Source organism: Eurytemora carolleeae, unplaced genomic scaffold (assembly GCF_000591075.1).
Source record: "Eurytemora carolleeae unplaced genomic scaffold, Eaff_2.0 scaffold303, whole genome shotgun sequence".
Taxonomy (NCBI): domain Eukaryota; kingdom Metazoa; phylum Arthropoda; class Copepoda; order Calanoida; family Temoridae; genus Eurytemora; species Eurytemora carolleeae.
Window position 1 is genome coordinate 17,330 of NW_019396305.1, and position 72,089 is coordinate 89,418.

General features: G+C 32.3%; 3 protein-coding genes across 3 annotated transcripts in view; 1 reads left to right on the forward strand and 2 right to left on the reverse strand.

Annotated features, from left to right (window-relative positions):
- The window catches only part of LOC111700591 (vicilin-like seed storage protein At2g18540), a gene marked incomplete at its 3' end in the record, with an annotated part of 20,010 nt that extends 16,768 nt beyond the window's left edge, over window positions 1-3,242 (reverse strand). Inside the window, exon 1 of the mRNA XM_023471563.1 lies at window positions 3,181-3,242. The remainder of the gene's footprint in view (window positions 1-3,180) is intronic.
- Window positions 3,243-21,888: 18,646 nt separating this feature from the next.
- LOC111700585 (uncharacterized) lies at window positions 21,889-25,163 on the reverse strand. Its single transcript, XM_023471551.1, has 6 exons — window positions 24,982-25,163; window positions 24,548-24,689; window positions 23,386-23,732; window positions 22,872-23,033; window positions 22,404-22,473; window positions 21,889-22,315 (listed from the first exon to the last, which is right to left on the reverse strand). The coding sequence occupies exons 1-6, from the start codon at window positions 25,140-25,142 to the stop codon at window positions 22,052-22,054; spliced, it is 1,146 nt and encodes a 381-aa protein (XP_023327319.1). The 5' UTR covers window positions 25,143-25,163; the 3' UTR covers window positions 21,889-22,051.
- A 5,849-nt stretch (window positions 25,164-31,012) lies between these two features.
- Window positions 31,013-59,263, forward strand: LOC111700580 (Bardet-Biedl syndrome 4 protein). Its single transcript, XM_023471546.1, has 15 exons — window positions 31,013-31,068; window positions 32,639-32,677; window positions 33,673-33,763; window positions 33,821-33,893; window positions 42,433-42,485; window positions 43,342-43,442; window positions 49,821-49,925; window positions 51,077-51,187; window positions 52,594-52,687; window positions 52,898-52,990; window positions 55,341-55,404; window positions 56,271-56,372; window positions 57,561-57,718; window positions 58,360-58,458; window positions 59,171-59,263. Exons 1-15 carry the CDS (start codon window positions 31,022-31,024, stop codon window positions 59,261-59,263), a joined length of 1,323 nt encoding a protein of 440 aa, XP_023327314.1. The 5' UTR covers window positions 31,013-31,021.
- The last annotated feature ends 12,826 nt before the right edge of the window (window positions 59,264-72,089 follow it).

Genomic DNA, 72,089 nt, shown 5'->3' on the forward strand with positions numbered 1-72,089 from the left:
GACAACTATGACAGATATGACAGATAGGACATAAATGAAAGTAAGGACAGATAGACAGGAGGAAGAGGAACAAATAGCAAAGGAAGGACAGATATACGACAAAAAAGTTAGGAAAAAAGGGACAGATATAGGAGACTAAATAAGCAGGTGAACAGATATACAGGTGGGACAGATTATAGGACAGATATGATACATAGGATAGAAAAGACAGATATGATACATAGAACAGATTATTGGACAGATATGATACATAGGACAGATCGGAAAGATATTCACAATAAACAGATATTTTATTCTTCAATGTTATCCTGAACAAAGATTTAATTGTGTATTGCAAAATTGGAAATCCCTATCCTCATGAAATGCACATTGCACAATCCAACCCACGTGCAAAAAACTTTATGACATTTAAAAAAAAGTTTAAAAAATTAAAATGTCATCATAAATATTGTTTGTTTGTTTAAACAACTGAATTGTCTGGTTACTATGTAACATCTGATAACACAAAGTATGCAAAACCAAAAATTGATGTGGTAATTATTCACGCATGCTAATCCCCGCGCAATCCTAATTTGACGGATAAAAACCGGTTTTTCATGAAGAAGCTGCCAAAAAGAGAAAGGTGATGTGTAATCAGATAAAGGGAGACCCAAAAAACACGAGCAAATGCAAATATTTATTTAAAGCAAATACAAAGATTTGAAGGAGGAATTCTTGTACGTATAACTGAATACGTTTAAATTGAAAACCATAGATAAAGATAGATTGCGCATAAGACGACATTTTTCATCTTGAACGATATAAATGTACAGAGATGTTTTAAAGATATTCCTATAATATAGATTAAATAGGTCAGTTGTGAACATTGGCTGTTTTTATGTCATTGAGTACTTGTGGTGTACATGACTTCTGTTGAGAGAAATTTAAGTTTGTTTAGTCCTTCTCATGTCCTTCTTTCAGTTCTCAAAATAAAATTCACTCCTGAGTGGTTTAATAATTATGAAATCCATTAAAACACCAATCCACGTTATCATTGAAGTACACTTTGAACCCTAGAAGTATTAGTTCGCGGACTGTACAATTCTTGGTGATTTTGCGTACATAAGCTATCTACGTTTATTTATTTATCTATGTTGAACACATGTTTTGATGCACACACTTTCGGTGATTATATTTGTCAAAAGTAAAAATAACTATTTTTGAACATTTTCCGACGTACTTTTTGAACTTTTTTAAAAATCATCCCTTGCACCCTAACCATCAAAGATAGAGGTATAATTATGTTTAATGAGGAGGGACTAGGGTCATAATAAGGACATGTGTTTCACTCCATTTTCTCAACTCTCAGGGCAAAATTTGAGGGGGGGGGGTTGAAAGGCCTCCGCCCCCCTTCCAATCTAGATTAGAAAAAAATAGCCCAATCAGGATAGGGTTAAATTGCTATCTCTAATTATAGTCAAAAAACTTCAAAGTTTAAAACAGAAACGTAGTTAAGGCCTTGAAAGGGGTATATTGTGTGGGAAACATTTAATGTACGCAATACTTAGACTCAAACCTTGAAGAGCCTTATAAGAAAAGTTTTGAAGAAAAGTGGCGAAAAAAGAACGGATTGGAGATAAATAACAGAGGAAAAGAGAAACGGATTGGAGATAAATAACCGAGGAAAAGAGAAACGGATTGGAGATAAATAACCGAGGAAAAAAGAAACAAATTGGAGATAAAAAACCGAGGAAAAAAGAACTGATTGGAGATAAATAGCCAAGGAAAAGAGAAACGGATTGGAGATAAATAACCAAGGAAAAGAGAAACTGATTGGAGGTAACAGAGGAAAAAAGAAACGGATTAGAGTCTTGGAGATAAATAATCGAGAAAAAGAGAAACGGATTAGAGATAAATAATCAAGGAAAAGAGAAACAAATTAGAGACAAATAACCGAGGAAAAGAGAAACGGATTGGAGAAAATTAACCGAGGAAAAGAAAAACTGATTGGAGATGATAACCGAGGAAAAGAGAAACAGATTAGAGACAAATAACCGAGGAAAAGAGAAACGGATTAGAGATAAATAGCAGAGGAAAAGAGAAACGGATTAGAGATAAATAACCAAGGAAAAGAGAAACGGATTGGAGATAAATAACCAAGGAAAAGAGAAACAGATCATAGATAAATAACCGATGAAAAGAGTTTGAGATAATTTATTAGATTCTTAAATTGACAGCCAGGTTAAATTAATTTTAAGAAAAAGGGGGGGGCATTACTGATTCACTCATGTAGTCTTTAAACTTTTGTCAACGCAAAACTGGTGAAAATATCTTAGTTTTCCTATCTTAAAATTGAAAAATTCTAAATGTGGATTCTCTAAAAAAGAAACTTGCGGATTTAGTGCAATGACAGGCAAAGAACGTAATCTACAGAAGTCAATACTTGTAGAGATGCAAAACGAAGAAACATGACACAATGTTGCTCAAAGAAAGGTATAAACGATATCGGTGTGAATCGGGCAAGTCACTCTTTATGTGTCACTTGAAGTTATGTCTACAGTCCCCTTCATGAAAAAGGAAATACCACGATCGAATACGTTTTTATGAAAAATAAGAATATTTTTATAAATCTTTACTTTCTGTCGTTCTTACTGTAAACAAAATCGATCCATGACTTGCAATAAGGGTTGATAAAATAGTTCAAGTATAATATATTTTTCTCTTCTGAAAATCAAAAAAAAAGTATTTGAAAAAGAATCCTAATATTATTGAGAACTATTCTCAAGAGGTCTTTTCCTTTTCTTTTATTCCGTAAATCGAGTATTTTATAAGAAAGAAAGATTAAACAAATAAAGTTTGCTATATATATAACATATATAAGAATACCAAAGTGGTTTTTAAATTTTAATGAAACATAAAATTAATAATAAAATTGCAAAAAAAAGAAATGTTGGAAAAACTAAATTTACGACCAAAACACTTAAATTTAAAAGCTTTGTACAAAATTGTGAAAAACAACCACGCTTCTAGGGTTTTAGTGTTAAACTTTTAATCTCGTAACTTTGCGCATACAAAAATCTTCCATACAAATAATGTCACTTTCACCCAACATGTCTAAACTTTACAGATTTCCTTCCAGTTTCTAGAGTTTACTACGCATCTTAGGGTTACATGGATGCATATCTCTGCCTAGTTCCTCACCTGTATAGTTTATCAAGGTTTAGGTTTAACTGGCAACATGAGAAACCTGCGTGGGAGGAGAACAGGGAGTGTTTCTTGCAAACCTATACTCCGTATACTCAACCCTAACCTATACTCCGTATACTCAACCCTAACCTATACTCCGTATACTCAACCATTACCTATACTCTGTATACTCAACCCTAACCTATACTCTGTATACTCAACCCTAACCTATACTCCGTATACTCAACCCTAACCTATACTCTGTATACTCAACCCTGACTTATACTCTGTATACTCAACCCTAACCTATACTCTGTATACTCAACCCTAACCTATACTCTGTATAGTAAACCCTAACCCATACTCCGCATACTCAACGTACCCTCACCTATACTCTGTATACTCAACCCTAACCTATACTCTGTATACTCAATCCTAACCATTACTCCATATACTCAACCCTAACCTATACACTGTATACTCAATCCTAACCTATACTCCACATACTCAACCCTAACCTATACACTGTATACTCAACCCTAACCTATACACTGTATATTCAACCTTAACCCATACTCCGTATACTCAACCCTAACCTTTAATCTGTATTCTCAACCCTAACCTATTCTCTGTATACTCAACCCTAACCCATACTCCGTATACTCAACCCTAACCTATACTCTGTATACTCAACCCTAACCTATACTCTGTATACTCAATCCTAACCATTACTCTGAATTCTCATCCCTAACCCATACTCCGTATACTCAACCTTAGCCTATACTCTGTATACTCAATGCTAACCCTAATCTATACTCCATATATTTAATCCTAACCCTAACCTAACCTTACTCGATATTCTCTATCTGAACCCTGACCAAACCTATACTCCGTCTCTGAACGAACATCTCTTTGTCCAAAAGTACTCCATGGAGACCGATTAAACGAGGAAATATTCCGCTAAAGTTTCTGCACAGTTTGGTTGATTTCTTTAATTTTGTCTAATGGAGGGAATTAATCTTGTCTGATGGTTCAAATTAATGGAGTAGTTTGCATAATTTATCATACTTCACACTTTTCATCATCAGCTCCGCTTTTACAATAATTCACTTCAGAGGGGTTTAAAAAAGCACTTTTACTGAGTTTACCAATTTTATAACTTTTAATTTCTCCTTTTAAATAAAGTTATCATTGGCTAAAAATATTACTCTTATTTACTATTTAATTAGTTGTTGCTAAGATATTGGGATGAGAAATTAAATTAATTGGAGATATTCAAGATCCTTATATTTACAAAATAAAGTTTTTGTTTGCATGCATAGTTTATAATTTAGACTTTAAAACAGAAGCTTTGCTAGGATGTAATACATCTAGGTCCCGATCAATCTCCTAATACTTGACTCTAAGTCTAATGTCAGTCTCTCTGACTCAATCTCTAGCCAAAACTCTGGCTCTCTATACGTTTGTCTAAATCGACTATTGCTACTATACTAATTTATTAATACAGGTAAATAGAACTGACCGGAATGGCCGGTCACGGTCAACAATAAGCATAGATATGATAGATAAACGAACATAGATAATAAAGATATTACTAGCATGATTCTATAATTCATTACAAGCATGTATTAGCAATTAGGATTTGTATTATGCGCGATTTGACCAGTTTACATTTCCAAAATAAAGCTCATAATGCATTGTCTTCACTCTTTGTTTGCATAAAAGTATATAATTTTACTCTTCACAGATGAAAACTTTAGAATCGGATACCCTTAATGCTGATTTCTAAATCTCTGTATCCACTGCGGACGCTTTTGATTTTATTCTTAATCCTCTCTTTTTGATGTCCATGCTGGCTACCAACCAATAAAAGTTCTCTAATTGATCGCGGGAAAAATTTCAAAATTTCTCCGATTCTGATTGGCTGTTTGATTTCTACAATCGACACTCTGATTGGTTGCATTTTAGATACTTTCTTGGATATCAAAATAAAGATTATATTATTCTGCAGATTAACTAAAAGAGGAGATCAAACATTGATCTCGATATCCACAATTCTAAAGTTGTATGCTTCGATTGAATTAGCAAGTCTTTAAAGTACTTTGACACAGAATAAAATTTTCTAATTGTTATATCTTTGACAACTGATGGTGCAAATCTAAGATAATTCAAACTCAGATTATTTACTCCTACGTACAAACATCATAGTCTACGACATTCTGTTACCAAAATGATATGGATTAGAAAATAAGAGTTTGCGGCAAAAACTCAATTCCTTGCTGTTATCCAATACTTAGAAATTCATACATGACATGTGAAATATTACTACATATAGATACATGTATTGCAGTATTGTACAAATTTTAAGTACAACGCTGCCCAATATATTGGAAAATATAAAAATATAAAAATCTTTAAAAAAGACTTTCACAGGTTTCAATGGTGGGAGTTTTAATTACTTTCTTTAATCTGAAACTTCAATTATTTTAAGCAACATTTTTTTAATTACTTAGTTTCATACATTAGTCCGTACCATACTCTTCTTTTCTGTTCATTTCTGTATGTTTGATCAAGTAAATTAACTATGCTTAAGATTAAGATGTGTCGGACTAGAAAAGATTGAAAGAAACAGGATGTTAAGATGAACTCCACGGAGGAAAGGGTGGAGAGGAGGATAGAGGGGGGGGGCGGGAACCTTTTGTAAAACAAATGTTTAATTTTCTAGAATAGAATTAATTGGAATTATTTCTTTTTCCTTGCATGAAAACTCTTTAATCTTAATGTTTTAGATCTTTTGTAGATTTTTTTTGCGTAATATACGAAGAGACGTTTGTCTTAATTTCAAGTAACTCATAATTTAGGGAGTTTTTGCCCGTTTCCGTTTGACTGATTATATCAGAGCTTGCGATTTTAAAAAATCAAGAAAATACAACTTTTGTCTAAGCTGTCGTTGGGCCTTATTCACTGCATGGGCTTTTGGAATTAAGTTGCATCTAATTTTTCACTCTTATTGAGTTCTGAAAACTGTTGAATTTGGCGGATTTTTATGGTTGGAATTGGCGCATTCCTGGTTTTGATAAGAACAAGACACAACAGCGAGCCTAGTATTCTCTACCAAAACCAACCAAGTTAGTTTTTTATTTCATTAGGCCTAACAACACAAGTCGAGCCTAAGATCTCAAAGCTGTCAATCACGTGACGTTGTCGGCAGAGTTGGGTCTAAGATTGGGTCTAAGATTGGGTCTAAAAGCTGGGTTTAAAAAAACGACCCGAGTAAAAGCTTTGAAATCGCGGGCTCAGGAGAGCTAGATTTAATATATAAGTTTAGAGCTGGATCAAAACATACTGTTTGGATATGTGGATGTCCGATCATAACTCATGAATCGTGGACCGATGCCTAAAATTTAGATTTTTGATTGGCATAACTTCCGGAATGTTCTGAGACTGGTTAAACAATTCTAAATTTAGTGGGTTGATCTTCAGAAATAGAGAAAACTCCAAGTTCCTAAGCTGGTTCCCAAGCTAGTATTCTGAAATGATACCACTAAATAAATGATTAATAGTTTTAAAAATATTTTTGGAAAGACGGTTTACATGATCGGCCGGAATTTGTTGTGGGGGGGGGGGTCGTATGAATGAATTAAGGCTTAGGGCGGATGCGCTTGAATGTTGATACTTAAATCCCACGTATTCCAAGAGAAATGAATTACGATCTATAAATTTGAGTTTAGAAATCTTAAAGATTTTATGGTGATATCAAAAGTGTTCGTGTGAAAAATGGGATATGCGTTCAAAACAAAAAATAACCCGGATTAACAAAAGATCGAGCTTAAACATTGATCTTGATAATATCCACGATACAATAGTTCCCAGCTCTGATTAACTTTAAAGTGTTCTTGTGAAAAATGGGATATGCGTTCAAAACAAAAAATAACCCGGATTAACAAAAGATCGAGCTTAAACATTGATCTTGATAATATCCACGATACAATAGTTCCCAGCTTTGATTAACTTTAAAACTGTTGATTTTGTACTGATTCATTTGTGTGTATTTAGAGCCAATACCCAATGATCAAATCAAACACAGGATGGATCACTAAACATGAAAATTGAAAGAAAAATTACTAGCTATCTAATGACAAAGCTTGTTTTAAAATAAATGTTGCACCAGCACTCAAAAAGGACAAACCAGATTTTTTAAATAATCAAATATTTAAATGATAAGTGAATGATTCTCTAAAATCACATGTTTAGGCCAGGGGGCATGTACTTAAAAAGACTGTCGACTTGATTCCATGAGAACGTTAATTTAAAGATGGGCATGGTCCAGAATTATATCGTTACCCTGTAATTACCGCATTTTTTAAAGCTTACCAAAATCTAATTTGATGAATTAATAAGCTTTTGATAAAATATTTTTTTTTAAATGGTAAGAACCAAAAGCAGATGTTTAATATGGTTGGTAATTGGATGAATGTGCGATAAGAAGGAGATTTTTACAATGAGAATCAGAAAACTCCATTCTAGTGAACAAACCCATCTTCTATATTTAAATTTGGCTTGTCTGTCTGTGTGTTTGTTTGTTTGTATCCAATAAACGTCAAATCGGCTGAACCGATCGGGCCCAAATTTTTTGTGGGACCTCACGTGACCACAGGAAAGGTTTATGAATGATCAAAATTTCAAATATTTGTCTCTATCAAAATTCGATCTTCATTAAATTTTTGAAATTTTTTTGTGAAAATCCGCGAATTATTTTTGTTTTGCTTTACGATGTACACAAAGAGAACATGTTCACAATTAATTTAGAAGATGGGCGCGAAGCGCCCTCTAAGGCTAGTACTTAATAATTTATTTGATATGTTACTCTGGTATACCTATTTGCTTTGTAACAACATCAAATACACTTATTTATTGCTTTAATGTCGTCTTCGTTTTGGGTCTTTCTGTATTTCAAGTATGGTTCAATCTATGCCATGTTTGCAAAACAAAGAATTTATCTCTGTGAATATTATACAATTGGCAACAGTAATATATTCCATTTATGAATCCTTAGATGTATTCTATTCTATGCAGGAATTTGCATTGCAATATTGTTGTAACGTTTAGTGGTGGTATATAATCATTTTAGAAAACCGGATGATCCGGATAATATATATATCACAAAATGAGTATTTTTAAAGAGGGGAATTCATAGTAAAACATTTTTTAAACATATTTACAAAATTACTTTGTTTAGATGTAGTTAGAAACCTTTTCAACCAACATAGTGTCTTCTAATCTTTTTTATACTATATAGAGGAAGGATTTAACCCCTTTAACCCCTTCCATCTTGATTTTTGAAATAACAGGAAAAAAATGTGTATGGTAAAAAATCTCTTTAAAAAATTTGTGCATTAAAGTTTTTCTTAGAATTGAGATTAATGTTTATTACACATGTAAAGTTTTTATTTTCATGTTTAAATCCATCTTTGTTTTGATTAAAATTGCTCTCATATTCAATTATACTTGTAGATCATCACCACTTAGATTTAGAGAACTAAAGAAAGTTATGCATTACTTTTTAAGACTCGATATGACTTTGAAGTGTAACAGCGGTTTGACCTTGGGCTTTACACAACCAACTGCACTTGTGCTTTTTGTACATTTTTAATTTGCGAGAAGCTTCAGTTGAAAAGGAGTAATTTTCAAACTCATGGGACGGGACCAAGTTTAATTAATTGAACTACCTACCGCCGGTTCTAATCTCAAATCGCCGGTTCAAATCCTTATGAAGATTTAACTTTGAATTGGTGATTGGTGATTTGAATTGGTGGCACATACGTAGTTCAGCCACCTCTCTCCAATAAATTAAATTTCGTTCCTGTTCAAAATTTACTGGATAGCATCTGCATCTATTGGCTGACAGTTAGCGATGGGCAATAGCTAGATTGTTTTACGGAAACTTTTTAGATTTTTAAACTTCTTTACAAATACATTTACAATCTATACAAATACATTTACAATCTATACAAATATATTTACAATCTATACTTTTAAAAGGTTTTACGACAATCTGAGAAGGGTCCAATGATTTCAAATTGTATTCTGTAGAAGTTTGCCTTATAAAACATGCAAATTTGTTATCCTAGGCAAAACGAACCAAAATCTAACTTTTAAAAAAACCCAAAACGATTGTTTTAAAACGATCGTTTTTGCCTTATATTTTCTTCTAGGGTAACAAATCTGCATGTTTGATAAAAGCAAACTTCTAGAATAAAGTTTTAAAATGTTGGAACCTTCTCATATTGTCGTAAAACTTTTGAAAGTCTAAAAACATTAAAAGTTTCTGTTACATGAACCTGGCCCATCCCTATTGACAGTATTGTGTTTTTTTAAACTTTGTTAACATACCCTTTACATAAATAAAATCCTAAAATACTAAATTGGTATAAAAAAAAGGTAATTCCCAATAGTTGCTAAAATTTAAAAAACATTGAATTCTTTTTGTTTTAAGATTTAGTGTAAACTTCAAAATTCTGAGATTTAAGATATTAAGACAATTTTGCACTTTATCCCACAGTCCACATATTTCTCCAAATTATAATCCAACATGCCTATTTACAAACCATCTTTTTAAATATCAAATCAGAAAAATATTCTGTGGATTATTTACAAATTGAACAGCCTTTTTTTAACCATTGACAACACCTGCCTTCCCTTTCATTCCTCCTTTTAAGTAACACTCATGTTTACATATTACACATATAATTTTAGACCTTAGAGTGTAGACACCAGACGGCTTTACAAATTTAATTTTAAGGAGTTAATTTCATTACTTCAAAAGCCTTTACTCCTTCTATAGTATTTTTATGGTTTTGATAATATTTGATATGGAATTAAGAAAGGTTTCTTTAAAACCTTTATTCAATTTAATCTTTGAGACTTTCATTTATGTTTTGGAAAAGTGATTAGTTCGGTTTCTGAATTTTAGATAAAAGGTAAGTTTTCAAATTTATTTTCTGGTCAAGTAGGTCGGAAAAATTGTGTGAAACTTATACAAGGCCCACAAAGGATGAGAAATCAGCTACATATGTACGGTCAGTATGGACATTATACTGTCTGGTTCCCTGTACGGACATTATACCGTCTGGTTCCCTATATTCATGGTTTCTTGCAACTTTAAACTTGTTACTTTCTTTGCTAAATCATAAAATTTTATCTTAGGATCGTCATATTTTAAAGTTTTAGGTCGTCTTTGGAGTCTTATCCTTTGTGGGTAGCCTTGTATTTGAATAAATAAAAACATTCTCATTGTTGTCTGTGACGTTTAAATTTCAAATACTTTGCTAAATAATATTTATTTGTAAAGCAAAAAGAATAACTGTTTGAATGAATAACGACAATTATAAATTCAAGATTTACAACTTTTAAAAGACTTGATCCTATAACAAAACTGTATGCTCTATTTTGCATTTTAGATTCTCTTAGGGCTCCAATTATAGTCAAAACACCTTGAATACCGATAAATCGTCATCATGCCATCCTTAATAAGGAAACCCTTAGAAGTTCTAAACCAACAGAATATCAGGAGAAATTAAACAATTTCCTCTGAAAAAATTCAGTCACATGTTTATTTGGAAATCCACAAATAACAACAAAATCCTTAAAATTTTACATCTCCATTGCCTAAAATTAAGAAAAAAATAAAAAGTATAATAATGTTCAAAAGGAAAGTGTGGTAGAAACAAGAGTTTTTTTCCTCCATACTTCTATTTTCATGAAATAAATACCAGAGTTTCTTTATTTGGGACTTGAGACCAAATAAAGAAAAAATATTTTTGTCAAGACCAGTTGAAATACTTCAAGAGACAAAGAAAACTATTTGATTAAAAGATCCAAGTATTTATATTTGTTAAACAACGCTTCATGAATCAAAGCTCCGAAAGCATCAACAAAATATTAATAATTGCTAGAAATGAGTCGCAGAAACCTTGAATGAACCACGCCTTAGAACTATTCAATACATTTGTTAAACCCGCCCACCCCCACTCTTAACATAAACATATACTTTACCTCCTTAACATCAACCTACATCATCTACACCAGCTAAAGAGGTGTGGTGTACCAAAATATATCCAGCTACAGTATCTACACCAGCTAAAGAGGTGGGGTGTACCAAAATATATCCAGCTACAGTATCTACACCAACTAAAGAGGTGGGGTGTACCAAAATATATCTAGCTAAAGTATCTACACCAACTAAAGAGGTGGGGTGTACCAAAATATATCTAGCTACAGTATCTACACCAGCTAAAGAGGTGTGGTGTACCAAAATATATCCAGCTACAGTATCTACACCAACTAAAGAGGTGGGGTGTACCAAAATATATCTAGCTACAATATCTACACCAACTAAAGAGGTGGGGTGTATCAAAATATATCTAGCTACAGCATCTACACCAGCTAAAGAGGTGGGGTGTATCAATATATATCCAGCTACAGTATCTACACCAACTAAAGAGGTGGGGTGTATCAAAATATATCTAGCTACAGTATCTACACCAACTAAAGAGGTTGGGTGAACAAAATATATCCAGCTACAGTATCTACACCAGCTAAAGAGGTGGGGTGTACCAAAATATATCCAGCTACAGTATCTACACCAACTAAAGAGGTGGGGTGTACCAAAATATATCTAGCTACAGTATCTACACCAACTAAAGAGGTGGGGTGAACAAAATATATCCAGTTACAGCAACTACATCAGCTAAAGAGGTGGGGTGTATCAAAATATATCCAGCTACAGTATATACTCCGGCTAAAGAGGTGGGGTGTACCAAAATATATCCAGTTACAGCAACTACATCAGCTAAAGAGGTGTGGTGTGCCAAAATATATCCAGCTACAGCAACTACATCAGCTAAAGAGGTGTGGTGTACCAAAATATATCCAGCTACAGCAACTACATCAGCTAAAGAGGTGTGGTGTACCAAAATATATCCAGTTACAGCAACTACATCAGCTAAAGAGGTGTGGTGTACCAAAATATATCCAGCTACAGCAACTACATCAGCTAAAGAGGTGGGGTGTACAAAATATATCCAGCTACAGCAGCTACTTCAGCTAAAGAGGTATGGTGTACCAAAATATATCCAGCTACAGCATCTACACCCGCTAAAGGGCCGCGTCGTACAACAGTATATCCATCTACAGCATCTACACCAGCTAAAGAGGTGAGGTGTACCAAAATATATCCAGTTACAGTATATACTCCAGCTAAAGGATGGGGTGTACCAAAATATATCCAGCTACAGCATCTTCACCAGCTAAAGAGGTGGGGTGTACCAAAATATCTAACTCAGCTCCTTAACTCCTTTACTCAGCTCCTTGATACCCTTTTCCAGCTTCTTGATTCCTTTTACTTAGCTCTCTACTCCCTTAATTATCTCCTGTTCTCCTTTACTCAGTTCCCCGATTCCCTTAGCCAGATTATTAACTCATTTACTCAGCTCTCTAACTCCCTTACTCAGCTCACTATCTCCCTAACTCAGCTCCTTGACTCCTTTACTGAGCTCCCTAACTCTCTTACTCATCTCCTTAACTCCCTTACTCATCATCTTCTTGACTCCCTTACCCAGTTCCCCAATTCCCTTACTGAGCTCCCTAACTTCCTTACTCATCTCCCTAACTCCCTTATTTAACTCCCTAACTCCCTTACTGACCTCCCTAACTCCATTACTATTCTTCCAAACTTCCTTACTTTTCTACTTAATTTCATTACATAGCTAGCTCCCTGACTCTCTTACTCAGCTTCCTGACCCATTTACTCAGCTCCCTAACTACTTTACTTAACTTCCCAACTCTTTTACTGAACTTCCTAACTCTCTTTCTTAGTTCCATAACTCCAATACTCCCTTTCTCCATTCTGATCATAAAATAGGGTTTGACGTTCTTTCTGGTTTGTTTATCAAAATACATAAAAAAGTTGGATAAAATCTTTTGCTAAAATAAAATTTATCCAAGTTTTCCGGGTATACAATGTTCTGCGTTCAACCAGAGAATGAAGCGAAAAAAATGTTTTAAAAATAGAAATTCTTTCACTAAGAGGAAATTAACTACGCACTTTGTAAATAGTATTGTGCACAATGAGAAGGATGTTTTGAAAAAGTGTTTAACGGGCGTTAAAGGGGTGTTAACATTTCTCAACGGTCTCGTTTATATGATTATGGATGATTCATCTTAAAATTATAGTTTTTAAAAGTAGTAAAAGTAATATGCGAATTTCTTGTTCCATAAACGATGGAAGAAATTGTGAGAATTAACCCCTTTACGGGTATAAAAACGATTATATCTTCCATTTAACTCATCAGAATAAGGTTAAAAGAGTACCGCGTGATATATGAATGACCTTTTCTAAAATTTTCTTTGAAACTTAGAGAATACAGTTGTTTTCCTTATGTTGATGATATTACAATTCCGAATTTTGGGACTTCAACCATAACCGAATTTTTTTAATCCTTCTTCTTACTCTTCGAATCTCTATGGTTTTAAAAAAATTGCTGATATTTTCTTCCTTTTAAAAAGTATTTGTTCAATTTTTAAGGCATGACAAAGATAGATTTTTGTATATATACTTTGCTTGTCTGTGTTTGTCTGTCTGTATCCAAAAACGACTGAACCGAACGTCAAAATTGAAAATTTTTGCCTGTAAAAAATGTCATATTTCTTGTATTTAAAAATGCACAAAGTTAAAAAGTCCTTAAAAACTTTAGAATAATTACAAATGGAGCCTTTAAAATTACTAGGCTTCTATTTGAATTGTTAACATGTTCTCTTTGTGTACATTTTAAAACAAAGAAAATAAAATTTCGCGGATTTTATAAAAAAAAATCGTGGATTTCAAACATTTTCAAGATTTTTTCCAAAATAATAACAAACACAATTTTTTTTTAATTTTGATCATTCATAAACCTTTCCTGTGGTCACGTGATGTCCTACACAAAATTTGGGCCTAATCGGTTCAGCAGTTTTGACCTTTATTGGATACAAACATCCTGACAGACAGACAAGCTAAATTTATAAATAGATTAATAGTTGATAGCCTAAAAGCCTAGTATTTAATATATTTGTAGATATGAATGATGAAATGAAGATAAATATAAAATAGATAAAAGGAAAATAATTGAGATTTGACAGTAGTAGAAAATATTAAATTAATGGGTGTGTCTATCAGCATGGATTTGAATAAATACATCTAGAGCTAGCCAACTAAATTTAACTTTTTATAATAAATTTACATAATTCAACCCTAAAGCAAGATTATTAACTCAACATCATGGCATTCTTTGGAACAAAAAAATGATATTACTCATTTCATTTTAAGATTCTATTTTTAGTCTATATAACACAGCTGTTTGCTCACGGCTGGACCGAATGCGCTGAAATTTTTTGAGAGAACATTTTTTTAAACGAATTTTTTTTTTTTCAAAATTAGAATTTTGTTTTCAAAAATCTAATTTTTTTTCTCGAAAATAAGTTTTTTTTCATTCCACGGGCAATGCCGGGCACTTCAGCTAGGGTACAATAATTGCATAATATCATCGTTATTGACATTATTACCTTGAAACTTCTTGACTTTTGAGCAAAAGTAATTTAAAGATTGACAATTTTGCAGTTTTTGGAATATTTTAAAACCTACCTAGTTCCTCCAACAATTAAATTCTAATTAGCTCTAGGTTAAACCAAAGTAAATTGTTCGATAAATTTAAACCTGACATGTTTTTAATTATAATTCCTCTTATTAAAGAGTTCACATTAAGATCAAATATGCGTAAAATCTAAACTAGAGAAACTACGAGGTCATTAAGTCGGCCCAGTAATTCGTTGAATAAATTTTATCTTCTCCTTAATTCCAGTGGAGTGGAGGGATTAAGATTCACCCCCCCCCCCCTCCCTCCCGCCTTTTTTATGAATAATTGAATTATAAATATAGGTTAAATCAGAAATGAATCGATCGTTACCAATTATACTTACTTCTTTCATCTGATATGTTTCCATATTTAGACATTATTAAAATATTCTTCGCTTAAACCAACTGAACCCACTCAGAGTTAAAAATTTAATTAATTGAATGATATTAATTGAACTGATTCTTTTTTTTAAACCTTTTCTGAATTAAGAACTGATCCTTTCAATTAGAAATTGATGCTTTGCCACAAACTCAATTTTTCTAATCCCTTCAACTTTGCAACTTAACTTTGATATTTCAAGCTTAGATTATTTTATCGGGTTAGATTAGATATAGGGATTAGAAAGTCAATGTTTGGGGAAAAACTCAAATATTGTGTAATACAAATTGAATTAAACCTCTGATTACAGGAAAGAAATATGCAATAAATAGTCATAAATATATGTATAGAAATAGTTATTATCCTTTATAAGGATAAATCGTATTCTGGAGGATAAAGAAATAATACATGGCCCTCCGTTTTCGTACCACTTTTCTTCAAAAATCATTTTATAGAAAATCTAAAATTAATATTAAAAGAAAACCAAATTATGAAATAGGCTGGTTTCATAATTGACCAATGATCATTTCACATAGACTCTAAGCCTTTCATTACTTTACAAACGATGATTTTCCGTTATAACTATAAATCAAATGATGTTTTTTATTCACCTAATTCATTTTATAAAGTTTATTTAAAAGCTTTAAAAAATTCGAAATTGAAAAGGATAGTCTAGGGAACATACTGTATTAATGTACTCTACTGCATAACTCTTATCTAATTCCTCTAAAAATCCGTAAACTTGGTGATCAAGTCCTAAGAATTTCTGAGGAATTTCTGGAGAAGGATTCAGGAGAATTTCTCAGAAATTTCTTGGGGTGAAATTCCGGAGAAATTCCCAGGAAACTAATTCTTTTATTAATTTCCCCTTTAAATCCGTAAACATGGTGACCAACTCATAAGAATTTCTCAGGAATTTCCGGAGAACTAATCAGGAGAAATTCTCAGGATTTAATTGGGGTTAAATTCCGGAGAAATTCCCAGGAATTTCTCGAAACTAATTCTCATAATAAATTCCCCTAAAAATCCGTAAACATGGTGACCAAGTCCTAAGAATTTCTTAGGAATTTCCGGAGAAGTATTCCGGAGAAATTCTGATGAATTTCATGGAGAAAAATTCCGGAGAAATTTCTAGGAATTTCTCGAAACTGAGTCTCAAAACTGTGATCCCACAAAAATCTCTCATCTTAGGGTCCAATTCTGGAGAATTTCTCGAGAATTTCCGAGGAATCAGTTACAGGAAATGATTCTCGAGAAATTCCTCGGAAAGAAAGTCACCACGGTTGGAGAATCTGGGGAAATTCCTCACTTTTGTTACTTGGGTATAAACCACATGATTTAGGCTAATCATGCTACATATTCTATTGAAACGCATATGTTTGAATGAATAATGGTTTTATGTATAAGTTTACAAACATAGATTGTTAATAACATACAAGCAGGTTTACAGAATATCGTGTTACCCGATATTTGCTAAATACTGTCAATATGAAACTTAAATTATTACGTCACAACTTCTAAATATAAGATCTATATCAGATGTCGCATTATTTCAAATTTTTTGAAATTATTAAAAAAAACTATTTTTTTATACTTTTCTAGTTGTAATAAAGCAAACAAATTTCTTTGTGCAAGGATGTTTAAAAATTCCAATATTAAGAAATCTCATTTCAATAACTTTGGCTCTTTTTAAAATCTCTGCCTCAATGAGAGGTTCGATGTAAAAAATCTAATATTTTATATAACCGTATTGAAAATAGAAAATAAAGTGATAAAAGTTAAAAATATTGAAAACCATTCTGGGAAAATATATATTTATCTTACAAAAAAAATTAATATTTGTTAAAATTATAAAATTTAAGAAAAAAGAGACATAGTAGTACAGAATCACACAATTGACTTAAGAATTGGGAAAATCAGTAGAGCCATGCATGTGGTTTACATGAGGCCGAATTTAAAGAATTTGAGCCGCGGCTTAAACCCGCCAAAACCCGGTTTAAAAATTAAGCGCCAGCTTAAATCTTGAAGCATTTGATACAGTTTTAAGTGGAACCAACCATATTTAAGCCGCGGCTTAAATTTAAGCCGCCGCTCAAATTCTTTAAGTTCGACCACTGGTTCCTTTATTTTATTTCAGAAAATCTAGGCGGTGCAAAAAAAATCAATGATTATAGGTTGCAATATCTGAATGATTTGTGTGGAATTAAATTGATCATTTTAAACGATTTGAGTCGTAAATATTGCAACTCTGAATCTTTATTGGCACTTTATACGTTCTTCGGTATGACTGTCCTTTTTAACAATTTTCTCCTTACAGACACAACAGAATTAAGACAATGGAATATTTTTCTACGTAAGCCTATACTCTTTCATTTTTCGTGAAAACTCCCTTTAAGTTGCCTGGCCGTCAATCATACTGGATTACTTACCTAGAAATGAGACTTAAAGGGAGTGACCGACTATGTAAGGCAGTTAAACTGAGTATGCAGTGTTGTGGAAAACTTTCGGATTCATTTGAGACATATTAAACTTGTTAAAGATCTGTTTAAGGTTTAATATGTCTCAAATGAATCGGAAAGAAGTTTTCCACAACTCTGCATACTCAGTTCAACTATCTTACATAGCCGGTCACTCCCTTTAAGAGACGACTGTACGAACTTTATGCTGTATTTTTCCTTACATTTATTTTTTCCTGCAACTGTAAACTTTTTTTTTCTTTGACAACTCATTTGATAAGACATTAAATTACTGTGTCTAAAGCAGAAGGCTTAACTAAATCTAGGGATCGTCATATTTTTTCCAATCGTCTTTCGGTTGTACATCGTTTTATTAGTTTTTATCCTTTTTCTTTAACTAAGTTGGTGCTTTACTTGCAAAATAGGTTGAAATCATTATTGAGAAGCACAACTCTAAAATGCAAAATATGTATTCAGACCTTCCGGATGCATATATTCCGGATACATATATTCCGGATACATATATTCCGGATACATATATTCCGGATACATATATTCCGGATGCATATATTCCGGATATATATATTCCGGATGCATATATTCCGGAAACATATCTTCCGGATACAAATATTCCGGATACATATATTCCGGATACATATATTCCGGATATATATATTCCGGATACATATATTCCGGATGCATATATTCCGGATACATATATTCTGGATACATATTCCGGATACATATATTCCGGATACATATATTCCGGATACATATATTCCGGATACATATATTCCGGATACATATATTCCGGATACAAATATTCCGGATACATATTCCGGATACATATATTCCGGATACATATTCCGGATACATATATTCCGGATGCATATATTCCGGAAACATATATTCCGGATACATATTCCGGATACATATATTCCGGATACATATTTAAAAAGTGACAGAAGAAAACTGACGTTGTCTCGAAATAATCCGATTTCAACGGAAATTTAAGTTATTTTCTATTTCCAATGGAAATTGAAGTTAGAAGAAAATGTGCGGCCAAGCATGAAATTTTATATTGAACTTACGTCGTTATTTCACGCTGTATATATTTATATATATTCATGCTGGGTAAGGTTATAATGCAAGGAAAGTTAATTGCGGTCGTGTATACTCTGCGTACATATTGAAACCAGTTCTCTTTGGGCGAAATTTGTAAACAAGAATAGATGCATCAGTGTTCGTTTAGTATCCGAGGAAGTTAAAAGCATTAAATTTTGAAAATTTTGATAGTTCACATAATAGTTTCCTATGACCAGAATATTTCATCGATTTTTCATGTGAAAGATGGATCCCATTGCAGGCTTCGACATCCGTCTTGTGTTTACATTACCGCCCAGAGACAGTATATTGCAGTACAAAAGATGTGTACACCTTTCTTTGCATTATAACCTTGCATTAAAGAAGAAAAATGATATGCAGCTGATAATTCAATGTTATGCATGATTATAGATTATATATTCATCTGATTTAGAATGAGAAAAATAAAAGATTAATGTTGAAAGATGAATTGCAAAAACCGTCAATAAGCTAAAATAAAACTCACAAAGAACATATGTGACTTTGACAAAAAACGTACTTTTATGAAATCAGATTTATGAAATTTTAAAGATGATTTTGCTAAATTTTGGAATCTAACATTTGAAAGTACAGTCGAGTAGAAATGTAGAAAAGAACGGAGCTTAAACTTGGCTTCGTTTGTGCAAACTGTAATGGCCGCCCCCTGGCCTGGTTGCAGCGCTCGATGAGCGCGGCGGTTGGACTTGGTACTAAAATGGTGTTCAGTTTGTTCCTCTAGATTACAGTAAGATAATATCAAAGCCTCTAAAACATTGTTCAAGATCTCAATGATATATCATAGATTACATTTACTTTCTTCACATTTTTGTATCAATGGTGTATCACCTAGCTATTCATCACTGCGAACATTCCATCTTAAGTATTTTTTAAATCGTAGAAGAAAAAATTTTACCCAAAAGAAAACGAAATTTTATACTAAAGAAACAAAATTTTACGCTAAAAATAGCATTGATTACAATTTTTAAGCTATTAAGAGTATCAAATTATTTTTTTCAAGGCAATTATCAATAAAAGTTTTTTTACTGTCTTTTTAACACGATATTGGTGGGTTCATTTCATAAACATATATACCGATTAGAGGAAAATACAACTACATATATACAGGGTGTCCCACAAAACATGACAGTTGGTGAATATTTTAAATGCCTTCTTCTATAATCTATAAGTTGTTTGATACCAAAGAGAATAATAAACAAAACATTTATGGAAGTATTGTTATAGTAAAATCAATCACAGATTAAGATATATTGAAGTACAAGATTTGTCACCGTCATGTTTCGTGGGACACCCTGAATGTAAAAATTGTTTCAAGAGAAAATGTAGTCTACTCTTTCTATGGATGTTATACGTTAGTACCCAAAGTTAAAAAATTGTTTTTCCTGTCGTGAAACACCGCCAAACTTCTATCAATAAACTAAAGTAAAACTTTTTTCTTCGACAATAAAAATATTGGTGAAAATTTTATAAAGGGGAAAGACGATTTAAAATCATTTTGTCTCAACTATTTAACTCAACGGAGCATTTAGAGATTTCATTCTGGTGTCATATTGAACTGATGATTAATTGGACTGGTGTCATATTGAACTGATGATTAATTGGACTAATGATCGATAGGAATAACGTTCATTTGGACTAATGTTCATTACGACTAATGTTCCTTTGGACTAATGTTCATTTCGACTAGTGTTCCTTTGGACTAATGTTCCTTTGGACTAATGTTCCTTTGGACTAATGTTCATTTGGACTAATGTTATTTGGTTTGCACCAAGTATATTTGTTCTAGGTATACCAGAGGCCATTCTGTTAAATATTCTAGCAACCGACCGCACAATGTCCCTCAATCATGGTCGTGTGAATTATCTATTAGCACAGAAGGCCGGTTCTAGAAAGATGACTCTTAAGAGTGGTATAAAAGCGGTATTAGCTAATACCACTCTTATACCACTCTTAACGCTAATACCAGTGTTTAGGAAATTCGGATTCTTTAGACGCTAATGCTGCCTAATTCGGGGTAGGATTATCTAGCAACAGCTGAAGAGTTCTTTAGTCATCCTAGCTATAAATACCGGTTTTATCATCCATTCTATAGAAGTTTTCCTTTATTGCGCATGCTCGAGCACTTAACTCAGCAAGAATTTTTTAAATAATTGAAGACGACTTTTAATGATATATTCTTTATTTATGATAAAAGATTTAATAATCAATATTTTTTGTGGACCTCATCACTTGACCCCAAGGAAGGTTTATGAATGATTAAAATTTAAAAAAAAACTTGTGTTTAAAATTTTTTTATTTTTTTATAAAATTTTGAAGATTCGTGAAAAAAATATTATGAAATCCGCGAATTTTTTTTATTTGTACAATTGAGAAGATACTCGCGGATATTTAAAGGTGGAAATAGAAGATGGGCGCGAAGCGCCTTAAAAGCCTATAAAAGTCTATAAGTTATTTTAAGTTTATCTCAAGTTTTTTTTAATATTCAAAATATCATTTAAAAGTAGAACCCACCTTTAAATAAAGAGGGAGGAGGGAGGGGGGCTTATAAAATTATTTTCCATTCTAAAAGTTTTTTTATGTATTCCTGTATTTGATGCATCCCTGTAATTCATGAGCTTTCTTTTCCAAGAAATTTATCCAAACCAAACTAATACCGGTATTTAAGGTAGATTTTCCTACCTAAATCCACCCTGCGGCTGGATTTAGATGACACCACTCTTTGTAATACCGGTATCATGCATAATACCAGTATTTACACTTCTAAAGAACGCGTAAGGTAGATGATCTACCCTTAATACCACCAAGCAGGATTTGTAAAGAGTGGTATTTAGCTCTCTAGAACCAGGTTAGAGTTACCCGCAAGACACCCAACAGCCAAACTATCGTCTTCCTAAGTATGAGCATTATTCATGCACTTTTAGGGAGAAAAAGGGCTCTGGAGTGTGATCTATTGGCAATATAAAAAAATTATTAATTTCCAAATCAAACATAATAAAGTTTGTCTATATTCTTTTCTGAATTAAAATCCATTAATTTAGCAGGACTGACTTAAATTCATTTTCAAAGAAAACAAAGTATAAAAATAAGTCAAATTTATTACATACACATCACACATCAGTCAAATATTATTGCATACACATTACACAATGATAAAATAATGAATAAATCATAATAAACTGTAAAATAGGAAATACAGAGTTTAAGAACGGATTCATCAAAATAAAATCAGGTATAGAAGTTTCATTGTTCGGACAACTTGTATTCATAATCTTCTGAATTATAGGAGTTGTCCAGAAGAGAAGAGTCTTTTCGTCCAGAGTTGAACATTTCAGACGATACTTTCGGGCTCTTCGCGTCAACTTGGTCCTCTTCAGCCTCATCGTCCTCTTCAGCCTCATCGTCCTCCGTATGGGCGTCTGAGTCGAGGCTGTCCTCACTGTCCTCACTGTGTTCTGGATGGTTGTAGTCGGGATCTTCATCACTCCTGTATCCATCAAGATCTGCCTAAATCATAACATTACATCTGATATTTAAAACCAAATGCTTCAGTTATTATAGAAGGGGAAAATAGAATTCCTATTTCAGAAACTACCTGGAGATCTTTTAAACCTGGCACAGATTCATCCTTGTCCACCACTTCTGGAATGGATTGCTTACATTTTCTGAAAGATTAAATTTTTAATCTTTAAAATCCAAGTAACAAAGAAACTAATCTACAATTGAACAATTCTGATAAGAAAAAACAAGCCGCTCATTCAACCTTAATCATCCCAAGGTTAAGGGGTAATGCTGTAAATCGGACATGCCACTCAGAAAAGGGATGGCCTATGGTGCCTTAATAGTTAAATTAACTTAAATCTGATGTTGAATTTGGGTGGAATACTGCAACTCTGAATTTAATTATAGATTCTACGTTTATGGGTAGAAGACGTTTTAAACCTTTATACACACAGATAGAAGGAAAATTATAGAGATCAAGACCTTTGTCAATTCAGGTATCAGTCTATACCGCTGTTCAATTTCCGCGAACACTCCTTTTAATAAGCAAAATAAAACTTACTTAACAGGAACCAGCTCCAAACCAGCTATCCTCAGCACAGTGTTGACAGAGAGCAAGTTTGCAACCTTCCCAAGCAATCCAACCCTGGAGAGCGGAGTACGTCGGATTGAGTTTCTCCTTGAACCTGCACGTCTCAATGCACGGAGAGAACGTCTAACAGACCTGAGCAAAACCAATCATTAACCAAACAATAACTTAACAATACCAGTTTCGATTACATAGCTTAGCAAGAATCATTAATTTTATTTTAAAAGAGGCATACCCGATTCTAAACAGTATCCTTAACACCTTATCTTCACAATTTTACAGACACATCTCTCACAATTGACTCAATTGTTTCTTAAATTTAGGATTAGGTGTCTTAACTAAAATATCATAATTAAAAATAACACATTTTTTAAAAAATTTGGATTTCTCATACATTCTTGATTGAAAGCTTTTTAAGGGTACCGTCATGAATCTGACAAAATGCTTTATAATTGGTAGGAAATTGTTAATAAAAAAGTGAGTTAACCTAATTTTGCTGGAAGTCCTGCATAAAACCCCCGAGTCCTGTTCATCTGGTTTGAAAAAATTGACTGATATCTCCACCACAGAGAGGGATTTATCCACGATAGAGAGAGATATCTGAGCAGCTGTGAATGATGCTAAGTATTCGTTCATGATAGCAATGTATCCAATAACAGCTTCTTTAGTAGACTCCACCAGCTGTGGGGTGGGGTCAGCTAGGGCTGGAATAGCAGAGGTCAGGTTATCTATCCTTCCACAGGCATAGTTGTCCAGTTTATCCACAGCTCCAGGTACTTGTCTCATTAGAGAGTCAACATGTGGTTTCATTTTTTCAGTCACGCTGGAAACTGTCTAGAATAATGGACAGTTACTTTGGGGTAAAGACTAATTAGATGAAGAGACTAAAAAAGTAAATTATGCACGAGTTGGTAACAAGAGTATGCACGAGTTGGTAACAAGAGTATAAACGAGTTGGTAACAAGAGTAACTAAGACGACCGGACACTAAACTAAGTCTTGCGTCTTGCAGGGAATCATGAATGTAAGGAAAAAGACTCAATTCCGAACAGGGTCTCTTAGTCTCATCATATGTGGGTAACACTGACACTGACTTATTTATTAAAAAAAACAGAAATAAAAGGAAGTGGGTAGACGGATTTATGGAAGAGACGCACAATCTTTTTCTCTCCTTACGGTTTCTCAATTGAAGGCTCAATTTAAAAAGAACCCCTATTCTAGAAGACATAAACTGCACGGGTTGAACAGTTACCCTATCTCATAAATTGAATTTGTTGGCAAGGATTTACAGAAATATACCTTACATAAAGGAAGGGATTTAAATCTATGTATGGAGAGGGATTTGAATCTATTTACAACTAACGGGGGAGGGAAGTCCTGTGCACCCCCCCCCCCCCCCCCCCCCCCCCACCTCACTAAGATTAGAAGAAAAGGATCGAGTTGCAAAACATGTTAAATATTAGTTAACAATTTTTGAAATTTTGGATGTGAAGTTTTGCTAACAAAAAAGTTGAGCAGTTCTATAAAATTTAAATATTTGCTGCATCTTAAAATTCAAGAAATAACAAAATTGACAGCGCTAAGTCAAGCATTTGATAAGCGCCCCTCCACACTCAATCTTTTGAATCGATGAAAAACTTAAAATTTTACCCCATGTACGGTTTTGTTATCTTGGATAAACTTGACTCCGTCCTGAACCCTCTGCACTCCGTCCTGAACCTTAGAGTTGACCGAGATAGCCTTAATTCCCTCCTCTACCATATTAGCAGCATTCTTTATATGCGCGTTATCCCTTAATATTCATAAATTATGTACAATAACGAGAAAAATAACAGACTCAAATTAATGATTATTTTGCAATATGCTAAATTCTAAATCAAATTCACTCCAGCTCCTTGGATTCAAATATAAGTGAAATCCCCCCCACCCCCTCTTCTTTACTATGAAAAAATTCAATCAACAAAATCTGAGTCTAAAAATTTTAATAACATTACCAAATTCTTCAAGTCCTGGGAGAAAAAAAATCAGTGTATAAGAATTTTTGGTATTTTATGCAAGAGAACCTTCCCTTGTTCCAATTTTACCTGAGAGAGTTCTTAACCATCTCTAGTCCGTGGACGGTATCTTGTACTACTGGAAGCTCCATTGCTTTCCCGACCACCTTCAGCTCGGACAATGTCGTCCTCACAGCCTCATGACTTGGAATACCAGAATGCTCCACAGGAGGCATTTTATGACTGAACATTAAATCAAGAACAAAAATTAAAAATCATATTTTCTAATCCTCAAATCTTTGCATCCTTGCACTTACACATTAAGAATCTAGAGACTTTTTTCCATTTCGTTCGTTCATCGTTCATCGGTTTTTTTCAATCGTTTAACAGAATTTATTAATTTTAATAGTTATTTATTTTCCAGTATTTCGTTCGTTCTTAATGAACGATCGTTCTGTAAAAACGCGAGTTCTATAAAATCGTTCTTTCAGTAAAAACTAGTTTTTCCAAAAGTTTGTTGAAAAAATAGCATGTTCAGTAAAAATCATATAATTTTAAAAATGATCTTCAAAAATGGTCTGTTAAAAAAAGCAATCTTTTCGTTAAAATATTTGGAAAATGTGTTCGTACAGAAACAAGTTTTTTTCAGCCAAGTCGTAACACTTTAGTTTTTATTAAACGATCCAAATCGTTCGTTTTATTGAACTATGCCATCGTTCAAAAAACGATGGTCATCTCTACCGTGACCTTTGAAATTCCAAAATTATATTTTTTATACCAACAGAATTCATGGCAATAACTCAATTCCTTTCAAAATGTTCATAATGTGTCCGAAACAAAAAAACTTTACGAATCTTCGCATAACTACAAGTTAACAAAAAGGTCTCTTATGCATCAGTGAAAATTAATTAGCACTTCGTTTGATAAGAAATGACTTAGAGGATTCAGAGATTCTAATTGCCAATACAATTTGAATTTAACATTCCATAGATACTTGTCAGTATAATCCAGTGACTAATTCAATGAGAAAACTCATAAATAATAATTTGTTTATTTTGTTTAAAACCAGTTCTTATTTGCAGTACGCTTTCATGGAATACATAAGAAAAGTTGTAAGATTAAAAAGTTGTTATTTAAACACTTAAGTTTGGGAATAATTAACTTAACCCTAGCAGACTTTTAACCTAACTTAACCTTTTTGGATCCTTTTAAGTTTTATTTTTGGTAAATATTTCGGTACTTAATTTTATTCAACTTTATACTTACTCATAGTAAAAGTTAAACGTTGACACCAAAATTTTGATTCGTTACCACACTTTTATCATGAACTTCTCATATTGAAGACCATCCAACCCTTTGAACATCGGAGACCCCCCCCCCCCCCAAACCACACCCAGCCCCGTTTATCAGGGACCCTCCTATCATGCATCGGAACTATAAACCTCTTTTCTTAGAAACCCCCTATTGAAGATCCCAATTCTCCCAATTCTATAATCTATCTATATATATATATATATAAATATTTTGCTTTGGTGTCTGGGTGTTTGTTTGTTTTTGTATCAAATAAACTTCAAAAAGGGCTGAACCGATCGGGCCCAATTCGATTTTTATTAAAGAGACAGACCGGCTATGTAAGGTAGTTGAATTGAGTATGCAGTGTTGTGGACAATTTCTTTAGGATTCATTTGAGACATAAAACTTTTTAAAGATCTGTAAATCCTGAGTTTGAGAGTATAGTCGGCGTTCAAAATCGTACTTTTGGATGTCTACGTTTCCAGAATTCTTTTTGAAATCATTAAATAACGACGACAAAAAATGTAAACCAAATTCTACAGTAAACTAATTAGTTGTTTATGGACAGGTTGAGAAAATAAAAATTAATCTTATCATCGAAAATAAGTTATCTTGTTCAATTATTAGTTTCTATTTTCTCATTGTTCTAGTTTCTCATTATTCACAAAGATTTTGTGCAGATTTTCTGAAAGTATTATTGAAAAGAAGACATTGAATTTGTAGAAATCAACGAATAAATTCCTAGAAAGTAAGAAATTCAATATAATGATGAAAACGAAATAAGTGATTCAAGCATTGATTTATTGACAAATTTCATATGACAAATATGTTCCTAACCATCTAATTAGATTACTGTATAATTTTTACTATATTCTTCGGAGTCGTTATTTAATAATTAAAAAAACCGATTCTGAAAACGTACCCACCCATTGAATTTGTCCACAACACTGCATACTTAGTTCAAAAACCTTACATAGCCGGTCTGTCACTTTAAATTTTGAAAATTCTCGAATTTGTTTTCGTTTTACAATACTCTATATATAAATTTAGGTTGTCTTGGTGTTCGTTCGTTTGTACCCAATAACCGTAAAAACGGCTGAACCGATCGGGCCCAATTTTTTTGTGGGACATCACATGACCCAAGGGAAAGGTTTATGGATGATCGAACTTTCAAAAATTTGCCTCTATCAAAATTCGATTTTGGACAATTTTGAAAATACACGAAATTTTTTACAATGTACACAAAGAGAACATGTTCACAATGGAAATGGAAGATGGACGCGAAGCGCCCTCATAGCCTAGTTATATTATATAACTTTTAATTACTTAATATATTGTATTAATGAAGTAGCATATGAGGCCAGGTTTCCTTAGACGCTAGAATATGTTATATAACTTATTATTTAACCCTATAAAGGCTGAAGGGTCTGAATCTATGTACAGCCTTAGAGAATAGGTATAGGGTTGAAATGCATGTTCATAGCCAAATTTATCAAGGCCAGCTCATAGAAAAAAACAATCAGACCAATAACTTTAATAGTTTTGGTGCTACGGACCGGAGGGTTGAAAAAAATGCCTAAATGAAGGGTCAAACAAGTGAGAAAAAAAATGTTGTTTTTTTAGTTTTTGTTTGTTGTTGTTGTTTGTTTGTTTTGTTTTTTCACAGACAAGACTTTTTTCCGCACTGTACCCTACCCCAAAAATTTTTTAAAAAAATTTAACAAAAAATCCTTTAAGTTAATTTTCATTAAAAGTCAAAAAATTTCACGGTGATAGTTTCAAAAATGAAAGTTCTACGACAAAAAAATACAGGGGGCGCAAAACGCCCCCCCCCCCGCCTGTTTAGGGGCATTCCCTTGGTTTATCAAGTCCCCCTAATCAAGGTTGGAGGCCAATATAAAGGTCAAGGGGTTCCTGAGTTATGATAGGATAAGGACACCCTAACAGAGAATACTATTTTATATATAGAGATGAGACCCCAATACTTAAACCATGGGAGACCCCAATTCTGTTAATACAAGAAGAAACCATAATCCTTCTTACAAGTTTACAACAGAGACCCCTGTCCCCTTTTCTATAGGACATGCACACTTACATAAATATAATAAACTCCACTCCTTTTTACATCAAGACCATCCCCCCCCCCCCCCTCCCACCCATCTCGTTTATTTTTTGACGAACATCTAAATTATGAAATCAATAAAATTGTCGTTTATTTGGAAGTAAGAATTGACATGTAAGCGACAATTAATCGCTTATATTCAACAAAAAATCGTTAATATGGCAGTCATCCAAAATTGTCGGCCAAAATTGCGATATTTTTTTCTTAAATACAGTAATAACTAGAAAATTCTTAAATAAGAAGACGACTTCTATAATCAAGTTATTACTTTATAAAGTCCAATGAGCAAGAGCCACATCAATTGTCCAATGTAAGCAAGGCCCATTTTACTAACTTAATTAATTTAAGCATTAAGCATTAAGCATTTGCTTCGTAACACAACATTGAATACACATAATATATTGATGTAATTTTTCATTGTATTTTGGTTATCACTGTCAGTGATTTATATTGATGTAATTTTTCATTGTATTTTGGTTATCACTGTCAGTGATTATATTGATGTAATTTTTCATTGTATTTTGGTTATCACTGTCAGTGATTTATATTGATGTAATTTTTCATTGTATTTTGGTTAACACTGTCAGTGACTTATATTGATGTAATTTTTCATTGTATTTTGGTTATCACTGTCAGTGATTCTTTTATTTTTTTATTAAGACTTTAAAGTTTGGCTGTGTTCACTGTTCATGTATATCTATCTTGAACAAGGTGAAAGGATACAAATTGCTACATGTCTTCGGATGCAAGACACAGAATGCACAATAACAATCTGAATTGATATCATATTGTAAGGAGAAAACATTGTAATTTGTATGATGAAGAAAATACGATTAGGAATATAGAACGGACAACAAGATAAGTTAGGGGAATTGTAAATAGATTCAACAGTTTTAAATACTGAAAAAGGTTGAATTTTATGTAAATTAAAATGTTTTATTTTGTTTAGAAGTGTAAAAATCTCCATATTTGTTCTAAAGTCTCTTCATATTCACGCGATGGCGAGGCAACAAGGATGCAATGGATAAAGCAGGTAATATTCTAACACAATTTTAAAATTTCATAAAATTCTTAGAATTTTGAAGAGTCTTTTTAAAGCCAAAATTCTCATATTTTAAAAAACTGTATAAAACTGTATAAAAACTGTATAAAAATTGTATCAAAACTGTACAAAAACAGTATAAAAACTGTATAAAAACTGTATAAAAATTGTGTAAAAACTGTATAAAAACTGTATAAAAACTGTATAAAAACTGTAAAAAAAACTGTATAAAACTGTATATAAAATGTATAAAAACTGTATAAAACTGTATATAAAATGTATAAAAACTGTATAAAAACTGTATAAAAACTGTAAAAAAAATGTATAAAACGACTAAAGAGCTCGATGCCCAACACTAGTGATCTGACGCATTTTTGAACTTGATTTTTCACTCTATCTCAATACTTATTGTCGTATATTCAAAGTGTATAGATAAGATACAAGTTTGGATGAATTAACAAGAAGAAAGGGAATTAAGCTAATTAACCCAAGTAATGATATTACCCTGGCTCACGTCATATATCACGTTAAATCTACTTGTATCCCCCCCCCTCTTTGTACCACCTCCGGTCTTCCTTAATAGAAAGCTGTCACAAACATCCCTACCTGTCTTTCTAGCAAATAAACCAGGAAATTATCAGAAAGTAAAGAAGTAAATAAAGATTTTAAATAATCCATTTAAGTGTTAAAAAGAAAATTCTGGAATAAAACAATTGAACCGTCGGGTATAAATTCTGGAGAACAAAAATTAAAACTTTTTAGTTTTCAATAACTTTGCTGCTTTCTATTTGTAGATTACTACCTGGTTTTACTATTTGTACACTGGAATACCAGAATAGCAGAGTAACATAAATAATACTCTACTTTACAACCATTTTTGAAATTAGCAATAAAACTATTGGATAAAACTTTTAAATGTATTAAATAATGTTTCTAATAGAATTACTTATATTTTATTGCAAATGAAATTATTTTACTATGTAAATGGCACGTAATATGTTTTCTACCATAACTCCTCTTATAGCTAATGAAAAAAATCTTTTTAATTTATTATATTTAACCGGATATATGTGCTTTGCCCATGTTCGTGCATAAAATCAAACTAGAGGAGCTCCAACGTCACAAAATCATACCGGTAATTTGGCATTCTTCTTCTGTAGAGTCTATGCATAACAGTGTAGAAAGATTAAAGCTTTGAAGGGAGTGTTGATATTTTATAATATTTTTTATTCTTTATGATCTGAAAGTTACTTTTGAAAATATTTATTCCTGTTTCGAGGATTTTTGATGATGAAGACGACATTTTCATATTTTACAGGAATATTCGAAAATCCAGCGCCAGCGAAATATTATTTTAAAAAAGTCATAAATATTATGAAATATTAACTATATACGAATGCGTCGAAAAATAATCGATGACTATTTTTTGTAATATCTGAATGAATTGTTGGAATTAAATTGATTATTTTACGATCCCAGTTGAATTTTGCAACTTTCTGAATTTGTATGGACACTACAATCTTCGGTATGAGCCGTTTTTAACAATTTTAATAATTTACAGAAGTATGATTAGTAGCGATCAAAGGCGCTTATTTTCGCCGTGAGCCTATACCCCCTTTCAGTTTTCCCGAACACTCCCTTTAAGTTTGTATTTTCTTAGAAAAACTATTAATATGCAACCTAATGAACCGGCAGAGGCAGCCGTCAATGGTCAGACTAGGTAAAACGTTTTTAAGATCTTAAGTCATTTATAGATTATTTTAGTCAGTTTGTCATTCATTTTACAACAAAATACAGCCATTTTACAACAAAATACAGCCATTTTATAACAAAATACAACAAATCTAGTAATTTTAGAACAATCACGGGCAGCCGTAGTACATTTAAATTTCCGAGCCGGGTCAATCTTTCCGGTCCCAGTTTGTATTGTACCTAGCTCTATGGATAGGACTAGCCGGTGCAACAAGGTTGACGCGGTCAGACTTTAGGTTGAATTTTGCTAAAGGGTCAGAGGTGCGTGCAATGTTTAAAGATACCCGTTTTTTAAAATCTATATCTTTCTCACAACCCTTAAAACCAATTAATTTTGTTATTAAAAAAAAAAAAAATAAACAAATGACTTTACTAGATTTTATAATATATACATTCACATAGCTCTAATTTTTCAGGTTTTTCAGTATTTTCTCCTGAAACACTTAATTTTGTATGTTTTTGATAAATAATTACTTACTTACTTATCTATATAGCCATTTAAAAAATCGAGTCATTTCATTTTAAATGAGTTTAGTCATTTCAAAACGATTTAACCAATTTTGGAAAACTTTTTTCGCAACATTCTATCTTTGAATTTGTATGTCATCAGGAACCGGGCACAATATATTCAATATAAGTGGTTTCTTTCGACCTTTCTTTCGAATTTGAAGTTTCTTTACAGATTTTTTTTTAAAATCATAAAACTCGAACGCAGCCCAAAACTATTCCTATCCCTAGTTAGTGGTTGCCAACTCAGCAACGCGTGCGCAGTGGAAAGATAAAAAATGTCTATTTCAGCTTTTTGGTAATAGGAGTACCAACACATAAATAACTTTTTCAACAAACCCAGCGTTGCCCAGGGTTCTCATAGTTACATCCGGCGTTTACCCGCGTTTGGTCGTAAATTACGATTTTAGCTATTTCTCCTTACAGTTAAACAGACCCATTCAGCTTAGAATCTCAATACCAGGCTTTATTTTGAGATTTTTACTCACAATTCCCGGTAAATGACCAGCCGAGGGAATTTTTATATTCTTCAATTATCTTTTTATGGATTCCTTTTAAATGTGAATGTTCTGTGTGAATGTATTTGACAGAGTGTGAGGATATAAAGATTAAATAAATGTTTTCTATTTCCCAAAAATATATTTTATATAGAAAAATATATATTTTCGGCAGATATACAGGGTGGGTAGTGGGTACTTAGTGACATATTGGGGGGAAAAATCCGCAAAACTTTTTCATCTCAAAATCAAAAGTGTAGAAAAGCTAAGATTTTCTATAAAATGATATTCCAGGGCACAAAAGTTTATATAGCACAAATATGTGAAGTACACCTGCAGTATGGAAACAGTACAACAAAATGACCATTTTACTCTTGTTTTCTAGTAAATTCCACTCTAATATATATTCGAATCTCTTTGAATATATCTTTTAATTGGTCCACCCAATCATCGTAAAATTTCAGAATTTGATAGCAATTATCTATTATCACCTCGTTGTTTTCATATATATATATATTCCGAAATACATTTTAGGACTGTTCAACCTCCTTCTACCACCTCCTCTGCTCTCAAGTATGGTTAAAAGTATAATATTTGATACCCAGTCTTCTTGTACACAAACATTATAATTTATTTATCTAGTTACATCATCTCTACCTTCATATATATACATCCTAACACAGAGAAAATGTACAAACTAAAAACAAAATGTAAGATTTAATGAACAAAATATTTATGCAGGTTAAATTATAGGTGAAACTTTTTTACGATCGAAATGCTTCTGTTGCTCAAGTCATTCACAATTTAACTGTTGTCAATTAACTGTTTTATAATAAATATTCACACTATGTACATTTGGTGTCCCTAGCACCACATTTGGTGTCCTCTACAATTTTTTGTGTGTTCCAAAAACAAAATTTTGGTGTCCCGAACACTACATATGATGCCCCTAGCACTACATTTTGGTGTCCCGAACACTACATATGATGTTCCTAGCACTACATTTTGGTGTCCTGAACACTACATATGATGTCCCTAATGCCACATTTTGGTGTCCCGAACACTACATTTGATGTCCATAGCACTACATTTTGGTGTCCCGAACACTACATATGATGTCCATAGCACTACATTTTGCTGTCCCGAACACTGAATTTGGTGTTCAGAACACTACATTTGCAACCAATACATTATATTTGTTGTCAATCATAGAACATTACCTGTCCCTCCAACTTTATTTGGTTTCCCTTATACACTACATTTGCATGTAAAAAAGCGCTGCAGAGAATTTTGATCACTCATTTTAATTCTAATACACAAACTCTCATCGGATTCAAGAGTATATATAAGGAGGACGATGATTAATTTAAATAATTTGTCCCTGTCCATCCATTATAAATGTTCCGACGCAAAGACATTGGGTCTTCTTTACAGCATGATGGTGTAAACTTAGTTCAATTGATTCAACATAATTCATAGTTTGAAATGTCAAGGCCAACAACATTAGGATCCGAATTTATAGGGATTAAAACATCAGAGTTTGTGACAAAGACAATTATCTAATTTAGAAAGCCCCGTCCTAAGAAAGCCCCAGAGCTGCCCCCGCTGGAGCGAAGAAACTGGTTAATTCATCTTCATTATATACGAAAAGAATATCAGGTAAAAAAATTCTAAAATAAATTTCTAATTTTTTTTCTAATTGTGACGATATTTCAGTTGTGCAAGGAAATTATAAAAGTTCAGCTACGTGAGACACATTCTATGTGTGAATATGCAAATTATGTTCAAGGTATAGTTAGATATTTTGTGATGCTCCACACCACCCTCCCCTCTTCCTCCATCCCCTCTCCTTCTTTCCCCCTCCCGTCGACAGTCCAGGATTCTTTACACTTATCCCTTCCCCCTTTTCGCTTTTCAACCATCAGAGGTTCAGCTTGCAACACCCTGCCGTTCTTACTGAATCATTCTAGACCCAATAGAGGTTTTTCCTCATCTTTATTCTTTTTTATTCTTTTTCTTGATCTTTTTTTCATTGTTAAACTTAAGTTTTTGTGTTTCTCTTTCTACATCTTTTTTATTTTTAATATTACTCAGGTTTATAAATCAAATGAAAACATTTAAGTTATGTTTTATCTTTATCTTTATCTTTATCAAAGGGTCAAAGGTTTGGAAATTGTTCAATTTACACTTTAGGAAATGAAATATAGTAAAAACGTATCCATAAGTGTTTTTTTATTTAAGTTTTCTATTACTTCTGAACATTTTTGTTTAGTTTTGGAGCTCTTTACTTCTTAAAAATATATATTTTCAATTAGGATATATTGTTGAATTTCACAGTACAGATGATAAAAGTGCAAATGTTTAATAGGTAGAAAAAAAGAAAATAAGAAATAAATGGATATTTAAGTAAAGGAATTAAGCCTTAACCTTACTAATCCGGTTTTATATCCACTTCACTTAGCCATCGGCGCCCTTACTTGAAGGGCCCTGTCCCTGCTCCCTGAGCAGAGCTGATAAGAGGGTACAACTCCAAATTCTGCATGCAGCAGTGTACACTAAATGTGATGCTTCTTAAAAAATTCCACGGGACTGGGAAACAGTATAACAAGTGTTAGTAAATGCCCTACTCCAAGAAATCCTTTTAGACCCGTATCCATCCAGGTACAACTTAATCCAGGAACTCAAGGTTCACAAGAATACCATAGCCAATATAAATCCAGATATGGCTCAGTCTGTATTCTCAGGTATCTGTTTTTCAAGATACAACTCAATGCAATACTCCATTAATACCGATACAACTTTTGCAGTTGACAGTTGCACAATACTTTACTATCAATGTCAATCCGGACACGGCTTTACCTGTACCAATACTTTACTATCAATGTCAATCTGGACACGTCTTTACCTGTACCAATACTTTACTATCAATGTCAATCCGGACACGTCTTTACCTATACCAATACTTTACTATCAATGTCAATCTGGACACGTCTTTACCTGTACCAATACTTTACTATCAATTTCAATCCGGACACGTCTTTACCTGTACCAATACTTTACTATCAATGTCAATCCGGACACGTCTTTACCTATACCAATACTTTACAATCAATGTCAATCCGGACACGTCTTTACCTATACCAATACTTTACAATCAATGTCAATCCGGACACGGCTTTACCTGTACCAATACTTTACTATCAATGTCAATCCGGACACGTCTTTACCTGTACCAATACTTTACTATCAATTTCAATCCGGACACGTCTTTACCTATACCAATACTATACAATCAATGTCAATCCGGACACGTCTTTACCTATACCAATACTTTACTATCAATGTCAATTCGGACACGTCTTTACCTGTACCAATACTTTACTATCAATGTCAATTCGGACACGTCTTTACCTGTACCAATACTTTACTATCAATGTCAATTCGGACACGTCTTTACCTGTACCAATACTATACAATCAATGTCAATTCGAACACGGCTTTACCTATACCAATACTATACTATCAATGTCAATCCGGACACGTCTTTACCTATACCAATACTATACAATCAATGTCAATTCGGACACGTCTTTACCTGTACCAATACTATACAATCAATGTCAATTCGGACACGTCTTTACCTGTACCAATACTATACAATCAATGTCAATTCGGACACGTCTTTACCTGTACCAATACTATACAATCAATGTCAATTCGGACACGTCTTTACCTGTACCAATACTTTACTATCAATGTCAATTCGGACACGTCTTTACCTGTACCAATACTTTACTATCAATGTCAATTCGGACACAACTTTATCTGTATCAGTTCCCAAACTATAGCTATATCTTTCAAGAGAGTGATTCAGAACGTTTATTGTTCTGAAACCAAGAAACAATTACTCTCACTCTGTAATCAAGCGGAGTCTAATTCCAACTCAATGTATTTTGGGTTCTATCTTACAAGTTAAGTTAATTAACATAATTACAAGTTTTACGAAAATATATATAGGGCTCGGCATGTTCCGAATTTTTTTAAATCGTTCCATTCCATTCTAGAACAAAGGCCTTCAGTTAGATAGTTCAGCTCTAGTTCCCTTTTTTCCCAATCGTTCCGTTCGTTCTTAGTCAAAGAACAGTCATCCTTGCCAAGAACCTTTCCATCCCCCCATTCCGTTCTTAGTCAAGAAGATAGAAGGGGGGGGGGTAGGGGGAGGGGGGGTTTACTTTAGAGGTGTCGAAGACAAAAGTTTTGTAGAAAAGAGTTTGTTTCTCTGTTGGGTCCTTCAACAAAATTACCTCTGACCGGGTCACTTTATTACCTTGTTGAATAGCAACCCTTCTTGTATAGAAAAGTAAAAAAGTGCGGTTCACAGCAGGGAAGCTATTGCACCCTCGCTGCAAATAGAAACTAACTTGAAGTGCAGGAGTGGTGATCTAGCACATGCAAGTAGAATGTTCAGCGCTGAGGCTGCAATTACTAACATTAAGCAATTAAGCAAAACAAAACAAAAATGGAGAGGGGGACTTCTATACAATGAAAGGGTAACTGTGCACTGTCTTATAAAGGCGTAAAGACTAGTAAACATTCTATCTTAAGCAGCCCCATAAATGGACGGGCAAAGGGAAGCAAGAAAAAGAGAAATTGCGGACGTGCAGATGGAAAAAGAAGAAAAAATATAAACATTCGAAATTAGTAACTATGCTTCGTACCATTAAACAAAAATTTAAAAAAAAAAATTTAAGATGGTAATGGTATACATCATTAAAATAAATGGGTAAAATGTTTACAGTATTGATTGAATAAATTTGTCCACGAAGCTACATCAAGGCTTTGGATAAACCCATATTTATATAAATATTAATATAAAGAATTATCCTAACTGACGCACATTTCCGTGCCACCTTTGCTAAAAAATAAAATTCAAATCAGCGTGTTTAATGAAATATTATTTTCTTTAAGAATTGAACGACTGAATTTCTTAGATATTGGAGTTTCTTGAGGAACTAAACCATTGCGATTCTTTTTTTTTACATATTCTTACAGTTTCTGGCTAAATTATAAAATTATATAAAGCGACAATAAATGTGATAATGCATGGTGCGTTTCTTCTTTTTATAATATATTAGTTTTTGATGCTTTGAACCGGGTCTAATGGACCCTATTGAAGTTGGAGTATGTTGCCAAATTGAGTAGTCTAGGAGAATAATAAACATCCGGAAATATCTTTCAATCCTTCAAACTTTGCCAATATTTTGGAAATAAGACCATACCCTTTCAGAAATAGTGAAAATATAACAAATAATGATGATTTATCATTTATATGACAGACATGTGTAAATAATAATCATAATCTATATATGAATATTTTGCTTGTCTGTTTGGTTGTATCCAATTAACATCAAAACGGCTCAACCGATTGGGCCCAAATTTTGTGTGGGACCTTACATGACCCCAGGGAAGGTTTATGGATGATCAAAACTAAACTAAACTAAACTAAACTAAACTAAACTAAACTAAACTAAACTAAACTAAACTAAACTAAACTAAACTAAACTAAAATAAACTAAACTAAACTAAACTAAGCTAAACTAAACTAATATAAACTAAACTAAACTAAACTAAACTAAACTAAACTAAACTAAACTAAAGACCAGTTAAGATTTTCTGTCTGAAGTGTTTACACTATTTAGTTTGTTTACTCGCCACTTCATCCCATGATATTGTTCAGATTTGTCTAAAGTACACATTTGCACAGTCAATACTGTGCAAAAAGGTTGCCAAACTCTAGAAAAGAAAATATATTGCAAATATGTTTTATTTATCGTCGGTAAAGAATAAGAGATGGAAGTTGTTTATCTATAAATATATTATTATTATTATTATTAGGGACAGATATGTCAGATATTAAATACAAAAATAATCATAGAAATAAATTAGATTTAAGAGATGACATTTTCTAAAATCGATCTCATCTTTTTTTAAATATTTTACCTACAAGTTGATGTCTAATTGTCTATAATAACAGAGTTTATAAAATTTCAAATAGTTTGTTCCATATTTTGTGTGTCCTTAATTACGCTTTCTTATTTGAACAGCTTGGTAAAAAAAATTTTTTCTTAATTTTTAAATTAAGATCAAAATTTCAATAGAAGTGCGATTTAAATCCAATATTTTTCTTGAAAAAATTATCCTTAAAATTGTCTATGAAATGATTTGTTGACACGCTTTACAATGATTCGCTAATTTTAGAATCTTGGAGAAAACTTCTTGGGGGTATTTTGACTATTTTTCAGTAAGTTTAGATTAAGATTCACACAATTCCGAAAAAAAGTTGCAATTTGATTTATTCTCTATTTATATCAATGTTATAGCTTAATTTTTTTGGAGATCAGATTCCTTTTATTTTGATTAAAGAGTTATAGATCTAATTCCATAGTACCACATTTGGTTTTAAATACACAACCTTTAAAAAGTTTCACTAAAACCTTTTATCTTTTAATCTGTTTGAAAAAAACATTAAATCAAAAAAATGTTATTAAAGAAACATCAAAAGAAAAAAGAAAATAATAATTTGTAGTGTTCCTCACTTCACTTTTCTCTCAACTTTGATATTTCTTAGATTAAAAGGACTTCAACAAAAACATTTGTAAAAAGGGGCGGACAAGACGCATAAGATAAGACAATAAAAGGGACCATTATCTGATCTGAAATATAAAGTCTTTTCATTTAACATTTTATTCTGACAATTTTCTCCATGGCGTCTGGAGCAGAAATCCGTGAGTCACTAAAAAACAAACAATGATCAAACTGTAAGGAAAAACAGATTGGCATTTCATACATTCTTGAGGAGAAAAAGCTGTCAAGGGTACCATTGAGAATCGGACAAGCCACTTTTAAATGGAGTGACTTGAAATTTTGTCACTTTAAGACAAAAATAAGTGACAGACATTGAATTAAAAAATCAACATTGACGTTGCTCAAATATGATTAGAGCTGAAAACTTTACATTAACCTGAAGTTTTAATTTACAATTAAGGCTATAGTACTTACAATTTACATACAGGGTGACTGACAAACACTATTATCAAGCATATTTTTGGCTCAATAGTCTTTTAAATATTTTATGTTATAAAGAAATTTAGACTTTGCCACAAAATTAAATTTTCAAATCCCTAGATCTAAACAGATCTAAAGATGTAAATCTTTGATATTTCAAAGTTAGATTTAATCTAATACATAGCTTTTAAGAATTCAGAGGCGTATTTAGCCCCCCCCCCTGAATCAGAAAAATCTTTGATTTCAGGGGTTTTTTTGGCCCCAAACGATGCCGAGACAGAACAAAAAAGTTTAAGCACCCTCGGATACAATCCTGAAAACGTCCCTGTCAAAGATACTTGGCGCTATTTGAACCCAATGCACTGCATGTCTGTACATAGTGAAGGTCTTACAACGGTACAGGGCTAAATTTCTATTTACGATTTCAGCTGAAACCTTCTGTTACGGTGAAGACGACATGAGCTATCATTAATCTTTAGTTTGACGCATCATTTATCCTTATTTTCAAGAATATATTTAATTCAAGAAAGTTTTACAGTAATGTACTTCATATAAAGAAATGGGATCTTTTAGGTTATAAAATATCAGTTAAACTGGTTCCAAACCGGTTCAATTTACAAACAAGAGTGAGTATAATTATGTTATTTGGTTAACTTTTCACACATTTAAACAAAAGTATTACAGCTTGCCAGGAGTTTTATTAAAATGAAACATATTTGAATAAAACAGAATTAAAAATTTGCATTGTTATAAATGGGGTCAAAAGTTTGGTGAAACATTTTAAAAGACATGTTAGCACTCATCATGGTCCAATTCTAAATTTGTAGATATTTTTTTTTAATGGAACATTTCCGATCGATGTTCCAGAGTTTTCAAAATTGTCCAAAATTTGAACCATGAAGTCCTACAATGTCTTACAGAGCGTTTTTTTTTAGAGACAACCCGTATATATCTGTTATCTGTGATTCGAAATTTCAACTGCAACCGATATTTCCGTACAGTGGAGTGACGGATACAGGGGAGGGGGCTATGGGGAAGAGACCTCCCCCCAACCCCTCCTCCTGAAAAAGTCAAAGAAAAACATTTCAGGGAAAATTCAACTCCCACAGAACAAATTCCTATATTCCCCCGTGTCTCCGATATCCAAATATATCTAGAAAGTTTTCTCCATTGATTACAGATTCTAGCGGTTTATGAGCACATTGATTACAAAACTTTCTTTCATATTATCAGTTTCTGTATGAGCACATTTTTTCATCTTTTGTTCCCTTAGTCGCAAACCATTCTTTCTCTAGGGTTTAAAGAGAGAGTGCAAATAGGAATTCAAAACTAAGGAATTGATATATCTTTATAGATTGATTTTAAGGTGTCATAAAACTATTAAGAATTTGTTTTTAAGTTTTTGGGAAAACTGAAACAAATTTTGGATTTTGGATACTTCAAAAATGGAGCATAACTGATACAAAATTTGTTGACTTAAGCCTTTTTATTTATGCATTGATTTTTTAATAAATCGTCTCCTTTTGCGATAGAGACATCCTGTTTGAGAATAGAGATATCCTGTTTGAGAATAGATATCCTGTTTTAGAATAGAGATATCCTGTTTGAGAATAGAGATATCCTGTTTGAGAATAGAGATATCCTGTTTGAGAATAGAGATATCCTGTTTGAGAATAGAGATATCCTCTTTGAGAATAGAGATATCCTGTTTGAGAAAAGATATAATTTGTTTGAGAATAGAGATATCCTGTTTGAGAATAGAGATATCCTGTTTGAGAATAGAGATATCCTGTTTGAATTTTGATGAAAAATTCTATAAATTTTAATTTTTTAAACTTCATTCAATATTTTCAATTTTCTTGAATTTTATTGATAAAAAAATGTTTAGTGAAATGATAAAATGAAATATCTGTCAATTTCACTGAAAGTGTTGTAGAATACATAATTCCGTTTTGGAAGTATGGTTTAGTCATGAAAGGAACCCATGCAATCCAATTTCGGGTGTAGAATATATTTTTTTTCTGCAATGGATTTTTTTCCGCCAACAAAACCAATTAAGCAAATCATAAAGGGACTGATAACCAATTAAGAAAATCATAAAGGACTGAGAACCAATTAAGAAAATCATAAAAGGGACTGAGAACCAATTAAGAAAATCATAAAGGGACTGATAACCAATTAAGAAAATCATAAAGGACTGAGAACCAATTAAGAAAATCATAAAAGGGACTGAGAACCAATTAAGAAAATCATAAAGGGACTGATAACCAATTAAGAAAACCGTAAAGGGACTGAGAACCAATTAAGAATATTAAAGGGACTGAAAACAATTAATAAAAAATTAAGGGACTGAGAACCAATATAGAAAATCATAAAGAGATCCTCACTTTTCTGAAGGTTTTGAAAGGTGCCAATCTGAATCGAGCACGCAACTTTAAATATCGTCAAAAGTCCCTTTTTTAGCAAATTTCCCCCCCTGGAAGTCAGCAATGCTCATGCAAACTTTAAGAATTATTTTCCTACTTGGTTGCAAAAAGCAAATTATAAAATCATGATTATTCTTTATTTTTCAACTGTGACTAATTAAATTTTAGAAAAGGGGAAACTTGAAATAAAACATTTTTAAGGGAAATATTTATTTGTAGATATTTGTGAATTGTTCTCACAATATATCATAAAGTCAGATAGGGATAAATATTTTGGACTGAAATCAACAACTCATTACCAATGATATTTCGAGAATACGGGATTATAATTTATTAACTTAAATATACAAACGAATACTATACGATCAAATAGCAATATGAGGCAAGAATCAATGCAGAATAAACACAGCTATATCCAACTCCCACCGCTCTCTGAAAGGGTTGATGATCAACTGTCGCATCAGCAAGCATCCTTTTGACCCGCCATCTCCCGCCGGGGATTTATCCTAAGCCTTCTTGAACTGGCGAGTCAACGTTCCTAGCACCACGCTACTCCGAGATAAGGCATGGCGTCAGGTAGAAGCCAATCCCGGATTTTAGCGTGGCTTGGTCTATTTATAACTACAAACTAGCATCATTCTAATTATAACTGAATATATACAGAAGGGGGGTTAATACCCCCTTCAAGCAGTAGATCGCTGAAAGATCAAACAACGATCATAACTATGCCACAATATTTGCTAAATTCTTTTATTATCAATACATATTAAATATTTCTTTTGAACGAAAATAATTTTAAAAACTACATAAAGTTTTTTTTACAAAATCTGTTTTTAGGTTTAATCTTGCGGCAGGAGGGGAAAATTCAAGAGTCCTTAGAACAGTTCCAGGTAAAGTAAAGTAGAAAAGAAAACATGAAGAAAAAATAAACTATTTATAAACAATATGAAAAATAAAGAAGCTGTAAACGTAATTTCAACTTACACTCCTCGCAAAGAGGACAATGTCAGATTCATAACCGTACACTTGAAACCTTTACCTCATTAATATTGTCTTTTTTCTAGGTTCAATTGTTATAGCTCTTTGTTATAGCTAGATTTCCCACAGTAGAAATGCGCAAGTCACTTTTATAGAGAAACCACAATTGAAAATAATCAGTTTTCAATATTTTAAACACTGCTATATAATTCTTACTTGATCAGTCAAAGCTTTTAGGGGAACCGTTGTGAATACGACATTACCATTTTTGCATGGAGTCCCATAAAGTAAAAAAAATATTTCCTTAGATATTTAGAAACATGTATTGTAAAAATATACACATTAACAGCTGAATTTTACTTCTCAGTTTCCGGCTGTTCTTTTTTATGCAAAAGTCCACATTGGCAATTTTTTAAATGCAAAAAAATGGCAAAAAAAGTAATCTATAGATAAAGATATTTTTTTTATTGAACAATCGTCGCAAATTGAATCAAAGGAATTGATTTTTTGGCACAAAATCAGATTTCCAAATCCCTATATCTTTGCAACCCATCGGTAAAACTTTTGCAATGTCAAACTTACATTGTTTGAACTACGAGAATTCATAGTTTGAAATATAAAAAGGTATTCGGAATTTGGTTCCAAAAATATAGGAATTAGATCAAGAAAGCTAGACGTAGCTCTAATTAAGACTAAAATTAAATATTCTTTCTCTGAATTGTTTCTAAGGACACTTTGTTGAAAAATTTGAAGAAAACAATTGTTAAGGTTTGCAATATCTTGAATCCAAACTCCGGAGAGAATATTAAACAGATGGCCAGGTCCTTGTTTCTCCTTGGCCGGCATAGACTAGCAATAGAAGCTTACAGGTATTTTTCAAACCTTTTCTTGTTTTATTAAAAAGGAGATACCCTGTATTAAACTTCAGCTTTCTTCAATTGGAATTCAATATCGTTTTGTTCTATAATTCATCGTTGTTATCTCTTCATCATTCGCAAAAAAAATCAAAAAAGTATTTTAAATAAGACAAATTTTGATCGAAAGTCACAGCTGGCAGCAACTGTTAAATCCGCGTGATGAGACCATATCATAATATAATAAACATTATTAGTAAAATTCATACCATTCTACACATTTTCACACCCTGACAATTTGCCAAAGAAATTAAACTTTTGCAACTCAAATTTTGTTATCCCTATATCTTTGCAACCTGATGGTGTACACCTTTGATATTTCAAACTCTGATTATTTGATTATTTATAGTTGAAATATCAAAGGTCTACGATATCAGGTTGCAAATAAAGGGTGTTTTTTAATCTTGTCAATTTTGATTCTTAATTCTCTAATACAGGGAAGACGAAAAAAAATTAATTAATTAATAACATAATAGGGGAGGTTTTATTTACAAAAAGAATGATCAAAGTGTCCGCCCTCCTTCTCCAAAAAAAGAATCGCTCTTTTCCGGAAGTTTTCAGCGGCCGGAAGTCGGCTTAACTTCTGACGGTCGCCCCCCCCCCCCTCTCTCGCCCATGTTGTTTTACACTTGAACCCAATGACGAAGAGAGCAACTGCGTTTTTGAACGCTCTGCCCTCATTTACAGAAATATTTGAGCTGGCATTTGCAGCATACCAGTTTCATAGGCAGGGCTCAGCTGCAGTGGTGATATTATTTTTTTTCTCTTTATTTTCTAAGATTTAAAGTAAGGAAATATAAGAACTGAAATCCGTATTAAGTAGCCTGCAATAGATGCGTAATTTATTGACTTTTTTCCCGGATTTTTAGAAATTGAGTAACCTCCTATTAGCTATTTATAACACTGTTTTAACAAAGTTTTTGGACAGAACTGTTCTCTAAATCTCCAAGGTTCAAGTCTTTTTAGATTTAATTTTGTCCCGAGCTTTAGTGAGGGGCAAAATATAATCTAAAAAGGCTAGAACCTTGGAGATAAAGAGAACATTTAAATTCCAAAAACTTTATAGCACGTCTACCAAAATAATAGTGTTATAGGTAATTTTCTGTAACGTTTGTGTAGTTGTCTTATTTCAATGTCTATTTTTCTAGATCAAATAAGCTTTGAAACAAAGCAGAATTCAAAATAAAGTTGATTTCAATTTTATTTTCATTTCAATTAAACAAATATTTTGCAAATATCTAAAAATTTTTGGAGAAAATCCGGGAACCAATCAGAACTTTATAGCACACGTGCTATGATGTACAGCTAATTTGACCTTATAGCACGATGATTACTTTATAGCACGTTCATTATGAAATTCATGAAATGTGTAAGAATGATAAAGTACACAATAGTTTCATAAAATAAGCTTTCCACATCTATTTACAAAACGGAAATATCTCAAAAAATTAAAAAGTTATTAAAATTTCAAAATGACGAAGATTAAAAAACACAGGGAAAAGAAAATCTGAGTTTGTGATAAAAACTCCATTTCTTTTCATCGGTGCATGGTTTTAGCACACACTTGTAGACCTAGAACTAGAACTAGAAGCTAAATACCGCTAACATATAGAATACAAAAATATTTACATATTATAAATACACAATATGCAAATATTCTTGCACAAACCATATGGGCTTCCAACTGGAAAAACTTCAAAGTTTGCATGTTCTTAACCCTGTAAAGTCTGACTCTATATATAGCCTGGGGGACGTTTGCCCCCCCCCCCCTAGAAAAAGGCCTTAGAGAATAGGTGTAGGGTTGAAATGCATGTTCATAGCCCAATTTTTCATGGTCAGCTAAAAGAAAAAAAATTAGACAGATAACTTAAATAGTTTGGGAACTAAGGAGGGTGGAAAAAAAACCTAAAAAATGGTCAAAAAATTAAAAAAAAATATTTTTTTGTTTTAAACAAATCTCAAAGTTTGACACATGTTTCTACAAGCATTTTTCGCAGACCTAATTTTTTCCGCCCTGTACCCTAACCTATAAATTTAAATAAAATATTTTTTTAGCAAAAATCCTTTAAATTACTATTCATCAAAAGTCACAAAATTTCACAATAATAGTTTCTAAAATGATAGTGCTAGGACAAAAATAATTCAGGGGGGGCGTTTAGGGTTTATAGATAATTGATATGTTTTCATAAATGTGTACGTTGATCGGTGTGATTCAAAGATAGTTTAATCAAGGAAAATCGATAATTCATATTTTCGTTGTTTTTAACATTTTCTACCTCGTAATGTTTTTAGTTTCGTTCAAAATATTTTCCATCTGAACACTGCAGGACAGGAAACTGAAAATAGTTAAACTTGTAAAAGAATTATCTAGTGTAATAACAAGTTCCGTGCAGAATTCTTGTACTTTCAACGACTAAAATTGATGATATAAAAATGTAAACAGAAAAACCGCTAAGAAAATGTTAGGCTCCTAAATATATTATATTTGAACCTAAAAAAACACTTGAAAAGAGTTAATTTCCTAAAAATTCTGCATGTACTTAAAAAACACTAAAAAAGTGTTAAAAATTCTACATTTAAATCTAAAAGATCACTGCACTTAAACTTAACCCTATAAAGGCAGGGGGTATTTATGTATAGCTGGCATGGGGGGCGTTTGGCGCCCCCCCCCCCTAGAAAAAGGCCTTGGAGAATAGGTGTAGGGTTTATTTTTCATTTTTTTAAAGCAAAAGAATAGACCGATAACTTTAATAGTTTGTATGCCAGGGAGGGTGGAAAAAATGCCTAAAAAGGGTAAAAAAAAATGAAGAAAAAAAATTCATGTTTTAAAAAAATATCAACGTTTGACATATGTTCCTACATGCATTTTTCAAGGGCTTTTCAAAAATATGGTTTTTAGTTCTGTAGCTTTAGTCACAAAAAAGTTATGGACTATTTTAGATTTTTTATTTCACAGACCGGACTTTTTTCCGCTATCCTAAAGATACCAAAACTACATCATGTAAACGTGAAAATACCTTATGTAAACGCGTAGCCCCCACCCCCGATATTTTAGAATAGCTGCTTCATAGCACTTAAGGGAAAGAAATCCTAGTGCAAAACAGAAAAAAATGTCTATCTTTAAAATAATTTTCCCCTTTTGGCTCCAAAATCTGGATTTCACTTATATCCTGTATCTACCCCTGGTTGTGTATTGTGAGTTTGTGTTGTGTGTAGTGAGTTGTGTTGTTGCGTGTTGTCTTTAATATTGTGTGTTGTGTGTTGTATGTTGTGTTTTGTTTGTTGTATGTTGTTGTATGTTGTGTGTTGTGTGTTGTGTGTTGTGTGTTGTGTGTTGTGTGTTGTGCGTTGTGTGTTGTGTGTTGTGTGTTGTGTGTTGTGGGATGTGTGTTGTGGGATGTGTGTTGTGTGTTGTGTGTTGTATGTTGTTTGTTGTGTGTTGTGTGTTGTGTGTTGTGTGTTTCGTTTTGTGTGCTGTGTGTTGTGTGTTGTGTGTTGTGTGTTTTGTTTTTGCGTTGTGCGTTGTGCGTTGTGCGTTGTGCGTTGTGTGTTGTGTGTTGTGTGTTGTTTGTTGTGTGTTGTGTGGTGTGTGTTGTGCATTGTGTGTTTTGTGTTGTGTATTGTGTATTGTGTGTTGTGTGATTTGTGTTTAGTGTTGTTTGTTTTGTGTTGTCCGGTGTGTGTTGTGTGTTGTGTGTTGCGTATTGTGAGTTCTGTGTTGCGTGTTGTGACTTGTGTGTTGTGAGTTGTGTGTTGTGAGTTGTGAGTTGTGTGTTGTGAGTTGTGTGTTGTGAGTTGTGTTTTTGTGTGTTGCATGTTGTGAGTTTTGTGTTGCGTATTGTGTGTTTTGAGTTGTGTGTTGTGAGTTGTGTGCTGTGTGTTGCATGTTGTGAGTTTTGTGTTGCGTATTGTGTGTTTTGTGTTGCGTGTTGTGTGTTGTGAGTTGTGTGTTGTGTGTTGCATGTTGTGAGTTTTGTGTTGCGTATTGTGTGTTTTGAGTTGTGTGTTGTGAGTTGTGTGTTGTGTGTTGCGTGTTGTGAGTTCTGTGTTGTGTGTTGTGTGTTGTGAGTTGTGAGTTGTGAGTTGTGAGTTGTGAGTTGTGTGTTGTGTGTTGTGTGTTGTGAGTTGCGTGTTGTGAGTTGTGTGTTGTGAGTTGTGTGTTGTGAGTTGTGTGTTGTGAGTTGTGTGTTGTGAGTTGTGTGTTGTGTTGTTTTTAAAAATAAAGTCAAAAATAAAACAATTCGATTCCCGTAAATGTCAAAAGTTAGATTTTGTAGGATATTTAAATGTCATTTCTTTAAATAATAAATGAGTTTTAACAGGATATATTGGAAATCCATAGTTTGAAAATATTTTGATACATGTCAGACACATATTGACAACATCTCATTGTTATTCTAAACTATGTTGATATGAGTATTTGGATAGTATTACAATACACACTTGTTAACTCAAACTAAAATTTCCTGATATCTTTGCAGTCTGACATCGTGGAAACTTGAAAGTTTAACCATGAATTCTGCCAGAACTACATATAATCATTATTTAAAATATCAATTGAAAAAGTAAGAGTTTGTTGAGTTTTGTCGAAAAAAAATAAAAGTTTATTTTATTATTAGTGTTAAAAAGCTAGAGAGTTAGAAAATATAAAAGATAGAAAGTCAGAAAGGCAAAAATGTTAAAAATGTGTAAAGGTAGAAACGCGGAATGGCAAATAACAAAAAAGTGAATTTGTGTAAAGATAGAAAGGTGCGGAAATTTTTAATTGCGAAAAGAAAAAGATGAATATGTCAGATTTTATAAATGGCATTACTCAACAACTCCCCCCCCCCTTTAAAAAAATGTCCTCTAAAATTTATCTTAAAAGCAGATAAGCTATAGAATTTGAGAAAAAGCTCTCTGAAGATAACAAATGTCCAGCAATAACTTTATTAATAAATTTTAGGATTTTACTTTACATGATGTTTCATTCCATTCATTCATCAGTAGATTAATCCTGATAAATATAAATATAAATATAATGTCTGAATAGAAAAACCATCTTCCTGTAATATAGAAAGAAGAATAGATTTAGACTGCCAATGCTTGATGTTCACCCAGAATAAAACCTGTGGTCTAAAGAGATTTGTTTTCAAGTAACCATGTTGTTTACTTCTTCTGAGCATTCAGATTCAGGGGCGGCTTCTGTAAAAACCCATTCTCTTATAAAAAGTTGGGTTTCTGGTATTCAAAAACTTTAAATAAATTATGCTTACCTAAAAACTTATTTTGGCAGGTCCATGTTAAAACCAGCTCTTTACAAAGGAATGTTATAGAAATGTTTCAGAAAAGTTATAAAACATTGAAACCCAGCTTTGCCTTAAAAAAATTTCTTTATATGAGTCAATCTATTCAACCTAAAACGTTTCCGTGGTTCAACCAAGTTCCACAATCAAGATTTGAGGCAAACCGGCCTAGGGGTTTATGAGTTATGATCCGATATACAAACAAACAAACAAAGATTACAACTTAATATATCTGAGTTATGATCATACAAACAAACAGACAAACAGACAAGCCAAATTTATATATAGATATTAGATTATTAGAAAATGCAAATAAAAAAGTGGATTACAAGCAAAATGTGTTCCCTGTTAAAACAATATATGTTTTGGTGTAAACCAATTTGAAAGCTCTCCGTCTGTCAGAAACAATTTTATATACTCTGTTAACTGTAAAACAGTGTATACCTCTGAGCCTTCCTTTTCTAACCCTGTTTTCCCCTTTCTCCTTTTGATAAACAGATCAAATTGTGAAATATAAGTAATAATTTCTGTTTTGTTTGTCTTGTTGTATTTCCGTTTATAACCACGAACCCAGTGACCGATTGTACTCAAATCTTTACACGGTAATTCATTAGAAATACGGAAATGTACTTAGATTGGTTTAATTATTTTAAGTTAGGTAAGTTTTGTTTCCAAGCAAAGTCGGGTTCACATACTAAATGTATGGCCAAACTTAACATTTTTCGTAACATTCGTATCTAAATCGGTCTCCAGTATTATCCCAACGGCATTTTTCTAAGGGCGACTTCTGAAATGACAATTTACAAAATGTGCAATTTACAAATCTGCAACCTTCCAAAACCACATGGCTGCAATAGGTCCCGAGCACTGCGTCTCTAGGATGGATTAGGGCGCCCAGTGCAGAAAATTTCTTAAAGTTAGAGAAATGTCAGGGTGATAGTGTGGAAAATGAGAGTGCTAGGGCTAGGAACGTTTAGGGTTAACTGACCAAACTTTACTTTGGTGCGCGACATTAGAATCTAAACTATATAATTACAATATGATGAAGGCAAGCTGAGACACGCAGTGAGACTCAAGATTGGGAAATCCTTCATAATCTAGGAGTTTGCTTCACATATCTCAAGGAGTGGGAACAGGCTAAAGATCTTCTAAGGTGATAATATTCATTTATTTATCTTAATATGTTTGAGCAATTTACAGGATTTACAGGGACTGTAATTGTGATTCAAAATGAATGGTGTCAGATTCACAACAGTACCTTATAAACATTTGTATGTGTTATACATATAAAAAAGTTTACGCTGTAAATGAGTGGACGCTAAACAGAGATATTTTATAGAAATTAAACAATTTTCATTCATATCTTATTCCAATTGCTCTTTTCTGGGCAGAGTGCAATTTTAGGAATCCTCCTTTCTTAAATCACTTAAAGTGCGTAGGTCATTAAAACTTTATTTAACGATCAATTAATTACGTGTTTTATGATCAATAGAGATATGAAAACTTACGTTACAGAAAATGCGTCATCGGATGTCATACGTAGACTGCAGGGGGGGGGNCCGGGTGTGTAGGTTCAAATTTTTGATAAATATCTAGTAATCATGACTCAGAAAGGTTAAGAGTGAATTTCGTAGTTGGCTAGACAAAATCAATTCAGATGACTAAATTTGATAGCAAAAAAAAAACAATTTTTTTACAAATCTTTCCTTAAATGACCAGAGTCCGAATCTAATGAATTTGAGCCGCGTCTCAAATCCCCCAAAAACCGTTTTCGATTGAGTGCCGGCTCAAATCTTGAAACATTGAATACAATTTTAAGCGGAACAAACCATATTTGAGCCGCGTCTGAAATTTAAGCCGCGGCTCAAATTCTATAGTTTCGGCCTCAGTTTAAATAATAAACTAGTTCTGCTACCCAAGCGTATGTTTATTTTTGCCATTCTGAGTCAAACAAGTCAAAAACTAATTTCATTAAATAAACATGGTTTAGCAATTTAAAAATGATTACATGCTTACACAAACCATTGTACTTAATTCAAAACTGTTATGACATTCCAGAGGTAGGTAGGTCCCCAGGGGGGGGAGACCTAGTATCCCTGAAAAACATAGTCTAACTTTACCTGGGGGGGGGAGGCTTGTCTGCTAAAGACCCCCCCCCCTCCTGTTTACGCTTCTATGTGTATATGTGCAAACCTATATAATAGATTCAAATATTTCGAAATTATAAAATTAGAATTTTTGTGGAGGATTCAGTTCCATGAACCTTTAGATTTCAAAAATTAAATATACAAACTTCTGTTTAAGGCAAGCGCTAGATCTGAAGAAGAAGGAGGACACGTATATAGTTATTGGTAAAGTATTCCTGTACAACGCTGATATACCTGGAGCTGTGGCTGTGTACAAAGAAGCAGTACAGTAAGTTTTATATAGGGTTACCCACAAAGGACGAGAAATTAGTGACGACTGTACGGAATTAACACAGTCGGTTTCCTTAAATTTTTTGCAACCGTAATTTTTTTCTTTCTTTGCCCATCGTTAAAAAGGTCATAAAAAAAATTCATGGGAGAATTCTTAAAGTAAACTTGGAAACGTGACAAACTACATTTTATTTAAAGAGTTTCAGTTTCATCCATGATTTCATCTTAGATTTTCCAACTTAAAATATCAAAAATTTCGTGGTGGAAAGGTTTTTAACAAATTATCTTTTATCATTTTAACTCTGCCGTTCTTGTTCTTAACTGATCAGAGGCCAGGACTTGTGTGTCGTATATCTTGGATTCTATATCTCGCTTTCTAATATGAGGATAATTGCTTTATCCCTGCAGGGTATGACCACCATGAGAGGAATTAAATCAGTATGTAGGTTTGCATAAGATGGAGTTCCCGAAATTAACAACACAAAACATTTATATTTTACAAGAAGGGGAGAATTAACTTGGCGTACCGTCCCGTTTTGTCTTATATTGTGTGTATTTGGCATACCGTCCCGTTTTGTCTTATATTGTGTGTATTTGGCGTACCGTCCCGTTTTGTCTTATATTGTGTGTATTTGGCGTACCGTCCCGTTTTGTCTTATATTGTGTGTATTTGTACTGTACAGCTCGCTAGCTAATCCAAATTCGGCCCCAGTACTTGAAATGAACGGGATTGTACAGTGAAAAGGTCTGATTTTAGTTTTATAAGATTTAATCAAAATTTCAAAAGATTCTGTCAATGCTACTAGATTCTATTTTATTCTTTTTGAGACGCTACATATATGTTTATAAACACATATACATATATATATATATGTACAGTGTTTATATTGCTTTACAATTGAGATTTAAAATGTCGAACGGTCTTCGGCTATTTCTTAGATGGTCAACATAAAGAAAATAGCTTTTAACTTGTTTAAACAGCATGAGGATCATTTCAATTTTTAATGAATTAATATTAAAGATTAATAAATGTCAAAATTAATAAAATAGACAAAAATTTTATCAGATTTTCAAATTAAGGTTAAAATCTTTAATATCTTCAATATTAGTTTTAATTAATTGTTCAATAATCCCTGAAAGTCCTCCATCTATTTAAGTTATTTTTTTAAACATCCAAACTAGTTTTAAATAATGAGAATTGTAAAATTTAGTTTCATTGAAACTATAAATTTTATGTTTCCCTACAATAGTTAATTCAAATTCGAAAATGTCAAAATTAGTAAAATAGCCAAATTTTATCATTGTCAAGTATCATTTAAGATTTTTATTTTATAAGATAAAATAGTAAAGATTAGTTTGATTAAAATTTAGTTTCATTAAATGGACTAAATATGATTTATTTAGAACTTTCCCTGAGAATCCAGACTTGAATACAACACTTGGTCTTCTATATATACAGATTCCGGGGAAATGTCCCTTCTTTACCCCACTCCCCCAAGCCCCTGGAACACTTCCCTTCCTTCCTCCAGAATAAAAAAGTACTGCTATTCGTCTTTTATTCTTAATTTGTATTTTTAAAATTTAAAAATCCAACCCCAATCCCTCTTGACATTGTATTGTAGTCAGAAATACAGAATAATAACGTAATAAACATTAAATGCATTGAATAAAGTTTATAATAAGCTTTGATAATATATTTACTGTTTAGGCAGCCTTTGAGCACCTAGGAACTGCCTTGGCTTTTGATCCTAAGCATAGTAAAGCTATCCTAGCTGCAGGATCTATGATGCAATCCCATCAGGTAGAGATTATATAGATGGGATCCATTAAACAATCCCATCAGGTAGAGATTATATAGATCGGATCCATGATACAATCCCATCAGGTAGAGATTATATAGATCGGATCCATGATACAATCCCATCAGGTAGAGATTATATAGATCGGATCCATTATGCAATCCCATCAGGTAGAGATTATATAGATCAGATCCATTAAACAATCCCATCAGGTAGAGATTATATAGATAGGATCCATGATACAATCCCATCAGGTAGAGATTATATAGTTCGGATCCATTAAACAATCCCATCAGGTAGAGATTATATAGATCGGATCCATGATACAATCCCATCAGGTAGAGATTATATAGATCAGATCCATGATACAATCCCATCATGTAGAGATTATATAGATAGTATCCATGTTACAATCCCATAGGTGGAGTAGAGATTATATAGATAGGATCCATGATACAATCCCATCAGGTAGAGATTATATAGATAGGATCCATAATGCAATCCCATCAGGTAGAGACTATAAAGATGGGATCCATGATACAATCCCATTAGGTGGAGTAGAGATTATATTGATAGGATCCATGATACAATCCCATCAGGTAGAGATTATATAGACAGGATCCATTATGCAATCCCATTAGGTAGAGATTATAAAGATGGGATCCATGATACAATCCCAACAGGTAGAGATTATATAGATAGGATCCATGACACAATCCCAACAATTAATGTTGGCGAACGCTCCGATCAAATAAAGTTCATTTTTCGCGATATTAAGAGAAAAAAAATTGCTAACATAATTTAAACCAATTTTTAAGAAATTTTCCAGCAAATTTCCGCCAAACTATTTACTACTTATAACTTATAATACAGCTCAAATATAAATGTTATCTGATTGGTCAATTGAATTGCTCTAATGATGATGTCGCTAATTGAGTGCATTGACAATTCACTTTCCGCCAAACTATTTGCTACTTATAATTTTTAATCAATATATCTCAAGTATACCAAGTAACAATTTTGCGGAAAATTCATTAGAGGCTCTATATGAGACCATTGAAGATTTAATAAATTTAATTAATGTTAATATTAACAAACAAATGTTAATGTTAATTGATATTAACATATAAATAATACTTCAATTGTTTAAAGTCAATTTTACTGGTTATGTTAATGTTAGCTTTATGTACTGACAACAATAAACTTTATTGAATTGTTTAAACCCATTCCGAGGAATTTCTTGTAATCCATTCTGAGGAAATTCTCATAACTCTATCCAAGAAATTTCTTGTAACCAATTCCAGATAATTTCTTGTTACCAATTCTGCAGAAAAACCGGAGAAAATGTCGCTGAAGGAATTGAGTCTTTGGAACAAATTCAAATATTTAAACCTCAATATCTTTAGAACTCGATGTTGTAAACCTTTGATATTTCAAACTCAGATTATTTGATGTAACAGAATTCATAGTTTGAAATATCTAAGGTCTGCAACATTTGGTCCTAAAGATATAGTGATTAGAAACTCAGAGTTTGTGGCAAAGACTCAATTCCTTTGTGAAAATTCTTGGGAATATTTTCCTGAGTAATTTCACTAGCCAGGACTTAGGCCGAACAGTCGTGAATAACTTAATTAACAACTATTTTGCCCCTCCAACTTTTTAGAAGTGTAACCATCTTTTTAAGTTAGAAAGTTATTGTCGTTTTTGATCTTACTGAAGTTGTCATGTATTTTGTTTATTCAGACAACTGAATTGTCAAGAAAAAATAAAAAAATGAAAAAAATGTTCAAAATATTTTTTTTTAAAAGATGGTTCTAAAGTAAATTATCATTTTTTATCAATAAGGATGCAAAGAAAAAAAATTTCGTTAGGGCAGTGCATAATAAGAGAACCTCAGAGACACCTATTGGAGAAAAATGGAACTTGAAAATTCTGTGATGAAGTCCTGAGAATTTCTCAGGAATTTCCGGAGAAATATTTCTGAGAAATTCTTAGGAATTTCTTGAGAAAAATTCCAGAGAAATTCTCAGGAATTTTTCGAAACTTATTATGTTATTTAATTTTCATAAAAATCCGTAAACTTGGTGACCAAGTCCTAAGAATTTCTCAGGAATTTCCGGAGAGGCATTCAGGGGAATTTCTCTGGAATTTCTTGGGATGAAATTCCGGAGAAATTCCCAGGAATTTCTCGAAACTACATCTTTTATCAAATTCCCCTTAAAATCCGTGAACATGGTGACCAAGTCCTAAAAATTTCGCAGGAATTTCTCGAAACTGAGTCTCAATACTGTGATCCCACAAAAATCTCTCCTATGGTGACCAATTCTGGAGAATTGCTCGAGAATTTCCAAGGAATCAGTTACAGGATATGATTCTCGAGAAATTCCTAGGAAATTCTTAAAAGAAAGTCACCATGGTTGGAGAATCTAGGGAAATTCCTCACTTTTGTTACTTGGGAGATGTGATCTTTTTGGTCAATTGAATTGCTCTAATAATTATTTCGATAATTGAGAACAGTTTTATTTTAAAACGTGGAAAATGTTGGCTCTATACTTTACAAGTCTCTGCTCCACATTTCCTATTTTCTCTTTCTTGAACCTTGCTAATTGTACTAATTGCTATGTAATATAAATATAAATATATATATAAATAATATGCTTGATAAAATACAGTTTCATTTCATATCGTAATTTTTAAAACACAGGTAGAAATTGCATTTAACATTATTTTAACTTGAATAGTGCGGGATTTATAAGAGTTTATTGTTCATATTCAATCACCCTGCATAGAAAGTTCTTGACAGGATCACACTGATTCACAAATATTCTCACAGGCTGTAGTTTATCCTAGAATAATAGTTTAGATTTTGCACATGGTTCACAGCGTAATCCTGTAAACATTTGTCTAACCATTTAATCCCAAAGAAACTCAAATTTCAACTAAAAAATTAAGTAAATCTTTAATTTTCTTGCTCAGACAAAGTTAAGAGTTTTTATTTCTAAAATTATTTATGAAATTATTTATACAATTAATTATGAAATTATTTATGAAATTATTCATGAAATTCTTTTAATTCTAAAAATTATTTATTAGCAAATTGGACATTTTCACACCAATTTTTGCAATAATGCAAAAATCATAAGTTTGCACTAATGAAAACAAACGGTTAATGTAACACATTTTAATGAAAATGGTTCAAGTAAACTGTGCAAAATACTTCCAAAATTAAATGCTATAAATTTCGGCTCCAACCTACAATATATCTCACTAAACTGATTTCAGGAATGTGTTTTTTCGGTAAAAGAAAATATGTTGCTTCAATATCCTGCCTGAAGAGAGCAAATTATTTGGCACCATTCGACTGGAAGATTCTTTACAATCTAGGTTTCTACTTTATAAGATTAAAATTCAATCCTTTTCACTAAAAGTATTCAACTTTGTAAAGAAAAAGATGAAAGGATAGGAGTAGGAGCACGTTTTATAGTAGTATTTTTTGGCATTATAACACTGCAAACAAAGATGTGAAGGTGAAGTGACTCATGCAAATTATTAACCAATATTTTGCTAATTACTCCTTTTAAACTTATGTTTTAAACTGTAGCCTAGGGCTAGGGAAAAAAGAGTTTGTAAGTTCGTGATGTGAAACCAAAGGACAAGGCATTGTAACACTTTAAAGTCGAGGCTTTCAGAGTTTTCTAGATATCAGTGATAATAAGAAGATAAAGAAGATCCTTTTTTGAAAATTTATTTAAGGATTGATCAAGTATCTTTCTTTAATATACCTAGACAAGAACGAGACGATTCAATACTTTTAAAATTCAAAACACTAGATCTAATTTTGCTTTTAAATATTATTATTTGAAGAGTTTCATGTCATCCTTCTGAAATTGATTTGCAATACAATATTTGCTTCAAATGATAAATAAAAAGGCTTTAAATGAAATTATAATTGTTTTGGTTGTTTTAAATCAAATGTATGAATTTAACATGTAAAATGATCAAAGTAACATTGAAAATTGATCGAGTTTCAATTTATAAACAAACTATAGTTAAACAATAATTTTGCAATGAAAATACACTAGAAAAATTAAAACATCTATTATATTATTAAATTAATATTAAGAACTGTCTAATTACTTTAGTGAGTTTAGGTCCAAATAATAAAATTCAAGCAAAAATACCGTGCCTTACATAAAACATAAAACAAAGGAATTGAGCATTGCCACAAACTCAAATGTGTTAACGCCTATATCCTTTGATATATCAAGCTAAGAAGATTCGATTTAATCGAATTTATAGTTTAATAGAGTTTGTGGCAAAGACTTCAGGATATTTGCTTAATTAGTTTTAAATGTAAACATGATTAATTATCGTAAAAGAAATTTTTCGGCAAAAATGCGTAAGCTTTAAAAGAAAATCTCCATTTAGAATAAAAATCTAAAATATGAAAAACGTTTAAAAATGTCTTCTATAAATGCTGTCATTGTGGCGAATGATTAATTCAAAAAAATAAATTATTTTTTATTGGACAAACACTAAAAAAAAGGTGTGATTTATTGAATCTGTTTTAAGGACTTGTACATCTGAGTATGCAACAGTATGCTTCAGCGTTTCATTTTCTCTCAGCCTCCATAAACCTGAGGCCAAGCCGAGGACAGACCTTTATGTTGATGGCTGTAGCATTATCTAACCTTGAGGATCCAGACAATGCGCAGGCAGCATACGAACAGGTTTAAAGGGACTGATAACTTAGTTCCAAGTGAACCCCTGAAAAAGTTGCAATGTTCGATTTGAACATTGCATCTTTTAAAATTTCATCTGAGGAATAATGAAGATAAATTTGTCCTTAATTATTTTGAACTCAGTTGACATGAAAAAATTCAATTTTAGATAAAAATAAACAGGTACACATAAACATTTTGATTTATTAGTACCTTATTGAATCGGGCGTGACACCTGCAAATGGTGGGTCCCTTGGAATAACGTAAACAGTCCCTTTACTGAAAGTAATAAATCATTCATGAAAACAGAAACAGTTTCTCCTAGAGGGATCAGTGGTCACTGAGAGAAAAGAAAAGAAATAGTGATAAAACTTTGTAATAAAACAGCCTGCGTTACCAACACTAAATAAATGTCCAGGGTTTTTAATAATACTCTTAAAGATATTTTCACAGCTAACTTTACCTTGTTAATGTGTTTGCCAAGGCACCATATTTTTACAGTTTAAAACGATTAAAAAGCATAAATTTCAAAGCTGTATTATTAATTGATAAAATCAGTAAAATTGAAATTTTTCGTGTCGGTGGAATTGTTACCATGTATATGTATTATCCATTATCTCTTTAAAATGTCAGTAATTATTCCTATTAAGGCCGTAAACCTGGATACTAGGGATCCTGCTGTTCCTCTAAACTTCTCCATCTTTCTTTCAAACCAGAGGGATGTAGTTTCAGCAGCCAGACAGCTCAAGGTATCCTTTATAGCACAGTAGTTTAAGCAGTAATACAGCTCAAGGTATCCTTTATAGTAGAGTAGTTTCAGCAGTAATACAGCTCAAGGTACACTTTATAATAGAGTAGTTTCAGCAGTAATACAGCTCAAGGTACCCTTTATAGTACAGTAGTTTCAGCAGTAATACAGCTCAAGGTACCCTTTATAGTAGAGTAGTTTCAGCAGTAATACAGCTCAAGGTACCCTTTATAGCACAGTAGTTTCAGCAGTATTACAGGTCAAGGTTTCTTTATAGTAGAGTAGTTTCAGCAGTCATACAGCTCAAGGTACCCTTTATAGTAGAGTAGTTTCAGCAGTAATACAGCTCCAGGTACCCTTTATAGTAGAGTAGTTTCAGCAGTAATACACCTCAAGGTTTCTTTATAGTAGAGTAGTTTCAGCAGTAATACAGCTCAAGGTTTCTTTATAGTAGAGTAGTTTCAGCAGTAATACAGCTCAAAGTTTCTTTATAGTAGAGTAGTTTCAGCAGTAATACAGCTCAAGGTTTCTTTATACTAGAATAGTTTCAGCATTAATACAGCTCAAGGTTTCTTAATAGTAGAGTAGTTTCAGCAGTAATACAGCTGAAAGTTTCTTTATAGTAGAGTAGTTTCTTTTTCCTTTCTATTCCTGTCCTAGATTAATTTCTGTACTTATCTATAGGAAGTGTCTATAATCTCATCTATATTCAGGAGTTTGAGGCTAGAGTTGCAAAACTTAGAGAAACTCCAGGTTTGTTTATTTACTATCCGGTGTGTCCATCTATTTATCTTCAGAACCAATAATATTGACACAAGTTCAAGTAATATAAAGTATAAATGTGCAAACTGTAAATAAATATAAATTTGTGAAAAGTCTATAAAGTTGCGAACTTTGGAGAAAAAAAAGTATAAAAGTAAAAAATAAAAATAATGCAATTGAGCTTTTGTCACAAACTCTGATTTTCTAAGCCTTGCCTCCCAATGTCGCAGTCGCAGACCATAAATATTTCAAACTATGATTTCTGTTAGATCAAATAATATAAGTTTTAAAGGAACTGAGTTTTTGTCACAAACTCTGATCTTCGAATCTCTATATCTGTGCAACCCGATGTTCTAGACCCTTGATATTTGAAACTATGAATTCTGTTAGATCAAAGTGTCTAGGTTTTTAATATCAAATGTTTACACTATTAGGTTGCAAAGATATAGGCATTAGAAAGTTTGAATTTGTGATAAAAACTCATTTCCTTTCAAAGGCTTTGAGTTTGTGGCAAAGACTCATTTGTTTTATAGTTATATCTTTAAATCACAAATGAGATTATACATACCTACACTACAGCACAAAGTACAAAATTTTCCAGCCAATCATTTCGAAAAATACTAAATAGGTTTTAAACTAAAAAAACATGGAAACCTTCTCTATTTTCAAAAAATTTTAGAAAAAATTACTTTTTGCTAAGTTTTTAAAAATATTTTTTATGACAAGCAATATCTTCAGACAGAGTTGGAAACTGAAAAGTTCTTTGATAAATAAATAGATTATATTCCCCTAGCTGTGCTATACACCTGATACCGGCCATAGATTACGTAATTAAAAGACTCCCATTCAGCCATGAAGTACATTCATTTTATTCTGTCTTAAAGGAACTTAAGCATTCTACCATTCAAAAGGGGCTTTCTCGAGTCACAACGTTATACCATTTAAACCTGAAATTCACTAATCAAGAGTCCGAATTTAATGAATTTGAGCCGCGTCTCAAATCCGCCAAAAACCGGTTCAAATTGAGCGTCGGCTTAAATCTTTTTATATTCATGTGACGTCAGCTGCGTTGAGTTGACGCAGTACGCTAGAGTACACTGCAGATTTACCACTTTATACATAATATTTAATAGAAAAAAAAGAGTTCTCTTTCCTCTATTGTTGTTAATTGAGGATATCCCTCTTTAACTATAACTACGTGTACAGTCCTTTTAATAGAAAATAATATAAATTTGATTTGTAAGAACTAAATGAGAAACGCATGGTTTTTATCAAAAAAATTGAAATACTGCAGTATGTGGAAAACGGTTTTTAAAAACTGTGTTTGAATATATGCTTTTCTAAAAGCTGAAACCAAATGGGTCTATAAAGAAATTTAGTTTGACATAGAGAAAATATACATTTATGCAATCCCCCCCCCCTTCCCCAGCAGAATTTGGTATTGAAGGAAAGAAAACAATATTACTTGTAGTACGTCTTGGTAAGCATTTGAAAATTCTTTGGAACCAATAGTTTATCTTAGTAGTTCTATACTCAGTTCATGGAAGAAATAAATCTTTTGTGACACGAATCTAATCTGGAGCTTGGTTACTGATTGAGTTTCATTCCTTTACTTACATTGTCTGTTTAAATGGGTCAGTGTGTGTCTGTCTGAGTTGGTATCTGTATGATTGTAAGTCTGTATATATCTGTTGTCTGGTTGGGATTTTTTGTATCTGGCTGGGTGTCTGAATGTCCATGGTGTCTGTCTGTCCAAGTTATTTGGACATTTCTCTGTGTGTTATTTACAATTGAAATCTAATCTAAGCTTTAAAAATCAAAGGTTTAAAGCCATCAGGTTTCAAAAATATATAGGGAGGTTTGAAAGATATATATATAAGGATTAGAAAATATAACTTTGTGGCAAAGACTCAATCATTAATTTAAATAGGGGCGCGAGCGAAGCAACCACAATTGTTATTTTGAAAGAGAAGACTGTGGCGAAAACAAGGTTTTTAATGACAAAGCCCGACTTATTTCAAGCATGATAAAATGTGAATATACTGCCTCGTAACTTTATGTTTACAAATCTTTAGAATGGTTTCAGGAGGAAATGGGGCCTGAATATGTATACATTGAAGAGATAAAATTCTGTTAGTAGCTAGAAACAGAGAGTACAAAATATAAAATGGGATAGAAAAGAAAATAAACGAAATTAATTAATTTTTAGTTGTTCTATCTGGTTATTATGGTTATAAACGTCGAGTCGGCTTATAATATATAATATCTGAAAAAAAAGTTCTTTGTTTCTGCAGGTCACGATCTTGATGTAACGATCAAATCTTGGGAATTTTGAATTTTGATATTGCGAAAGTTTGGTGTTGTAGGGGTTTTCGTTGATCTTCCAGAGATTGTAATCGCCAGCACTTTCATCCATCCACGCTTTAATTATTCTAAGAAAAGGGCTGACAACTTCCAGTTATGCCTAAAAGCTGTTTAGGCTTGAGAATAGAGTGCATGGATTCTTCGAATACTGGAATAAAGATCGAGTTCCTTACAAACTGAAAGAATCACAATTCCTATAATTTGTAAGCACGGTAAGCGCCATAGGTTATTGATAAGTCACTCAATCTACTTGTAACCCTTTCGCTGAATTGTTGACAGTATTTGGGGCGTGTGGGAATCGAACCAGTGAACACAAGTCTGGACACCAATCCAGTTTCTGGCTGGGCGCAAGTATGCTTAACTTCAGTGATCTAATGAGAACCGGTTGCACACAATAGCTACACCAATTTATAAACAGCTCGTGTTTATAGCGCTGATTTTAATAAACGTATGGAAGCTTTTTTCTCCAGATTTGATATTAAAATACACGTATTTAAAAAAGTAAACAATTACTTTGAAAACAATATGTCAATAAGTCGGTTTCCTCAAAGGTTGTTCAATAAATTCCTAAACCTCAGTTGTAATCATACTGCGTCACATAAAACTGTAAAAAATATTCCTTTGGATTAAAGTTGGTTCTTTCTATCTTGTAAAGATTAAGAAAGCCTCCAGTTTAATCTGATCTTTTCTTTTCTTTGTGCAATAATGGATTTTATTAAATTTTCACAGAAATTAGCAAAACAATTGTTAAAATTCTCTCTTTCATTATCATTAAAACCTCTTCAGGAAAAAGTTCTTGTAAACTGAAAATAAAACATAAAATAAAATAATTGAAAAAAATTAATAAATATAAATATATATATAAATAATATAAATGATAAATATTTTTCGTGCAAACAATTGTGATTTTAATACGGAACATTATCGTTAAAACGAATAACCTAGAGAAAATAAAAAATATTTATTTTTAAAAATATTTATCTATTGTAGAGATTATATATAGGATTTATGATACAATCCCATCAGGTGGAGTATAAATTAGACATGATCCATGATACTATCCCATCAGGTAGAATTATACAGATAGGATCCATGATGCAACCCCATCAGGTAGAGTAAAAATTTTATAGATAGGATCCATGATACAATCCCATCAGGTAAACATTATATGTATAGATAGAATTCAGTTGCGGGCTGGTATCAGCATGGTTAGGTTATAGAAATTCAGTGCTCCCCTTTAAGTAAGCGGAGAGAGGATTCAGCTGGGGAGCGCTGTGCACAATTAATATGGTGGCACCACACCTTAAAAAAAACAAAGAAAATCTCACTAGAAACAAGAAAATAGAAATATAGAAAGAAGAATACAATATGATACCTGTTTTTTACTCTACCAGCTGATGATACTTAGCTGACTATGACGACTGGGCTACTGTCAAAAATGCCACATCCTGGAGCCTCAAAGCAAACAACCCCCCGTTTTGAATTGCGGTGCAACTCCAATGGGTAATCCCAAAATGCCACAGAACTCGGAAAGAGTATAAATCAGGGTTCCTTCCTTCCTTAACAGGAGTCCCTTGATACCCTCCCTTCCTACCCACACCAAATTTCTGACTCCTATTTGTCACACTCAACATTTGGAATCAATTTCAACGATTTCTGAAACCTTTTTTCCACCTGGCCCCCTTAAAAACCCACCCGCCTGAGCTTAAATCAGCATGATCAACTGCGCAAGCTCCGACATTCCTAAGTTAACGCAATAAATTTGCTAACTGAGTCAATGCCAAAACTGAAGATATGGCAATACTGAAAAACAAAATGCACTCAAATAATTACAATGAGCAGAGTGTCCCAAATAATACTGGTTTTGACAATTTTCATTTTTTCAAAAATTATCAGAATCAGGGACATTCAACAGAAGGAAAAGAAGATGAAGCAACTCAGAATTTTTCTGTATCACAGTATCCAATTTATAAAATATAAAATCAAAACTAATAAATTGTTAAAAAATTTGAGATAGGCTCCATTATACAACCGAAAGGGTCAGTTTCATTTCACAAGAATTGGTTTTATTTGTCATGATTTGCTGTTATATTGAGGGAAAAAATTAAAATTTATTAATCAAATTAAATCATAATTTTTTCCTCCGTCATCGTTAACTTTATTTTTTTCAAATTTTTCAAATTGAGTAACCTCAAACAAACAAAAAAAACTTTTGAAATATTATAATTACAACTCGATTCTTTAAAATTTTAAACCAACAAAATTAGTAGCGTTTTATTCATTGTTCAATACTTGTTAAAATTCAAATTCAAAATTTAAATAAAATCTTGATGTTTAAATATCATATTTGATAATACTTATAAACAGAATATTTAGGATTATGACGTAGCTCTCTCCAAATACAAGATGGCCGCCCAGAATATTCCAGAATCTCCTCCTTTGTGGAATAATATAGGTGGCGCTACTCACATTATTTTCCATTTTTTTTACTAAAAACGTAATATCCAGTTGACCCTCCATTAATAGAGCGGCCGGCATTGACAGGCATGGTGTGCACTTTTCAGTTTTTAGTTTTATCTCTCTATAACTTTCAGCGTCGGAACAATAGAAGTGCATAACTATTTAACCAATGTATTGTTTATACGCCACCCCGTTCACAGAATAATCAAGTCTAGTACATAGTTTTAGAATTTATTTCTTGATCATCTAGCTGTGAAGCTGAAATATAACAATTAATTAGTATTATATATAGGGGTCCCTAGATGTCCCACAAAAAATTTGGGCCCGATCGGTTCAGCCGTTTTGACGTTTATTGGATACAAACAAACAAACAGACAAACAAACAAACAGACAAGCCAAATTTATATATAGAAGGATTTGTTGTTTTAAGAGCAATACGATTTGTTTTTTCTTTTTATCTACACACAAAAAAAGTATTTCTAATAATTGTCATTCATAAACTTTTCTAGCACAGACTGTAAGCCTAATGTCAACTTGTCAAGTGACCCCGCAAACAAAGATGGCAATGCCCTAAAACCTTTATCTGATCGTTAATGTTGAAAACATTGTTGATTTTAGGTTTAAAGGGAGTGTTCGCGAAAAATGAAAAGGGGTACAGGCTTAATGCGAAAAAAAGCGCTTTTGATCGCTACTAATCTTTCTTCTATCTCTTGCGTCTATCAGGAGAAAATTGTTAAAGACTTCTCATACCGAATAATACCGTATATAGTTTGTATTTTATAATATTTTATTTTTTTAGAAAACGTTTTTAACGGATTTCGAAAAATGTGAGTGGTGCGCGGCATTCTTAGATAGTTGCGCTGCTTGCAAGAGAAATAATCAAATTCAAAAAAAATTAATTAAAAAAAAAAAAATATAAACTATATACAAATGTGGCGAAAGATAATCGATGACTATGGTTTGTAATATCTGAATGATTTGTTAAAAAATAAAATGAATTTTTTACGGTCTAAGTTGTAGGTTACAATTTTCTCCTTATAGACTCAACAGATAGAAGTAAGATTAGTAGCGATCAAAAGCGCTTTTTTATCACATTAAGCCTATACCCCCTTTTATTTTTCTCGAACACTCCCTTTAAGGGGTTTGATTATAAGAATTCCTGCATGTTTTTATGCAGTAGAAATGCGCCAGTCACTTTTCCAAAGAATGATCAATCAAAAATAATCAGGTTTACAAATTATAAACATTGATATCTAATTCATACTTCATCATGAATCACAAAGCGTTTAAAAAGGTACCGTTTTAAATCAGACATTGCTATCTTTGCATGAAAGAGAGGGTCACTTGAAATTATGCTGACAGTCTCTTTAATTGAAAACTTGAAACCCCAAGACATCCCCTTTAGCTTGAAACCTTGAAACTCAGTAATTAATTTGGAATTTAAAACTCAAGAAGAAAATTAAAATTTGACACTTAAAAACGATCTCGTTTACTTAAAACTTGATACTTGCAATTATCCCTTTAATTTAAAACTTGAAACTTGCAATTACCCCTTTAACTTAAAACTTGAAACTTGCAATTAACCCTTAAACTTAAAACTTGAAACTTGCAATTATCCCTTTAACTTAAAACTTGAAACCTGCAATTATTCCTTTAACTTAAAACTTGAAACTTGCAATTATCCCTTTAACTTGAAACTTGAAACCTGCAATTATTCCTTTAACTTAAAACTTGAAACTTTAATATGAAACTTGAAAGTGATGATGAATCCCTTTAACTTAAAACTTAAAACTCAAGAATAATCCCATGAACTAGAAACTCAAGATTAATTCCTTAAGCTTAAAAATTAAAACTCAAAACGATTCGTTAAACTTTAAACTTGAAACTCAAGAACAATCCCTCAAACTTGAAACTTGAAACTCAAGAACAATCCCTCAAACTTGAAACTTGAAACTCAAGAACAATCCCTCAAACTTGAAACTTGAAACTCNATATGACTTAGACCGTAAAAAAAATCAATTTAATTTCAAACAAATCATTCAGATATTACAACCTATAGTCATCGATTATCTTTCGCCACATTTGTATATAGTTTATATTTTATAATATTTTATTTTTTAGAAAACGCTTTCAACGGATTTCGAAAATTGTGAGTGGTGTGCGGCATTCTTAGATAGTTGCGCAAGCGACAAGAGAAACAAATAAATTAATTAAAAAATATTATAAAATATAAACTGGATATTTTAAACTTAAGTTGTTTGATCTAAAATAATTCATAACTTGAAATATCTAACGTCTACGACATAGGGTACCAAAGATATTGTGATTTGATAATCAGGGTTCATGTATATAGGTTGGTGAGAAAAAGTTGGATGAAAGAGAAAGAGAGGCAAAGTTGAGAGCCAAGGTAGCTAAGTCTGCCATGAAACAAAGAAGAAATGTTACTGATATGATAAACCAGGTTGGAAAACTAAAAATTGTTTAAAATTATTATAAAAATAGATTCACAACGGTACCCTTGAAAGCTTTGTCCTGATCAAGAATGTAAAATATATCCATCATCTTCCCTATAAAATTTATAAATTTTCATTTGTCATTTCTTACCGAGAATTACACATTTCTTGTTCAGAAAGAATGAAGGAAATTGTAAAAATTAATTACTTGTTAACGTAGAAAATGATTATATCTTTCTAATGTTTAATCAGATAAAATTTAAATGTTATATTATGAATCAGATATCCTGTTAAACGGAAGCTCACTTAAAATTAAAATGTCAATACAACAAAAAACCAAAAATGAGAAAACCCACACAAAAAGGATACGATTTGGACAACATAAAATGATTTAAAGTGACACTAAAGGAAACATGAAAGGGGGGATAGGATAAAACCTGAGAATTTCAGGTTTCGAACGATACCTATAAGACACCTATCTTAGGTTCCTGTCTCGAGAAATTGACATAAAACTGTGTCAAAATTATACCAAAAAGGATATATGTCAGATTTTGTATAAAAGTTGTAGCATTAACCTGAGATTCTTATGCTCCTGTTAGATATAATCGTATTCAGATTGGTTGCGTACTGGTGAATATGATCTGTTTAATGCTACAACTTTTATGTATCGTTCAACGCCTGAGTTTCAGCCTATACCCCCTATCATTTTTCCTCCACAGTCCCTTTAAGCGAAATTATTTTGTGACCTCGTTTCTTCTCTAGAATTTATATTTGATTTGATTTTGTTTGTTAGAAATTTAAAACGCCGTTTGTTCTTGTCAATAACTCGTCAACGAGAGATGGTTTTTTAGCATTTTAGCATTTAGTTAATTATTTTCCCATAATAATATATAGACACCAAAACTAACTGAACTAAACTTTTTAGAGAACAGAAAATGTTCATTCTGAGAAAAATGCTTAAGATTCGGGATTTAATTTTTCTAATTTCCTGTAGAATTGAATTGAATTTTATTAGAATTAGAATTGAAAATTCACCTTAGCACACTCTTATTTTAGACCAGTATTAAAGGGGGGGGGGGGGGTGTACGCATTCTAAGGGGTATATATGAATAAAACCATATTTAGATTACGGATAAAAGTTTTTCCTGGCATAATAATAGTCTAGAAAAAAAAATAATAATCTTTCAAAAGTGACCATATCAAGAACTCGGATGGAATTTTTAGAAATTTCAATTCAATAAAATCGCCGAAAATGTAAATAAAATCTTAGAAAACTTGAATAAAATACAACTGGGAAAGAATCTATTCTAGTTTCAACTATTATCAAGAACTGTGATGATTAGGGCTTGGTAAACCAAACTAATTGAATACAGTTGGATTTTCACTTTGAGCAGGGGACCCATTTATCCTGGGAAATAGTCCAATAAATCTTTAGAACACAAACGTTGTGCTTTTCACTGAATTAAATCGCTAGTTGGTAAAAATATTTGCTTAAACACATGTACAGTTACATGAACACGTGAACATTTACATAAACACATGAACAGTTGCATGAACACATGAACATTTACATAAACACATGAACATTTACATAAACACGTGAACATTTACATAAACACATGAACGTTTACATAAACACACGAACGTTTACATAAACACATGAACATTTACATGAACCTATGAACATTCACATAAACACATGAACATTTACATAAACACATGAACATTTACATGAACACATGAACATTTACATGAACTCATGAACATTCACCGAAACACATGAACATTTACATAAACACATGAACATTTACATGAACAGATGAATATCAAAATGAACATATGAACCTTTATGTGAATGCCTGAACTTCTAACCAAAATTCTAGATCAGCAAGTTTTGAACCGAATTGCAAGACAATTTCTGAGATGGTCAAATAAATTGTTGAGATTTAAATCCAAATTGTATGTTTGAGTTCATCTCTCCTTAGGGAACAGAAAATCATTGAACCCAACATATAAAACTTTGGAGTATGAAATCAAAGTACAAAGAGATAATCTTTTTTTCTCTCTCTTTCCGTTCTTGTATAACTATTTTTCTATTCTAATACAGGGTTACCCAAAAAGGATGATACTTTAAAAACGACCAAAAACTATTAAATAATGACGATCTTGTAAATCTTCCTGGATTTGATTCTAACGTAGTAATTAACACTAAAAATAATTTACAAAGGAATTGAGTCTTTGCCACAAACTCTGCTTTTCTAACCCTATATCTTTGGATTCCAATGTCGTAGACCTTAGATATTTCAAACTATGAATTCTGTTAGATCAAATAATATAAGTTTGAAATATCAAAGATTTACTACATTGGGATCTAAAGATGTAAGGGTTATAAATTCAGAGTTTGTGGCAAAGACTCAATTTCTTTATCACATCACTGATCGTAAATTTTGAAAGTACTGAAACAACGCTTTAAAGAAGAAAAAATAAAACGCACTTTTCTCAAAATTTATATATTTAACTACGACGCAAAATCATTCATATTGGATTCTCCATCTATGGCATAAAATAATATCTAAATATGTTTGAAATACTACGTGACAATTTTGAACTTTAAATGATAAAATATTTGTTTAAAATAAAACATTTCAGAAAATCTAGTTCAAATATCAAGTGTTCTAAGAAGGGAGTTATGAGAAACCTAATAAGCTACTTTTAAGAGTGAAAATCTATAAAATAAAACAAGACATTCATATATATGTTGCGCATAACCCGCCAAATGGCTGGACCGATTAGGCTGAATTTTTTTGTGGACACTCATGGGTGGCCGAGGGGTGTTATATAGGCTTTAAAAAAATGTTTTTTCAAGATTTTTTTTCAGAACTTTTTTTTAAAATTTTTTTTCCACGGACAACGTCGGGTCCTCCTTCAGCTAGTATAAAATAAAATAAAATAACATTTTTTGAACTTAGGTTTCTGAGAGAGTTGCTAGAAAGGGGGGTTTCTAGCAACTTTCTAGCTATTTACTATGAAGCTATCATAAATCATTAAGTATATACAATAGTTTAATAATAGTTTTGTTCCAAATATCAAACGGTGGCTGAAGAATTTTTTATAATTACAGATTAAAAGTTCAGCATCGAAAATCAATATGTTAGAATCTAATAATTAATTTTCCTAAAATCAAATATTATGCAAAGATTTTTTTTTATATTAATGCTAGATTGAATACAAATTTAAATATTTTCAACCGGGCCCAACTTTTATTTTTTAAAGACTTCTCCATCCATCTTTTTTGATTGGGCCAATCCAAATACATTTTTTTCAGTGTAAAAAGAGGACTAAATTGATATTTTGAAAAAGTTAATTAACATTATTCAGGCTGACGAGGTTCCTCTTGGTGGTGGAGGAGGGGAAGGAGGAGGAGGAGAAGAAGAAGAACCAAATAATCCCCCAGCTGAAGAGTAACAAACGATAAGAGAATAAAAATTGAACCAAAAAGAATTTTTGATTTTTGCAACAATTTTAAAGAAACATTTTCTTTAATTAATTTTATTATTAAATTATTATTTAAAAAATATTATTTAAATAGAAATAATTTAATTAATTTATTGTTTTCCTGTCAGGTTTCCTTATTTCCTGTGATTATGATAGAACCCATACAGTTCAAACATTTCCGATGCTTTTTAAAAGATTTTGTTTACATTTCTTGAAAAATTTAAATGAAATTCCTTTAAACATTCTAATCTATCAGATAGCATTCTTTAAATACCTTCAAATATCATTGCATCGCATTGCATTTAAATAATTTTCTTCTCTGAGCCTTGTTATTTTACTAAACCAATTAAATCGATGTATTACAATCGTATATCTGCATGTTGGAAATAAAAATCAAATTAAACTATTTTTATATGTGCTTCAAGTGTTCGTTGATAGTTGTAATTTCAAGTGTCTCACATTTGTAGATGGATTTACTATACTGCTCTGTACTTTACTGTACTGCTCTGTACTTTACTGTACTGCACTGTACTTTACTGTACTGCTCTGTACTTCACTGTACCTAACTATACTGCACTGTACTTTACTGTACCTAACTATACTGCTCTGTACTTTACTGTACTGCACTGTACTTTACTGTACTGCACTGTACCTAACTATACTGCACTGTACTTTACTTTACTTCACTATATGCACTGTACTTTACTGTACCTAACTATACTGCAGTGTTCCCTAACTATACTGCACTGTACTTTATTGTACTTTAATATACTACACTGTACTTTACAGTACCTTACTATACTGCACTGTAGTTTACTGTACCTAACTATACTGCACTGTACTTTACTGTACCTAACTATACTGCACTTTACTTATTGTACCGTACTTTACTGCACTTTACTTATTGTACCGTACTTTACTGCACTGCTCTTTTAAATACCGTACTTTAATGCTCTGTACTTTATTGTTACTTGTTACTTGTTACTTGTGCAGCACACTAGGTAGCTGACAAGATTGATGAACGCAGCAATGTAAGTTCCAGAAATTTTTTAAACTATTTTATTTGCGGCCCTTCTTACTCTATCTACTTAAACTTTGTAATCTATGAATATATCTTGTATGTTTTGCAAATATTTGTAGTGTGCAATGCAAACAATTAGAGAATTCGCAGAGAACCGAGTAAATCCATTGAATGCAATTTTTATCTGCTACATGGTGTCCAAAGAAATATAAGCGACGACTACTGTGAAATCTTTGTTTGTTTATGCTTTTGAATACACTTTTTCTCATTCTCCAGCTCTGGTATTTTTTAATCGTCTATTTATTTTCATGTATTTTGTGTCAGCCTGTATATTCTGGTGGTCGAGTATCTGTCCCTTGGTAGATTGAAAAACAAGTGTTCCGTTGAAAACAAATAAAACTGAACACAGCAAACCATATATCAGTGTTTTTATCCTAGGACAGAAACATTAAAGGGAGTGTTCGCGTAGAATGAAATGGGGTATAGGCTTAATGCGATAAAAAGCGCTTTTGATCGCTACGAATCCTACTTCTATCTGTTGCGTCTGTAAGAGAAAATTGTTAAATTAGTTTATATTTTATATTATTTTTTAACTTATTTGTTTTGAATTTGATTATTTCTCTTGTCGCTTGCGCAACTATCTAAGAATACCGCGCACCACTCACATTTTTCGAAATCCGTTAAAAACGTTTTCTAAAAATATAAAATATAAAAAAATAATTAAAAGTATTATAAAATATAAACTATATACAAATGTGGCGAAAGATAATCGATGACTATAGGTTCTAATATCTGAATGATTTGTTTGAAATTAAATTGATTTTTTACGGTCTAAGTCGTATGTTGCAATTTTCTCAATTTGTATGGGCGCTACGTTCTTCAGTATGAGACGTCTTTAACAATTTTCTCCTTATAGACGCAACAGATAGAAGTAAGATTAGTGGCGATCAACAGCGCTTTTTTATCGCATTAAGCCTATCCTCCTTTCATTTTTCGCGAAGTGTTTTCTACCCAAAAAGCTTGCTTGAAAACATTCAAAATAATCTAAGATGTTAGTAGATTCTAGGATTAGAAAAC

Excerpts from the sequence above, each read along its gene's own strand:
- LOC111700585 (XM_023471551.1), bottom strand. The coding sequence starts at position 25,142 with ATGTTCAGTCATAAAATGCCTCCTGTGGAGCATTCTGGTATTCCAAGT. Across the intron at positions 23,733-24,547 it reads ATAACAAAACCGTACATGGG|ACAGTTTCCAGCGTGACTGA; the intron begins GTAAAATTTTAA and ends CCATTATTCTAG. Across the intron at positions 23,034-23,385 it reads AGGACTTCCAGCAAAATTAG|GTCTGTTAGACGTTCTCTCC; the intron begins GTTAACTCACTT and ends GGTTTTGCTCAG.
- LOC111700580 (XM_023471546.1), top strand. The coding sequence starts at position 31,022 with ATGCAACCTAATGAACCGGCAGAGGCAGCCGTCAATGGTCAGACTAG. Across the intron at positions 33,894-42,432 it reads ATATGCAAATTATGTTCAAG|GTTTAATCTTGCGGCAGGAG; the intron begins GTATAGTTAGAT and ends ATCTGTTTTTAG. Across the intron at positions 55,405-56,270 it reads CTTAAAAGAAAGTCACCATG|GAATGTGTTTTTTCGGTAAA; the intron begins GTTGGAGAATCT and ends AACTGATTTCAG.